Here is a 72,089-nt window from a genome sequence, read left to right as displayed (position 1 = left end):
ATATAGATATATAACCGTCCAAATTGTGCATCTACTTTTCAAGGGTACAAGACGGAACCCCAATTTAAGAGACCCTATACAATATTACCCCTTGGTCGTTTGCTTTAATTTCTCATTTTCCTCAGGCTTATATATCACGACTTTTCAATGCAGCAAATCATGGGCAGACAAGAGATCTACAGTGCCACCCATTAAAAAAACTATATTTATTGCGAACTAAAAAGTGCACTGTTTTTGCGATTTATTTCTCCACGTTTTTTAACTGTCATCTCAAAGTATTACTAACCGTGTTCCTTTTCTTTTCTTTCTCTGTTTCCACAACAAAATTTTTCCTTAAACAATGTAACTCTTACTAAAAGCCTTGCTGGCCCTGAAATTGAGATCATCGAAAATTTCGTTTTTTATACTGTCATTTCGGTTTGCAAGATATTTCGGGCCAACACACTTCGTGCAGATGCCACCTACCACAAAACTTGATATAGGGGCATGGGATTTTTAAAAAATCTTTTTCGTGATCAAGGTAAGAATTTGGAAGAATTAAGAATTAAACCAGAAATAGTTTTTTACAATGGGTGGCACTGTAGCTCTCCGATCTGTCGAAATATTTCTTTATGGAGAACTCTATAAAGACGTGACCATATAAATGTCATGTAAAGCAATCAAACATGTCAACGTTTAATATTTCAGAAATGGAACAATTCTCACCATGAAGTAACGCTTGACACGTGTTGAAAAGATATCTAATAGGATAAATCATTTGTAAATGTTTTAACTTGACAAAATTCGGAGGTCAAAAGTGTATTGTCGACTTAGATTAACCATAACAGTCTCAAAAGGCTTCTGTGGTAGTGTTAATGTGATAAAATGAAAGCCATTTTAATCCAGCTTTAAACGCTGTTTATGCAATTCATCTGTTTTTAACCAATCCTTTTTAAAAATTAGATGACAGGTATTTCCAGCAGAAATGGAGACGTACATGTGCAAGTCGAAGACAATCTCCCACATCTAAGAATTCTAAATGCTCCGGAAAAATTGTATCTTTAAAGTTCCCTGTTTTTTTTTCCAAACTTTATTTCCCAGATCCTACTCATTAACAATTATTATATGAACTAATAAGCGGGCAGCTACCAGGGATGGGGCCCTGGCTAAGCTCCATTACAAGTAAAGCATTTTGCAGTATGCTTCTAAAGATAATATATATTTTAAGAAAAGACAAAAATAAAAATAAGGATCATACATTTTTAGACTTACAAACTAGTGGTATTTTACAATATTGTATTATTTTGTAATATACATATATTTCTACACTGTAATAATTTTAACTGTAATATTTAGAAGGGAGGTAAGTCTTTCACCACCTCAGAGTCTCTTATTTTTACCTCCCTTCTTACCTTCGTCCCGAGGGCCTGGTCCCCCTCAAAGACATACATGTATTAAACATTTACATTTTTTTCAATAGATTTTTAAAAAATAGAGAATATTTTGTATCTCCCATTGTATGTAATATTTCAGAATAATTTAAAATACAAGATTTTAAATAAGATAATAACCCTACAGCTGTTTCATCAGTATTTTCTACTCGACAATACATTTTAGATTTGTATATCTTCAAAGCTACAACAGTAAATTATACATGACAGTGGTTTCATTTCTATCAAAATAAAAACCAAAAATTATATGTTTCCATTTTTTATCAAAACCTAAAAAATCACTGACTATAATCCAGAAATCTCGTACATTTGCACAATCAAAAATTAGATGCTTTGAATTTATTACATCTTCATTACATATTTTACATGAGTAATTAGAGTTTTTATTTATCCTACTTACAAAATAATTGTTGTACAGTATATTATTTAAAAGCTTATAGTTGAATTCTGCAACTTGTTTATCTTTCATTAACTCTATTTTGTTTATACAGATTTTCTCCCAGTCTCTCTCAAGTATATTGAACTCTTTATAATACTTTGCTTGTACAAGCGGAGCTTGAAATTTGCTTTTTAGAAGTTCATTATAAAAGAATTTTGTTGGATATTTATTATAACATAGAGTATTCAATGACACCTTTAGATGTTTGCAAATAGTGAAATCATATCTTTTTTCATACTTTTTAAAAATCGATTGTATGATTTTATATTCACATAACCAATTACTCTTATTTATCAATATCCCTGCCATTTCATCGGGTGATTTTAGACCATTCTCCGAAAATAGATCTCTAACAAACAATATGTTGCTTTTAAGCCAATTTTTGAAGTAAATTGTTTTTCCTTCATATGAGTATCTTAAATTAGACCATATCGGTTGTTTAAGAAAGTTTTCAACACTGAGTTTATCGTGCAATTGTTTGCATGCATTAAAGCAAGTAAATACTTGTTAATAGAATAAAGGCATCTTTTGTATTATTTTAAATTTTTCCATTTTATTTTCTGTAGTATTGATCACATAATCGATATTAATATTTATTGGAATACAATAACTATTTACGTAGCTATTAATGCAGTGATCTGTTTCTCTCAATCTACAAACCCATGTGACATTCAGCGCTTTGAATTTAGATTCAATATCAATAATCCCTAGCCCACCACCCTTAACATGGCCAACCATTGTATTTCTTTTGATACGATCTGTTTTATTCCATATGGAATTGAATATTAGTTTTTAGTATTTTTAATGTAATTTTCATCGGGTATTTCTAAAACACGTGCTATGTAAGTTAATTTTGAAAGCGCTAAAGAGTTGATTACAGTACATTTCCCAAAATATGTTAATTTTCTTCTTTTCCAAGATTCGAATAGAGTATCTATTTCATGATAGACTTTCATCCAATTCTTATTATAACATTCTAGTTTATCATGACCTATATAAATGCCTAGACACTTTACTGCCTCGTTTGTTACCGTAATGCCCCCTATTTCTCTTAAAAGGTTTTTTAAAGGACCAAGAAGTATACATTCAGTTTTATTAATGTTTACTTTAGATCCTGCATGAAGACAGAAATTGTTTATAGTTTCCAAAGCTTGTTTCAGAGATTCAATATTTTTCAATGCCAGTGTCATGTCATCAGCATGTTGTAAGTTTTTTACTTCTTTATCCATATGATCAACTTGAAAGCCCTCTATATTCTTGTTTTCTTTAATCTTTATAGACAAAATTTCCGCTACAAAAAGATAAAGAATCGCTGATATTGGACATCCTTGTCTGATCCCTCTTTTCATTTTACATGTTTTTGAAATCCATCCATTATTCTTTAGTCTAAATATCGGGTTATAATATAGGGTTTATCCACTTTAAAAAGTTCGGACCAAAATTAAATTTTTCTAAAGTTTTAAATAAAAAATTCCATTCAACTGAATCGAAGGCCTTTTCCAAATCTAAAAATAGTAAAATGACTTCTTTGTTATAATTTTCACAATAATCAAAGATATCTAGTATAAAGCGGGCATTCATTCCTATATATCGGCCTTTTATATATGCTGTTTGTTCAAAACCTATTTGCTTGTGGATCATACTCTGTAATCTACGTGCAAAAATAAAGGCTATAATTTTATAATCCGTATTGGTAAGACTGATTGGTCTATAGTTTTTTAGAAGATTTTTTTTCTCCTTTTTTGTGTATAAGAGAAATAACAGCGAGTCTTTTGAGAAAAGGTCATTTCTTTATTCAAAGAGATTTCTTTTAATATTTCATAAAATAAAGGGGATAAATGATCCCAAAAACATTGGTAAAATTCACTTGGTATTCCGTCCAGACCAGGGGCTTTATTTAATTTCATATTCATAACTGTTTCCTTACATTCAGATATTGAGGGGAAGACATCACAACTATCTCTATCCTTATCAGAAAGTTTATTTACATTACATGTCTAAATATAGGTCAATATCATCATTCGGCACTAACTTTGAAGTATAAAGATTTTCATAGAAGTCGCACATTGCACCTAGTATATCGTCATCATTGCTAAGCACATCTTTGTCTTTTAAAATTTCATGTATGATATTTTTTGTTTGGTGTCTTTTCTCTAAGCTTAGAAAATATTTTGCATTTTTTTCACCATCACTAACCCATTTTGCCCTAGATCGGATTTGTGCCCCTGGAGCTTTTTTATCATTTAAATTACTTAATTGATTTTCAAGAATGCGTTTTTTATTCATGTTTATTAAATTATGAGGCGAACTTTCAGTTTCATTAATTTCTTTTTCAATTCGAGATATTAATTGTTTATCAGTTTTTTGTCGTTTTATAGAAAAAGCTATTGAAAATCCTTGATCGTCCGTTTTAGGAACTCCCATTTTTCAATTGACGTGCCTTCTTTTTTACTTATATCTTTTATCAAATTGTTAATTTGGGATTTATATTCTTTACTCTCTAGAAGTAAAGTATTAAGTTTCCAGTATCCCTTTCCCCGCTCATTATTATGTATTAAAAAATCAAATTTTAATATTCTATGGTCTGACATTCTAATGCCGTTATTATGTGTACCGGGGATTCTACGTATACAAAGTTGTCTTATTTTCGTTAACAGAGTTGAACTAATAAAAATGAAATCAATGCGACTCTTTGGGATGTTATTTGCATCACACCATGTATATCCATTAAGGTTTACATATTTTTCTTTCCATAGATCTGTCAATTCTATATTTCTTAGAATTTCTATCAAAAGCTTTGAACTCTTATCATTATTGATACCGTCTATATGGCAATTAAAGTCTCCACATAAAATTATATTACTTAAATTGGCTGAATTGTTCAGAATAAATCTTTTCATTCCTTTAAAAAAAATCAATCCTAGATGTTTCCTTGTTTGGAGCATAGATGTTAATCAAACTATAGGTATCATCATCTATTATCATATTAATTTTCTGCCATCATTACTCTATGTATACTTATCACATCTATTTCTAACCCTTTTCTAAATAGAACAGACACCCCTCTGCTAAAAGAAGAGTCGGAGAAACAATGTATAGACTTTCCATTCCAAGTACAATCATATTGAAAGATATTTTTGTCAACAAAATGCGTTTCCTGAATTAAAATAACATCGATTTTTGTATCATAAATCCAACTGTAAAACTTCTCTTTTTTCTTTAGAATTTAAACCCCTTGAATGTATCGAAATAAATGTTAACGAAGCCATTTTAAATAAATTATCTTAAATGATTTTTTAAGTATAAGAATACCTATTTAAACTAATCCAAAGAAGTGGTCACAATCAAGTCTGGAAAGCAGTAGATAGATGTTTCTCACACACTATCATGCTAATCGTCATTGTGAGTCTGGGATTGAGACTTTTTTGTGAGTTTTTACGCGATCCAGAATTGTTTCGTCTTCCCGGAGCTCTAAGCTCAAATAGCATGCTGGATAAGTTCCCTGTTTTATCGAAAAACATCGCTGATAAATAAGGTCCCAGTTTATGTTTTTTTTGCAGCTTAAGATTTTCTTCTCTTAAAATATAAATTACATGGTCAAAAATTCAATTCAATTTCGGATTCAACTGATACTGTTTTTAAAAAAATATATTTCTGCTTAAAACAAATTTTTGGTCGCTTTATCGTTCATGATGACTTGACTATCGGTTGAGGAGGAAAACATCTTTTGAGTAGAAAGTAAGGGAGCTTGCGTTCCCCCCGTTCTCTCCACCACTTTGACCAGTTGTGGATTGGGCAAGAAAACCTTCGGGGCTTAGGAAGCATCAATTCTGCCACTTCTGAGAAGATGCCACCAGAGAATAAGGGGAATTGATCCACTATACCAATTGGTTAGTTGCGTCACCTTCTGGTTTTTTTCTTAGCTTGAATGAGCAAGGCATGCAGATGAAGGTTGTAGTGGAAACCAAGAAGGGTTTCAGCCTTTTGTCGACTGGTAGAAATACAAAACTAATTAAAAAGGTTTCGTAGGGCATCCTTGACACTGAATACAGGTAAACAGACTCACAAAGTCGATCTCAATATCGCCCCCTCGTAGAAATCAATGCAGATGGGCATTGAGTATCATCATGCCCAGAGGGCTGGATTAGTTTTGAAGCAGAAAAGATAAGATTGGATTTCGGCAATATTCAATAATAAATGTATTTACAAATTTTTTTTTTACTCAAAAAATCTTTCTAACAGTTGTTCAATAATTGAAACAATGACATAACAAGAGTATAGAATTGGCGCGAAATGTAGGAACTAACGGGAAAAATTAATTACAAACTATACTTTTACTAGTTTATATTGGAAATACGATGTATTGATCAAGTCTAGTTTACTGCTTTACAATTTGAATATTTTTTTTTCACGTTTCATCCAGTTGTACTCCTTTCTTGTTCAATCAAGTTCCATACGTCACGTATTTGAACACCCTTCGCCAGCATGGCAAGATAATTACATTTGCTCTTAAATCGTCTATAACAGTCAAGAGCTCTGTAAGGGTTAAGGATCATGTTTCTAGCCATATTGGTATACACTACGTTTTTCAGACGAGAAGGCAGAATTCCGAATAGATACACGTCATCCACCCAGAAGAACGGAACTGTCATGGCGGCCTTGTACAACGCCGGAATCAAATCTTTGGAAATGAACAGCAAATCCACTGCAGTAGGTATAGGGGTATAATTTAAATCCCTTTAGAAATCTGTCGCTCACGAACCACTTGTTTCTCTTGTCGCCTTCTATAATCACGTTTTTCGGCATCACATGACAAAAAAGAAATCGTTTTCGTTTTTTCAAATGCGAAAAACTTTCGAAGAACTTACAAAAGTTAATGACAGAATCGTCATCAATTTTTACGATGATTTCTGCGTTCATGCAGTTCTCCCTTACCCATCTTAATCCCATCACGCCTTTGTTAGTTAAGTTCCGATAGGTATCCTTAAAATCACCTTGAATAATATCGTGGTGTAATGCATTCTCTTCTTCCAGCTTTTCTTGAGTGGTTTTCCTTAAGGTTGTTCCCACAAAAAATATCACACAAATCACTTCCGGTCTGTACCGGGTTATATTTAGCCACGTTGATCTCATCTCTACCTTGTACTGAAATGCTCCATGGCGGTATGTACCATAACGAGTACCGATACCTTCTTAGTATTGCGACACACATTTTTGTTGTTGATGATATACTCTCCATGTAAAGTCAGGGGGTACTTTGTTTGGAGTTTCATTGCTCTCTTTACCTTGACGAAAGTTTCATCCCTGTTTTCATAGATATAGTAGAACTGATTTCTTGTCTTGATTTCCGAATATAGATACACAAATACAGCAACACTTGCAATCGCTAGATATATGAAATAGACATACCGTTCCATTTTCCTTTTTCACTGCGTCCTAATGTTAAAAATTTGTATCTGCTTTATTCCCTCCGTTACTGCAAATCTTACACATAGAGAGCTGAGATAGGATTCATTTCTCCACGAGAAAGAAGATCAAATATGTAAACCTTTTTTACTTCATGTGAAATAAACAGCGTTCTTTAAATTTGTAATGATTACTTTGTATTTTCTATAAGACTTTATTACAATATTATGTATTTTTATGGCACAAATATATAAATAAATTAGATAATCCACTTGCATGTTGTGATATTGATTGGCCTTGTTAATATTGAATTAAAAATACCTATTTGCTGCTCCATACCGCCACATCTCTTATTTTGTATTTTCTTTCTAAAGCATATCTTATATCATGTAACAAAAACATTACTCGATTTTACATATTATACAGCATCTACTGGAGAAAATTCTTGACTGTTCCTTTATTGAATTCAAAAAAAGCAAGCAAGAAACAGATACGAAGATCTCGAATGTTGATTGTGAATCGTTTAACATCCCTCTATAGAGAATTTTACAAAGCATATAGTTTCAAGTAAATGTGCTTCTTTTCTTTCCTTTTGAATAAATATAATTTATCAGAGCCACAATCTCAATTTAGCTATTACCCGGTATATTGCCGAGACGCCCATGTCACGCAATGGTTGAAGCGTTTGGTCTGAATTTGACGGCGCACTGAGGTTTGTTTCTTTATTTTTTAACGGCCCTCACAAGAATGCTTCGATCGTGAAGACGCCAACACTTTCCAAATCTTGACCTTTATTTGGCACATAGGGTCATTTAGCAGTGCGAAATCCTTTTCGTGCCATTGCATACTGTGTCACAGGACTACGGGACGGTCTCGTATAAAAGACTTGCGGTAGGATTCGAACCCCTATCGATCAACTAATACCAAGATTTTCCACCACTGCACCATGCACGTGGGCAAATAAGATAGGATAAACATTAAAAGAAAAGCAGCGTTTCGAAATTTGAAAGAAGTTGCATTTTGAATATCGTACGAACTCACTTTTTAGTTCACCTGAGTAAACTCAGGTGACCTATTGCTATCTATTTTCGTCCGTCGTCGTTCGTCGTCCGTTAACATTTAAACATTTTCAGCTTCTTCTCTGAAACCGCTGAACTAATTTCAACCAATTTTTGCATATAGCATCTGTGGGTGAAGGGGAACAAAAGTTGTGAATTTCATGGTCCCTGCCCCCAGGGGCCTCGGGGGTTGGGCCAAAACCACTAAAATTAGTGCAATTTTTAAAAATCTTCTTCTTTACTCCTTAACATCAAGCAGTCAAACTGTTGGTATAATTGTTATCAGCATTGAGTCCTCTACCAAAATTGTGAAATTCATGGCCCCAGGGTCAGGGGTTCAGGTGTTAGGGCGGGGCTCTATTGATTATATGGTGAAAATGCATTATTTTTTGGAAAATCTTCTTCTCTACTCCTAGGTATTAAATAAACTAACTAAGTACATAGTTATGATGAGCAAGAGTGCCTCTACCTAAATTGTGAATTTTGTGGCCCCAGGGTCAGGGGTTCTGGTGTTAGGGCGGGGCACTATTGATTATATAGTGAAAATGCATTATTTCTTTGAAAATCTTCTCTGCTCCTGAGTATTAAAATAAACTAATTAAGCACATAGTTATGCTGAGCAAGAGTGCCTCTTCCAGAATTTTGAATTTTATGGCCCAAGGGTTAGGGGTTCTGGTTTTAGGGGCGGGGCTCTATTGGTTATATAGTGAAAATGCATTTATTCTTTGAAAATCTTCTTTTCTGCTTCTGAGTATTAAATAAACTAACTAAGTACATAGTTATGATGAGCAAGAGTGCCTCTACCAAAATTGTGATTTTTATGGCCCCAGGAACAGGGGTTCTGGTTTTAGGGCGAGGCTCTATTGGTTATATAGTGAAAGAAAATGCATTTATTCTTTGAAAATCTTCTTCTCTGCTTCTGACTAACTAAATACATAGTTATAACAGTGCGACATTTAAGTCCGGACACGACAAAGTCCGGACTTTTAGGTACCCTTTCGAAAAGACATAATTTAAAAATTTTCCTGAAGTTTGGTGGGATTTTTTATTCTCATCCCATCATATCAATCTCAACTTCCATAATGTTGTAGTTTTCTTATACACTTCTCTCAAAACTTAAAATCCCATGGGAGAATGGGGGAGATTTTTCATCCCACCTGAAATCCCACAAAAATCCCACGGGACAAATAATACCATGGGATAATTTGTCCCATGTGGGAAGAAATCCCATGGTTGTTGCAAAAATGGGATTATTTCTCCCACAGGACAAAAACTCCCACTAAAATGCAGAATATGGGATTAAATATCCAACATCTTGATGTCCCACCTCTTAGCACAAAATAGGGAAAAAATCCTGTAGTAACCTTTTGTATGAGTCGTTTGTTCAATAACATTAAACTTATACAATGATGTACCATGATACTTGAATGATAGTTAGGTTTAAGTTTCTATCCATACCTAATTCAAAATACAAGTCAATCAATGTATGTTATAGAAAAACAATTGGACCAAGGGACTTGAATTGTTCTTCTGATATATTGTACAACCTATCATCTCTATTTGAAGCCTCATAAATATCCTGTATATATAGAAATAGCCTTGAATGTCTAAAGGTAGGTCATTATGACCTACATTTTAAATGAAACACACTAGAACCCAAGATCTGGGATGACTCTTAGCCAATTATTACATGGCAGTAGGTCATGGTGAATAACTTATCACTTGCCATTATCTGAGAACCTAAGATACACCAACTACGTTTAACGATTTTAAGCCAATTAATACCTAAAATATTTTTAAAATAATAAAATGTCAAAAGTAGGTCATAGTGAACTACTTTTCAGATGACATATTACATTGATGACCCAAGATACAACTTCTCCCAATAAACAGTTAGATTACTCTGTAGATCTAGTACTTATTGTGTTACTCTCTGATGTGTATTTAATTGTCATAGCATCGCATAATTTAAAGCATTCTTAACATTCATTCCTGCCCAACACATGATGATACTCAAAAAAAAAGTTTTTTCATTTACTAGGTTCAGTACAAACACTAGATTTAGCTAGAATTACCTACTGTAGCTTTATTTACCTCCTTCAGGTATCTTTATTTAGCTTTTTCAATTCAATTTTTCACAAATTCGCTTTTCATTTACTAAAGCCAAACAGTCGCAATTGAATGGCTAGCATTACTAAGGTATGCTGAAAAACACAATTTAAAACAACGATAAATTATACATTGATGTATTTAGATATTTTTAAGTGAAAGATGTATTTCTATTGTTTGAGTAACTTTCCACCCCTTTGTGTATGGTGAGGCATGGTCAAGTATAGGTTTGATCACTTAAGCATGTTAAGATTGTGTTGATATATAAATATAAAAAGTTACCAATCCATTTTCATGTTAACCAGAACTGGTCTTCTTTGTTATTGCATGCACTCAAGACATAAATGTTTGGTCACAAATTAACTTTCATTGCAATTGAGCAGAAAAAAAAAATATCTTCAAGAGTTATTATTCATTAAATTGTTTTCAAATCTCATGAGTTTAATGTTTAAAATATTATAACAGCATCTGATGTGCAACTTTGTGCACATCCTGGGAAAATGTTAATTTCAGAAAAAAAAGTTTGATTTGGTAGCTAAATAAAGCTACATGTACCTCAGGTAGGTAAATAAAGCTATGAGGGTAAATGAAGCTACGTAGCTAAATCTTGTACCAGACTGTTTGTCTGTTATAGGCCTATCATATTTTATTTTGTTGATAAAATAACCGATACTCACATGCCTCGATTTGTGTAGGGATGATTATGGACTAATTCAAGCAAATTAAACCAATATCTCAATGAAATGAATATAAATGAGGCTAAATTGATTTAAGTGTACGTGAATTAATCCTTTCGACAGACTGCAAAAAGACCAGGCACCAGTTTCTTTTCCCGAGTTCTTGCATCTCTGTTGCAACAATGCATTTACAGAGTGCATTCTTTTCAGCAGTTAAAAAGCGTAGTTTAGATCTTGATGAAGACATCCACCAATTCGGTAACGAGTGGATTCGTCCCGACTTTGTGGATTCACTCCAGGAGTTTCGACCCAATTCTAAATAAAGTATTTATTGTGCTCTATAACGACTTCATTTTATACTTTATAAATAAATGTTCCGATATATTTAATCATGGTAGCATTTTGAAGGTGTTATCAAATAAAATACTCGACCAAGGGAATTTACATGAAATAAAATGAAAGACAAGGAGGATTGCACGATTGTATTTTGTTTAACATGTTTAACGTCCCATTTGAGAATTTTTCACTCATGTGGAGACGCCAAAAATTGCTGGTGAAGAGCTGCAAGTTTTTGTCCTAAACTTGTCACTAATGGTCATTAAGCAGGGAGATATTTTTTAGTGCCAGTACCTACACGGGACCATAGTTTAATAGGTCTCATCTGAAGGACCAGTCTCCTCGTCCCACGGAATTGGAACCAAGTGTATGGATAAATTCCTTATGTCGCGACTCTAGCGCAGACGCTATAACCACTGCACCACGAAGGCGACTGGTCAAGGAGGAAACCTATAGTCCCCTCATGTTTCACTTGCATATAAACAAGGGGTGTAATAAATTCATAAAATATACATGTACATGCAAGTACCTGACTCTGTAAATCCAAATAAATTCATTTTTACCATTAAAATTGATTGTATAAGGCAGCTAATTAAATTTCCTCCTTTTCTCAATAACTTATTTAAATCTACAAAAAATGACACTAGTGGCATAAAAGTCAAGTCTCAACTGGGACTCCAACCCAGGGCCTCGGGTGTACTGTGCCAGTGCTCTAACCCACTGATCGAGCTATTGAGACACAATAAATTGACTGACTTTCGTGCACCTGTGAACCCAGTGACACATATTCCTCCTCTTGACCACTGAAGAGAACACACCAGTACAATACTGACTGCATGAGTATAACATGATGATGGATTCTCCCCATGAAAATTGAATTAAAGTACTTTTACAATTTCACATTTTAGATTTAGAAAGTTCATGCTTTTACAAGAAAAATAACACCAAACTTGCCAAATTTTATTGAAAATTTAAAAAGTTTTCTCCATTTAAGAGAACACATCAGTATGTTGAGTATAACATGATAATGGATTCTCTCTGTGAAAATTTCAATCCTTTTACAATTTATCATTTTAGATTTCGAAAGTTCATGCTTTTACAAGAAAAATAACACCAAACTTGCCTAATTTTATTGAAAAGTAAAAAAAGTTATGATCATTTAAGAGATCACACCAGTACAATTGACTGTGTATAACATAATAATGGATTCTCCCTATGAAAAAATTTCAGTCCTTTTACAATTTATCATTTTAGATTAAGAAAGTTCATGCTTTAACAAGAAAAATAACAACAAACTTGCCAAATTTTATTGAAAAATTAAAAAGTTAAGATCATTTAAGAGAACACACTCGTACGATTGACTGAGTGTAATGCTATTACATGAATATGGATTCTCCCCATGAAAATTTGAGTCCTTTTACAGTTTATCATTTTAGTTTTAGAAAGTTCATGCTTTAACAAGAAAAATAACACCAAACTTTCCAAATTTTATTGAAAATTGAAAAATTTATGTCCATTTAAGAGAACACACCAGTACGATTGACTGAGTATAACATGATAATGGATTCTCTCTATGAAAATTTAATCCTTTTACAATTTATCATTTTAGTTTTAGAAAGCTCATGCTTTAACAAGAAAAATAACACCAAACTTTCCAAATTTTATTGAAAATTGAAAAATTTATGTCCATTTAAGAGAACACACCAGTACGATTGACTGAGTATAACTTGATAATGGATTCTCTCTATGAAAATTTCAATCCTTTTACAATTTATCATTTTAGTTTTAGAAAGTTCATGCTTTAACAAGAAAAATAACACCAAACTTTCCAAATTTTATTGAAAATTGAAAAATTTATGCCCATTTAAGAGAACACACCAGTACGATTGACTGAGTATAACATGATAATGGATTCTCTCTATGAAAATTTCAATCCTTTTACAATTTATCATTTTAGATTTAGAAAGTTCATGCTTTTACAAGAAAAATAACACTTAAATTACCAAATTTTATTGACAAGTGAAAAAGGTATGATCATTTAAGAGAACATACCAGTACAATTAACTGAACATGCATTATACACACACAAGTTATAAGATAAAAATGTGTTATAGCTATAGTGTAGATCTGTATTTCTCACTTAATTTGATATGTACATTTACCACTAATCATCAAATTTTCCAAATAATTATTAATTTCTGCAATCAAAATTACCATTTCTAAGAACAAGTGAATGGAGTCTTAACTCAGTCTGTAATTGGTTGTTATCTGCACCACATTACATGTAATTGGTAAAATTAAGGACAGATGATACAAACAAACTTTTGTCTAAGAATTCGAAAAATACAACTTGGGTTATGTTTAAATGAATAAAATGAAGAACTTTCACCGCGTAGTTTTTAATTTTATATTCAAATTTGCACAAAAATGGTATGTAAAGTGAAATTTAATTGTATAGATTAATAAGGATGGTTTCAGAAGGGCACACGTTTGAACATTATAGAAGGTTTACAATTTCTTTATATTCTAGAAATTTATTATTTGTATCATTTGCAATGAAATTAAGGTAAAAAATATATACCTATCCAGGCATCCATTTTTTGTTTGTATCATCTGTCCTTAAAATGAAATGAATAGTATTCCATGAAAATACAAATTTTAATTTGTTTAATAAGTGTGATATGAAGATGTGGAATATATGATGTTTCTTATGTAAATAAGTTGCAATAGATCTTTGAATGAGCAAACCATGAAACATTATATTCAGTTATTGTTAAAATTTTCATTTCAGCAGATATCAATGACTGTTTTCATTTGGTAATAACAAAAAGATTAGCTCAAAATTTTGTAAACCAACTCTTGATAAATAGCTAAACAAGGTGATCTAAGTTCTTGTCACTAAGTGCAATGATTAATTAAACTACTTTTTTTGGAGGGGGAAGGGGGGATTGTTCATCAACCAAAACTTCAACATTTTCAAATGTGCTACTGGAACACTTTTTAATATAATTTTTAGAGTAATTACTCTGAAACAAGATACATGAGATATACACAAATGGATAAGAAACAGGAAATGCCTCGTGTCATGATCAGTGGCTGAGTCAGTGTGGAGATGAATTTTTGAATATATGTGTATATCATGGTATAGACTGAAACTCTGAGAGGTGTGAGAACATTCCTTCGGGCTAAATGTTCCAATATATTTTCAAAGGTGTGAAATCGGGACCCATTCAATGATTTCAATCTGTCCGCTCTTTTTTTTTAAGGTTATAAAGATTTTTCAGTTTTAATTAATTTCTTTAGATCTCGTAAAAATTCATCTGTAAATCTTCTCTTTCTTGACAACACAAATACAAGCCTATGATAGGGGTTTTAATTAGGACTGTTATTTTAAAGTTTCAACATTCGAAAAGGTGATTTTATTTCAAATATTTTTACATAATTAGTTATTATATAAAAATTACAATTTAACAATTACTGCAATTTCTTGAAAAAAAAATAAGGCTGATATTCAGGAAATTCAAACGGATTACCGATAGAATACTGCTCATAATATTGATTATTTAGTATAAACTATTTTGTTATAAGAGTAAAGAAATAAATATAATGAGCATAATTATAATTTTTGTCAACATTGGTTAAGCTATTATGAAAATAATGTATGACTAGCTCTCTCCGACTCGGGGGTCAGCAGTCGAGTTTTAAAAAAAATCTCCAGAAAATTTAAATTTAGTTGTTAACGGGATAAAAGGAATTAAAAAAAAATATCGTTGCTCGGGTAGTAAGAAGAAAAGTTTTGACTTTAAGTCAGTCGATCGGGACAGAGACATAACTAGCAGGAGAGGGCAATATAATTCACCATCATTTTTTTTTTTTTTTACAATGGGCGCACTTTGGTGCTAGAAAGATTACATTCATGATTTAAAATATTCTGTTGATTTCATATCAATACTTTGGGGAAGCTTGGTATAATCAGGCCTTATACGTTTCATAGTTACCGAATAACCATGAAATGAATTTTTTTTTTTAAACTTTCCGTTCTAATTTTATGTTTGGTGATGATGAGCATAGCTAAGTTTGGACAATTTGTAAGATTTTAACTCATAAAGAGAGAGAGAGAGAGAGAGAGAGAGAGAGAGAGAGACATTAAATTTAGAAAGATATTTGAAAAAAGTAACCTCAGCGATCGCAAGTCTTACGCATTTTCTTAAACATATAATGATATATCTATAAGTTCCGCAAGTTGTGACTGTACGTACTGTGTACATTCAATAGTTTGGTGCCAAATATCGGTAGGGAAGTTCAATTGGTTTATGTGTACAATCTATACATTTACGTTTCAATTAACATCTCATCCACAATCAATATCAGACGAATTCAGTTTGTTTGAATATTTTATTTGTAATGGAATTAAGCTTGTCTTTGTTCTATCTTTTATAAAGTGAACATTAAAACAAGTTCTTTCATATATGTTACACTATATTACTTTCTTTATATACTAACTTTTCTCAAAAGCCAGCTTTGATTAATTAAGATAATTTAAATGAAGGATCTATAAATTGTCTTTTATCTCTAATAAACTTTTTAAAAAAAGGTTTTCGCCCAAACTACTTCATGATTAAAGATACATTGGCTATTATTGTTTAGATGGATTATTATTTTAGTAAACGAAAAGACAAATATGCACTTTAAAGCTGTATCGTTGATCCTACAAAGGGACATAACTCTGTATAGAGAATCGTATTATGCGCAGCGTATTTTGAATATATTGGCCACGTGCATGTTCTCAATAGTAACAAGATAAGGTCGGACGTGAGACATTTCATAGCAAAAATTATACATGTCACAAATTTTAATAGTTTTTTTTTTCGTAAACGTGTCAAAAGTTTTTCATTGGAGACATCGACTATGTTAGATAAGATTTAAGTTAATACTTATTTAAAGTCGGGTACATCAACAAAGAAAATTGGCTCAGAAGAGCTATTTTCCGACTACAGTTGACCTCCAAACGCTTTAGATTTGGACGGGACCATATTCTGGGCTCTACGTTAAATTCAAAGTGAATTTTTTGTGTTATTTTTCATCTGAGTTTGATTTCACAGGAAAATTTTCAACCGTCTTCGTACTATCTGTTTTCATAATCTTGCCTTATGTTTGAATAATAATGAAGCGTGTTAAGTCTGGAGTTAAACCTACCCCCCCCCCCCCCCCATGCTAACTTTAGAAACTAATACATGTATCTACACTTACACGATCTAGATATTCCAGCCCGGCACTTATGTTCCTTTCCCCTTACAAAGTCTGCATTTTGATGAATCTGTCCAGAGTTTAAAAGCTTACAGAAAAAAGAGAGTTGAATTTTAAATATATCATTACATTTCCTTTTATATGATAACTTAGAATGTTAACAAAAACATCAGATACAAATTTAAATTATTGTTAATACATGTAACAGGTCCTACGTAACTTAAATAAAAAAAATCATGCATGCCGATTTGTATAATTCCTAAGCTGAGGTAAAAATGTACGTTGAATGATAATTTTCAAAGCTTGAAATTTTAACTTTGTAGTCACTAGACTAGTACTGTACATGAATACAGGACTATACACTTATTATAATACAATGTAAACAGGAAATTGCAGATGTCAGTATATAGAAGTGAAGCCGAAGTCATGAGTATACACATGTATATGTCTGGGTTACAATGTACCCCTCGGAACAAGCCCCGCGGTGTGTATAGAATGGATCAATCATATTATGCGCTGGAGTCTAAAAAAAAAAATGAATACATGCCCCCTATACATGTATATCACGCCTGTATTAAACGCAATTTTCATGCATTTGCAATATGGGTTAAAAATCTTTTTAATGTAGAATAAATTTTAATATATAAAATCTATCGAGAAGCCATGCAGTACGTAGTTATACTTTCACACACCACAAAACATTTATTGAGGGTAAATCCTTTTATGAAAAAAAATCATGAAAGTGAAAAAAAAAAACATCTGTGTTAATTTGAAAAATTTAACTTTAGTTTAATTAATGACTTACATTTTGATATCCCTATCATTTACAATCAGAAAAGCCCGGAGACTGACCAGAAAGTCTACTTTCCTCGTCTGAAAGAATAAGATTTTAAAACTAACAGCTAAGGTAGCACCGATTGGGGGGGAGGGGTGAGATCTTAACTTACATTCATGTGTCAAAAAACCTCGATAGCAGATAAATATGAAGGTGTCGTCGAAGGGGCTGGGGCGCTTGATGCGATCTTAAATATAATATGCTTGCGACGGTGACATAATTTAGAAAAAAAGTTTTTCCCATATATATTTTTTTTCAAGTTTCCATCTTTCTTCGAAAGATGATGATGAAAAAATCGACATCGTAATGTTCAATAAAATATAAATGTGCTGTAGATCATAAGTTTGCTGAAATGAAAATAATTATATTCAACAGACAAACACAAAGTAAATAAATTAATAAAGAAATTTAAATTAATTTAGAATTTAGACCAGAATTGAGCAGTCAATATAAAAGAATAGAAAAGTCCAGATGTAACGTGAGATGTTTCGCACCTAAATCGGTGCGAATCATCCTGGAGCGAACCATCTCAGTGCGAAACAGAATCGGCGCGAAACATCCCGGAATCTTTATGAAGACCAACTTCAGGGACGGGAGTCCTTGGATTGATTGATTGTAAACTGTTTAACGTCCCTCTCCAGAATATTTCACTGATATGGAGACGTCACCGTTGCCGGTGAAGGGCTGCAAATTTAGGCCTTTGCTCGGCACTCAGGGCCATTGAGCAGGGAGGGATCTTTATTGTGCCACACCTGCTGTGACACAGGGCCTCGGTTTATACGGTCTCATCCGAAGGACCGCCCCATTTAGTCGCCTTTTACGACAAGCAACGGGGTACTGAGGACCTATTCTAACCCGGATCCCCACGGGGCGGGAGTCCTTGGAAATAAGAAGCTAACGTTTATTCTAAGTTCTAACAAGGGTTAATTCACGTAAGTTTTAAATCAATCTGATTGATTTAGCGTGTGTGAATTACTCCATTAACATCACAAATTGTTCATTGGCATTCTGCTGTCAGCCAGTGTCTGGAGGAATTAGTTTGTTTACATGTACACAACTGATGAGTGATGTAAGTATATTAGCATGGAACCATTAGCATGCTATGAATTTAATTGAGAGTCATCTGGTAAAATGGAATCAGGGACCTAATACCAAATATGCTAGGCCCTATATATCAATTGAAAAAAATGTTATGATCAGACTAATCCTAATAATGTTAACAGATGCTTGATTCCATTCAACATTTAGATGATAGGCTAATAAATGGATTACCAAATTTGCCATATTTCAATGGGGGAAAAAGAAACAAATTGAAAGAAATGTAGTCTTATGCTTTGTATAAGTGTCTTTGTGGGTTAGATGTCATTATTAATGGCATATTATTGTGTCAAATAATAAGTTGACGGTGCGACTGTTATGGCGAGCACAGATATTTATTTTGCTATAATTTAGATCGGGCTTGTCAAACCGTACGTGACATTTGGTGCGTCTAGACTGAGGTCACATGAAATATGTAAGCTGAAATACCAAGAAAAGACCTGAACAGTGCTGAAAATTATTGAGGAACATTTTGTTTACTATTTATCTTCAATATATCCATTAAATCATGGCAAGTAAACTTTTTGTTGAACATTTGCCTTTAGTCTCACGAGAAAATAGCGAAAACAAGTGATGCATTGTGGGTCCAAATTATGGCATCAAAAAACTCTATCGAATGATTGTGCAGTGGTCCGAATTTTCTCTTCGCACAGGCATTGCTTTAAAAGATCGCACTCGCTATGAATGCCATATCATATATGTCACCAATTTTTTTTTTCAATTAGGTCAAAATGAAGGCCAATATTGGCTTGCAAGTTAGGTCAAGTGGTCAGAAAGCATGCTCAAAAATATTATATATATATTGCTTAAGGTAATGCACATGTAAAATATAATTTAAGCTATATCTCTTCTAAATCAAAGGTCATAAGGAAGAATAACATTTTTGAAAAGCCTTCAAGGTCACGGTCACGGGGTAAAAAATCATAGTGTATAAAGAAAAGTCTTGTCACAAGTGATGCACATGTGTTTTATGAAAGCTCTATCTCTTCTCATGATTCAAAAGATGACCAAAGTTAATTGTCACAGTGACAGATGGACAGACACTTACAGACGGACAGATGAAGGAAATTAAATGTCCCCTCGCTTTCTGAATGTGGGGGACAAAAATTAGGAAAACACACCAAAAGGGATTGACTGACCATAACATGATGATTCATAGAGAATCTTTCTTTAAAAACTTGGGTCTTCTTACAATATGTTAAATTATATTTTGAAAGTTTTTATGTATAAAGAAAAAAAAGTGATATGGGTCAATTTAGGTAACAGATCAATATCGCCTGACTGCACTATGCATGATGAAAATTCAGTTTTCTTAATATCAGAACCTCTTTTTCTCTAAATTAAAAATACAGTGTATAAAGAATTTTTGATTATTTCCAAGTTATATAATAACTTGTTAAACATCAAAGAAGGTTTTCAAGGTATGCATACCAAAATGATCAGAGAAACCCTTTTTCCTTTTTTTTTGAACTGAAATATATGGCTCATATAATTATCATGTACCGGTATATTCTTCTTGGTCATGATGATACTTTCAAATCTCTAAGGTAATATAAATAGCAGGTATTTGACTAAGACTATAGGTGTCACCGTGTGTGATGGATCAAAGGGAAATTATTTGTCATTATTTGACATATTACCATTATCAGATTACATGTATCTTGTATGATGATGTAAGCAATTTTAAATAATTAATTTGTTATTAAATGTAGATTTAACAGTCGAGCTGCTGCGGTGTGATAGGGATGGACTTTAAAAACAGTCATCAGTAGTAAATAGTAGGGGCCTAGTACATGTATTAAAATATTGTCTTATTTCATCTTGTTCATTGTCCCTGCTTTGTTTATCTTCCTGATTTTTTAGAGGTTATACTCCACGCTTGAAATGTTGGAGGGTATATTTTAATCCAGATATCCATCCAGCCGTCTGTTATGCTTTGGGGTACCCATCTCTTCTCCACAACTCCTTTGTGTAGAGGCTCGTACCACTGAATGAAATTGATGAGACTTTTACAGAATCTTTATTACATATATATATTGCCATTGTGACCCCCTATTTTACTTTTTGATCCGACACATATTTTGGGTTTCCCATAGCAAAACATGGACACTGCCATTATATCATATGGGAGGCGAGGGTATCATTAGTGGGCCCATTGCTCACAATACCTCTAGTTTCATTTTTATTATAAGAGCAGCATATACAGATGCAATTAAATTTCATTCTTATATCTATTAATATTCATTCATGAAGATACCTATCTTAATGATAAAAAAATAATGATAACAGATAAAGCAGATGGGTGAACAAAATCCATAAATATGATGATGGATACCAAAGGAAATGGGTCGCAATATTTTTAGCTCACCTGAGCCCAAGGCTCAAGTGAGCTTTTCTGATCACATTTTGTCCGGCGTCCATCTGTCCATAGCTGTCTAGCTGTATGTCTGTCTGTAAACTTTCACATCTTCGACTTCTTCTCAAGAACTGCTAGACCAATTTCAACCAAACTTGCCACAAAGTATCCTTCCGTAAAGGGGACTCAAGTTTGTTTAAATGAAGGGCCATACCCCAATTTAAAGGGGATATAATGGAAAATTACTGAAAAATTAATGGCATCTATCAAAAATCTTCTGCTCAAGAACCACTGGGCCAGGAAAGATGAAACTTGTGTGGAAGCATCCTCAGGTAGTGTAAAAATCTTCTTGATAACAACAAAGCCATGATTGGTCATATTTATATGGAAGCATCCACAGGTAGTGAAGATTCAAGTTTGTTCAAATCATTACCCCCGTGGGTAGGGTGGGGCCACAAGTTTTCAAAATTATAAACAATCAATGCCCACTGTTCCTGCAAGATTTAGTTCAACAGCGAAATTCAACATACAATTTTAGATTTATTTTTATCTGAATTTATGGATAGGCTTAATTTTATTACATGTACTATCATATGACTTTTATTTATTTATTTATAATACTCACGTCAACAATCATGTTGCTTTTCAGTTGACTAGGTTTAATTCTTAAAATTCATTTTATCTGGGGATAGGTATGATGTACATGTGCAGCCCCTGTGGGGATAGGTGGGTCAAGAGAGTGCAGCCCCTGGATAATCGGGGGGATAGGTGGGTCAAGAGAGTGCAGCCCCTGGGGGGATAGTGGGTCAATTCAGTACATATGTTGCATCATGTTTTTTATATATCTATTGCATCATCTTTTTGTACATATGTTGCATCATCTTTTTGATATCTATTGCATCATCTTTTTATACTTGTTGCATCATCTTTTTGATATCTATTGCATCATCTTATTGTATCTGTTGCATCATCTTTTTTGATACCTGTTGCATCATCTTATTATACCTGTTGCATCATCTTGCAAAAATAGGTTGGACTTATCTTTCTGTAAACTATCTAGTCAGCGAGCTTACCTATGCATTGTGACGTCATAAACTTGGCAGCGACGTCATGTTAGTCCTTCACAAGCCGCGATGGCTGCTTATTTTGACACAATAACACAGACTTTCACAGCGCTTGAGACTTCATGTAATAACAGTATGGTCCTATGGATTTCAGTACCAAAACTGATTTTCTACCGTTTTTCTTCCAAGAAAGTTCTGAACAGCTGAATCCTGGATCAGCCTAGATGTTATTTCACTGGATTATTTAATGAATATTACTCTACTGAGTTACCTGGTTACATGGTAAGTTTTAACAAACTTTTCTTTATACATTTTCTATGAAGGTCATCTTTGTATTTATTCATTATTACTGTGTTATATACCTTATGTTTAGAACATTCATATAAACACTGCCATTGTTTACCCTGAAATACACTAGGACACTAAAAGATCCTCAAAATGTTGATAAATCTTTTTTGCATGAGTTATGATCATATTGTCTCACATTCCTTTTATTGGATCAGTATTCTAAATATTCTTATGAGGAGACTCCTAGCATATCTTATAAAATACTGATACATGCTTTTAAAACAACTAAAGTGATATTCTCAGTTGTTATTTCTAATATTTCTATGAATCTTTAATCACAGTGACCAAAAGAAGGATATGGAGATAATCAATCAGATCATATTATGCCAATGAATCTTTTGTCTCAAATCTTTTTTAATGAAATATACAGAATCTTTTGCCTTATTTGTCACTCATATTTTTACATTCTGGTGCAACAGTGGCCCAATGAAAGTGGGAAAAACTCAGTCTGAGCATCTCTGTAAATCTATAAACATGTGTGCCCCCCCCTTTTTTTTTTAAACCTTCATGTATATACATGTATGTATTTTATTTAGTCAGTGATTTCAAACATCAACATGTAAAATATATATTGAGTACTTTAAAAGTGAATATACATGATTTGTACACCCTGAATATTCTGACATACTAATGGTGACATCAGTTAAAAGAGTAATTAGTTATGTAAAATTCAGTTTATATGAATGTAAATGGGGTATTTATTCTCAGTTCATGTAAGGTATAATTTGCATGTAACCCAGAGTGTATTTAATATTACTATGATGGGTCATTCTGTGATTGAATTTAAATCAGAAAAAATGTTTACTAAATTTTGGTAAAATACATATGGTATCTTTTACATTTCTGTCCTGTTTGTCTGTCAATTGTTGCTTTACTTCCTTTGTAAAATGAGGTTAATTTGTGTATCACTGAATATTGTATGCTTTTTTTTCAGGATCAGCTAAGATGTTGTTTCACTGGATTATTTAATTGGGCATATAATTGGATAATTCTGGTAAGTTTGTCTTTGTTTTGTTTACATTTCCTATGAAGGTCATCTTTGCATTTAACCATGATTATATGGTTTAATTTAATTACTGTGTAATTCTTATGTGATCTAATATCTCTAACATTCATATAAGCACAGTCTTATTTTGTCTAAAATATACTAAGGAAACTTCATATTGTTAATAAGTCCTTTTGCATAAATTATGATATAATGTCATAATTCATTATGTCTGTTACCCATGGAATTCAGACTTACTAAATTGTGATCTATAAGGAATGTAATAAAAGAAAAAGTAAGAATCTACAAAAGGTTTATCCTTGTTTTGATTCTAAATATGTGGTATATATGGCATACATATATTTTCATTTTCACTTTTGTTTCTTGGTAATGAGCTTTTCAAAAAATGTAGGACTACATGTTGTATATGCTAATATCTTTTTGTATGCTGTACTGACAGGTATTAAACAAAATTGAATATGCTGTTAAGAGAAAGTCTGTTAGTGTCTAAAAATTACACTGATAATCATTTTGTATTTGTGATATTAATACAGTAACTGTGCTTCTTTTGTTATCTAAAGATAACATGATGAACTATTTTCATGAACTTTTTGGCACTGTATTTAAACATGCAATGTTTCATGCAGTTCCTTGTCATATTAACAAAATGATTATATTTTCTACAGTCCTCAACCTGGAAGATATGTTTTATTCCCAACCATCTATAATCCATTCTCTATGAAGTTCAGCCTGTCTGCCCAAATTCCTTTGGAAATACATAGTTAGTCAACCAACATAGAAACAATCAAACTTGAAGGTAAAGTTTCAATGAGATATCATTTTAATTTATTTAATTCTGTTTTATTTAAATGTTTATATTTTAAAATGGATAAAAAAAAAATGGATAAAAAACATCTGATAATGGAAATCAATATCATAAAGATAGTAAGTTTTTTAGTGTCTAAATAATTAATCTGATAATCATTTTATTTATGATATTAATACAGTAGTTGTGCTTGTTTATTATCTATAGATAACATGATGAACTTTTCTCATCTGGAGTTAATGTTAAAAACAATTTTTTGAGATTAAAAACAAATATTTTCATGATCTTTTTTGGCATTGTACATGTTGTATTTAAACATGCATTGTTTCATGCAGTACTCTGTCATATTAACAAAATGGTTTTATTTCTACAGTCCTCAACATGGAAGAATTGGTTTGTTCTTAACCATCTATAATCCATTCTCTATGAAGTGAAGCCTGGCTGCTGGTCTTCCTTTGGAAATACACAGTTAGTCAATCAACATAGAAACACACAAACTTGAATCTAAAAAAGTTTCAATATCATTGTAATTTTTATTTATTTATTTATTTATTTACATATGCATTTTTATATTTTTGAATTGATAAGTAAATGATATATGATTTTTTTAAAATAAAGAGGGCTTGGTGGTCATGGTCATGTTTAAACTCTATTGATATCCTTTAGAAGAAGAAGAAAAGGCATAAAAATTCATGATCAAATTTTTAAAACTAAAATGTATGAAATTTTTCTTTGCCAAATGATAGTTAACAGCTGAAGATAACATATTTATAGAATAAGTTAAATATGGCTAATTTGTTAACCCCCAGCTTCCTTAATAGCATAATTGGTAAAGATAGGAAGTTTTGACTTCAATTGCTGATGAATTCTGAATTTTCCATTTAATATTAACATTCCATCAAAGAGAAAGAATACTATAATGTGGCTCATTAGGATGACCAGAAAAGAAATCTTAATGAACCTCTTAACTATGTATAAAGATTGTAACCTTATAACTGATGTAAGATGATCTGATTGTGTGGAAATAAAATTTCCTGGTGTTTCTACTACCCAAGATCTTCTTATGAGTGTATGGGACTGCTGTAAACCTTCTCCTGTTTATAAAAATAATACCTTGGAGCATGACACTTTATTCATAAAAGGTACTTTCAATATCATTTCTATGAGTTTGTGTTCTTTCTTTTTAATAATCTAGTGTTATATCTCCTTTAACCTCATTAATATGTATGCTTCCAAAATCTTAGATCTGTCTGTATAGTTTCTTCAGCTCTTTGAACACAAATACCCTGATTCAATCTTTTGAGGTAAACATCATAGAGACATATCATAGATGATTATCAGAGTGTATATATCACAATCTTGACCATAAGGTCAATTTAAATGGTCAAAGGCACAACAAATGAAAGTGAAAACTTTTTTTTTTTTTTTTTTTTTATCAGAATACATAATTTTGTAATAAACAAACACTGGAAAGTTACTCTCATAATGAGCCTTAATGTCTTCCAAGAGTTCAGTTTGGACTTCCTCCATTAATCCTTGTATCTTGTAATCCTTGTATCTCCAATGGTTTTGTGGGCTAAAAATCATGTGTCTTTAACAATCTTTTTTTTCTGACAACTGTTTTCTCTTATCATCTATAAACTTGACTTCTTCTCTAGTCAAAGGTCTTTCAGGGTAATCCAAGTAATTCTTACCCTCTTTTGGTAATAAATGGTTATATTCTTCATTGGCTTCTTCTGCAATCAAGGGTCTTTCTATGTAATCTCTGACAACATTAGGATCACCCTTTTCTGGACATAATTGGTTATATTCTTCTTGAGAAATGATCTCAATAGTGCCATCTTTTTTTATTTTAACTGGTATACCTCTGTCTACATCTTTCTCTGAAAGAATTCTCTCTCCAAACTGAATTTTACTCATTCCTTTACTCTTTTCTTTACTGGAGGTGTTACCCATGGTTAATATGAAAAGTCAAAATCTTATGTTACAACTTGTTTTTATACCCTTTTTGTCTATATTTAGAATTCCATCAAGCTTATATTATATAACAATTTTTTTTTCAACTAAGACATTTTTTTTTTATTTTCCAGGATTCTCTAGTGAGGGCTTATGGAAATGATCTATGTCTACTCTTAGAATGGTGAAAGACTATCAGATTATGCAAAGACTAACAGAATATCCTCTCTTGGAACACTGAAACAAGAAAACCAAACTTAAGAAGATGGAGGATTTAAGAAGAACATAGATAAATATGATTTCCAACTAATTTAACCAGTACGATCATAGAATGTGGTTTACAGGATAACAAAGAAAGGACCCAGAATTGTATCTTTCACTGTCAGACACTGACTATGGATAAAGTGTAATCATTTATCAAACTGAGATCTAGTCAAATCAAGTATTGAAAATATGATTTTCTGATAGCATGAGCTCTTTAAAAACTAATTCTCACAGACCTCAAAGTATCTGAATGTGACTTTTATTTTTACCAATTCATATTGAAGACTGTTGTTATGTATGGGAATTACACATTTAAACCTTTTATTTTTCATCTAATTTTTACAACCCCCTAGAAATTACACAGATATCCAGATGCTGGATTTAATGTTATTATTTAACTTTCCTGGAATTGTAAATATATTTTGTTAGTGTATGTATCATGTTTAATTTTGAATTTAAAATTGGTCTCAATAAGATCCCCAATAAAGATGCAAGTGTCCCATAATCTGTGTTTTAATAATATCTTGAATATCTTTATCATACCATATTCATCATACTCATTACATATAGAATGGTTGTAGGAATGCACTTTGTTGTTAAGGACACTTTGTCAAGGTCAAAGCATAAGATTATTGAGATGACTTCTTTGACAATAATTTGTAACTTACAAACTTCACATCATAAGTACACAGATGAAGAATCAATAAGATATTTCTATAGATTTTTTTTTTGGATCATTTACTCCTGGGTAAAAGTTAGTTACTGAGATTACTGATTTGAGTCCTGTAATGCAATAACTTTAACATTGTGTGATAACTTATAGACTTTATAAAAATTAGGTGCAAATTCTTAGGAAAGGATTGAAATGTTAATCAAATGAACAATGTTCAAGGGTGTTTATATGACTATTACTATGTAATACCTGGGGTTTATGTAAAAATCCTATATTCACTACATAGATAAAGACCGGTATAATATATATTTTAAACTATGATGAAGGAAAAGAAAAAGGTCAAAAACTCTCCCCTTCATCTCTTTCATATTCTGTCAGACACTGACTATGGATAAGATGTAGTCATTTAACAAACTGAGGTCTAATCAAATCCTAGAATTGATATTGTGATTTTCTGATAGTATGAGATCTTCAAAAAAATAATTCCCAGACTTCAAAGTATCTAAATGTGACTTTTATTTTTACCAATTCATATTGAAGACAGTTGTTATGTATGAGAAGTATACATTTAAACCTTTTATTTTTCATCTTATTTCTACAACCCCTAACAAATTACACAGATGTTTAAAAGCTAGCTTTGGTGTAATTATTACTTTCCTGGAACTGTAAATACATTTTGTTTGTGTATGTGTGTGTGTGTGTCCTATTTTTGAATTTAATAGGTCTCAATAGGACCCCCATATAGATGTAAGTGTCCCCTGATCTGTGATGTAATAATATCTTGAATATTTCTATCAACCATTAGACTTCATGCTTACTACACAGAACAGGTTAGAGTAATACACTTAGTTTTATAGGACACTTTGTCAGGGTCAAAGCATGAGATTATTGAGATAACTACCTTTGACAATAATTTGTAACCTGCAAAATTCACATCATAAGTAAAGAAAGATTCGGAGATTTTCTATAGATTTTTGGATCATTTTTCTCCTGGGTAAAATTCAGTTGTTGTAACTTTAACATTTTGTGATAACCTAGAGACTTTATATCAGCTTAATTGGGTGGCATAGCATATTCTTTGGAAAGAATTGAAATGTAAATCATATGCACTATGTTCAAAGATGTTTAAAGAGACTATTACTATGTAATACCTTAGAAGTCTGTAAAAATTTTATTCACTGCATAGATAAAGACTGGTTGGAATCATATATGTTTTGAAATAAGGTTTAGGGAAAAAAGTCAAGAATGTGGATATGACTTTTATTCAAATGGTGCAGTACAGCAACTCTGGTGATTTACATACCTTCAGTCATAAATAGATAGGTATTGGGAAGACTCCTCTAGATTTTGAAATTTTTAATTCAAAAGTATAGAACTTTTTTTTTTTTAAGTTTGAAAGATTAAATGGCAGCATATCATTTGCTTGTGAATTAAAAAAATAAATCCAAACATATACATCTTTGGATGATAATTATATAATTTTATCAATTCCTGGACTTCGGTCTTGATATCATCCTTTAATGTCCTTAAAATTTTAATGACTGTCTCATAGTTTTAGTTGAATTAGTTTCTTTTCTACATGTGAAAATGACATCATCCAAAGAAGTTCTTTGTCTGCATGTTATATGAAGAAGACAATTTTCATCACAGTGAAAGAGATTGATTTGTTAAACATAATGCATTGATGCACAAATATATTTTAAAATTTCTAATAGCTAGGGTTCATATTTCTTTATATGGAATGCTAAGTACTGTTGATTTCAATTTTTGTGAACAAAGACAAACAAGTAGAAAAAATGTACATGATGTGTCAGAAAAGCATGCAGAAACCTGATGACTTTATCATTGCTGATTAAATCAAATTATGAGTTTCATCTTTGTTACATTGTAAACATTTCTAAGTAGGGCACACACCAGAAACTTAAAATTATTATATCAGGGTTTAACACAACAATTCCAAATGATTTTTGGACGCTTTTCATGTATCAGAAAGACAAAACAGAATGTTTGTTCACAGATGTTCCAAAGGAAAACAAGCTCAAAGAAATGATTTGTAATGTTCTTTATGTGATTCATGTAAAATGTATTTTAAAAGTGTACCCTAACATTTATCTTTTGCATTTATATTTTTGTAAAGAATTTTTCAAAACTTTGAAAAAGTAGTCTTATTGTATAATATGGGTAGCTTAAAATCTTGTAAACTTAAAAGTTGTACATGATGTGTTACACATCTTACATATGTAACCATTTCATTTCAGGGTATTCAGCATATATTGTAGTTTTGTCTTAAATTTGTTTGCTTATGTAATCAATAATTTGCGAATACCCAAATTAGGAAATATATGAGAGAATAAACAAGAAAATCAGGTTTAAAAAATGTTTTTACTACAAAGGGGTTAATCCATAAGTAAATTCAGTCTATACATTTAAGGTATTGGTTTATGAAATAAACTTGCATTTAAGCATTTTAAGACAATTGGAAACATTACTTTAACCAGTTAAAAAAATGAATAGATTCACTGTCAGCATGTTATTTCTTGTAAAATAAATGAGAAAACAATTTTATTTGAGTCAGTTTTTTTTTAAATGTAAATAAAGAAGCATTGGAAGTTGGGAATATTTCACAAAGTTAATTAATTTATACAAAATTTTTTATACATAAGTGAATAGAATTGGGCAGCAGGCAAAGCCTATTTGAGCCTTCTTCCTAAAGAGGGTAATTGAGCATAATTCTCACTAGGATAGTTGGAATATTTTGATTTAAGCATTAAAGAAACTATTTCATATTTAAATATACAAACCATGTTTAGTCATGCAGTATATAGTTTACACTTGCCAAAATGTAAACCTTATCTCTATTCAGGGTCAATCCAAAGGTCAAAAAGTAATGAAAAAAATATTTCTCTTTATGTATCAAACATGCAGGTATTATTGCAATAAATTCACTGTATTCATTTTTTGTTTTCTTCTTATGTATGAATAGCTCTGATTTAGGCAATCAAAGCAAATGAGTTATGTCAAATGATGAAGGTATACACAAGAAATTAACATGGACAGAGAATTTTGAGTTTCCCTCAAATATGGTTGCCAAGTGATGTGAAATAAAAACAAAATGTGGATTCATCTATTAGGATTGAAACTTGTACATAATATGAATGATGGACACTATGACATTAAGAATGACATGAAAGAAATAAGTTTGATTCAATTATATAAACAGTTCTTAATCCATACAGTCAAAATGGAGGGCATATATTTTTCTTTATAGGCATAAAGTAACAAACACTCACCCAATCCATCAAAATTTTACTTTTTGAAGAAAAGGAACCCTACTTGCTTTTTTAAGTTGACATTCATATTTTTGTGTTTGACAGGTAGAGCAATGGTTTCTAACTAGTATAGTGAGAACTTTATTTTAGAATCATCAGATTGTTCTGATATTGTGGTTAAGATATCAACATGACATCAATTAATTTGTTCATACAAAGGGATGAAAGCTTTTCCAGGTTTCCTCTTTACTCAGATTAGATTGTGTCTTGCTAATATATCCAACATATAAGATACTCATCAAAGTCAAACAAAGGTAAATAAATGACCTTATTAGTTTTTAGTCTGTTTAGTTAAATTCATCAGGTCAAAGAGATGTGGACATCTGCTAAATTTAATTGTTTAGTTAATATTCAAAACTGTCCTTCATTTTAGAGAGTTTTACAAGCAAATCATATACTGACTTTCATAAAACACAATATGTATATTAAATTTCAAAGCAAACTTCATAAATTTTGATTTTTCAATTAAACTATTACGAACTAAAAACTTTTTCATATTTGTAAAACCAGAGTGTGAAAGTATAGTGTTTGTGTAATCTTCTAAATGTTTATCCATATATACAGTCAAATATAATTTGTTGATCAAAATTCCATGAAAGACAAACTGGCTGACCTATACATATTTAAAGTTTCAATATCATACACTCTTGAATATCCATAAATATCAATATATTGATTCAGGTCTCCAGTTAATTGTGTGTTCTTCTAAAATTCAAATTTTTTTATAATTTTCTTTTTTTTTTTTATTACCAGGCTTTAATAGGTAAACTGCATACAACTGAATACATGAGGCTATACTTTATTATTAATCCATAAAGCATTTTCATTCACTTCCTACATTTGAAATTTTAATAGGTTAAAAACATTTTTTTTCCATAATGATTTAAAAACTTAATCCACTCAAGTATTGTTTGGTAAAGGATTCACTTCATTTCTTATAGTGAAAAATTATCATTTAATGATTTGTGACATTACACATTATAGCCAAAAAAAAGAAAAAAAAGTGAATTTAAAACATCTATAATTTGTTTAAAATAAATTTAATTCTATCTACATGAAATGTCATGACATTTGCATATATAACTTTTTTGTTACACCAAAAAATATTTAAAAAAAAATGAATAAACTAATTTTTTTTTTATGAATTTAGGATTTCCTACACAAAAAAGTTAAAGATGTTGGGTGAAACTTACCTTCAAATGTTCCTTCAATTTAGTGTGGATATATAGTTTTAAATATTATTACTACTTGGAAATTTATGGGTCTTTTGTCTTTACCATCCCTTATAACAGAGATTCTTCAAAATTGCATGAAGAATTCCATGAGTTTAACTTATGGTAAGAGCCTTCCTTAGGTTAACAAGTGTTTGGTTGATAGCAAATGCTTAATCAATATATTGATATTTATGGATATTCAAGAGTGTATGATATTGAAACTTTAAATATGTATAGGTCAGCCAGTTTGTCTTTGAATTCAGTTGGAAATTTTGATCATCACAAATTATATTTGACTGTATTAAAAGCAGTATTTATGGATAAACATTTAGAAGATTACACAAACACTATACTTTCACACTCTGGTTTTACAAATATGAAAAAGTTTTATTTACTTAGGATCAATCGTAATGACATAAAAGACAAGACTTACAAAATAAATATGAAAATACTCAGTCCTCAAGATTGAAAGTTTTTAAAGACTGAAAGTCTGAAAGTTTTTAAGACTGAAATCCTAAAAGGCTGAAAGTCTGAATCTCAAGATTTAATATACATATTGTGTTTTGAAGGATTGAAAGTCAGTATATGATTTGCTTGTAAAACTCTCTAAAATGAAGGAGCACATTCAGTGACATATTATAGAAAGAGTGGGAGATTTTATATCTAATTCCTTACAAATAAAGAATATCACTATGAGATCCTTATAATGAAGTATTACTGTAGCAGAAATACATTGACCTTTAACCTGAAAAGTCAATAGAGGTGTTAAGATATTCATAGACAACAATGGTATAGCAAAAATTGTGCTGATCTTTGACCTGAAAATCAAAATATATTAAGTTTGTTTAATTAACCTATCCATGAAGTTTGATGAATATTAACTAAATAATTAAATTTAGCAGATGTCCACGTCTCTTTGACCTTTTGACTAAAAACTTAATAAGGTCATTTATTTACCTTTGTTTGACTTTGATGAGTATCTTATATGTTGGATATATTAGCAAGACACAATCTAATCTGAGTAAAGAGGAAACCTGGAAAAGCTTTCATCCCTTTATATGAACAAATTAATTGATGTCATGTTGATATCTTAACCACAATATCAGAACAATCTGATGATTCTAAAATAAAGTTCTCACTATACTAGTTAGAAACCATTGCTCTACCTGTCAAACACAAAAATATGAATGTCAACTTAAAAAAGCAAGTAAGGTTCCTTTTCTTCAAAAGGTAAAATTTTGATGGATTGGGTGATTGTATGTTACTTTATGCCTATAAAGAAAAATATATGCCCTCCATTTTGACTGTATGGATTAAGAACTAATTATATAATTGAATCAAACTTATTTCTTTCATGTCATTCTTAATGTCATAGTAACCATCATTCATATTATGTACAAGTCTCAATCCTAATAGATGAATCCACATTTTGTTTTTATTTCACATCCCTTGGCAACCATATTTGAGGGAAACTCAAAATTCTCTGTCCATGTTAATTTCTTGTGTATACCTTCATCATTTGACATAACTCATTTGCTTTGATTGCCTAAATCAGAGCTATTCATACATAGAAAGAAAACAAAAAATGAATACAGTGAATTTATTGCAATAATACCTGCATGTTTGATACATAAAAAAGATATATTTTTTTTCATTCCTTTTTTGACCTTTGGATTGACCCTGAATAGAGATAAGGTTTACATTTTGGCAAGTGTAAACTATATACTGCATGACTAAACATGGTTTGTATATTTAATTATGAAATAGTTTCTTTAATGCTTAAATCAAAATATTCCAACTATCCTAGTGAGAATTATGCTCAATTACCCTCTTTAGGAAGAAGGCTCAAATAGGCTTTGCCTGCTGCCCAATTCTATTCACTTATGTATAAAAAATTTTGTATAAATTAATTAACTTTGTGAAATATTCCCAACTTCCAATGCTTCTTTATTTACATTTTAAAAAAAAAACTGACTCAAATAAAATTGTTTTCTCATTTATTTTACAAGAAATAACATGCTGACAGTGAATCTATTCATTTTTTTAAACTGGTTAAAGTAATGTTTCCAATTGTCTTAAAATGCTTAAATGCAAGTTTATTTCATAAACCAATACCTTAAATGTATAGACTGAATTTACTTATGGATTAACCCCTTTGTAGTAAAAACATTTTTTAAACCTGATTTTCTTGTTTATTCTCTCATATATTTTCTAATTTGGGTATTCGCAAATTATTGATTACATAAGCAAAAAATTAACTACAATATATGCTGAATACCCTGAAATGAAATGGTTACATATGTAAGATGTGTAACACATCATGTAAAACTTTTAAGTCTACAAGATTTTTAGCTACCCATATTATACAATAAGACTACTTTTTCAAAGTTTTGAAAAATTCTTTACAAAAATATAAATGCAAAAGATAAATGTTAGGGTACACTTTTAAAATACATTTAACATGAATCACATAAAGAACATTACAAATCATTTCTTTGAGCTTGTTTTCCTTTGGAACATCTGTGAACAAACATTCTGTTTTGTCTTTCTGATACATGTAAAGCGTCCAAAAATCATTTGGAATTGTTGTGTTAAACCCTGATATAATAATTTTAAGTTTCTGGTGTGTGCCCTACTTAGAAATGTTTACAATGTAACAAAGATGAAACTCATAATTTGATTTAATCAGCAATGATAAAGTCATCAGGTTTCAGCATGCTTTTCTGACACATCATGTACATTTTTTCTACTTGTTTGTCTTTGTTCACAAAAATTGAAATCAACAGTACTTAGCATTCCATATATTAATAAATATGAACCCTAGCTATTAGAAATTTTAAAATATATTTGTGCATCAATGCATTATGTTTAACAAATCAATCTCTTTCACTGTGATGAAAATTGTCTTCTTCATATAACATGCAGACAAAGAACTTTTTTGGATGATGTCATTTTCACATGTAGAAAAGAAATTAATTCAACTAAAGCTAAAAGACAGTCATTAAAATTTTAAGGACATTAAAGGATGATATCAAGACCGAAGTCCAGGAATTGATAAAATTATATAATTATCATCCAAAGATGTATATTATGGAAAGCCGTAGGGTACCCCCACATTATTATTATTTTTTCCTATATAATTATACCAAAAATAATTATCTCATCCCAAACTGAAAATCTTGCTTTTTACAACATTATTATTATTTTCCTGCAATAATTATAATGTTGTCTGTTAAATTGTACACATTATTTTATTTTCCCCAATTATCATTATTTACACTTTACAATAATAATCTTGCCAGTCAATGTGGACACGATATTAAAAAAAAAAAAAAAAAAAAAAAAAAAAAATTAATAATTTTTTTTTATTATTATTTTTATTTTGTACACATTTTTTTTTAATTTTACTTTAAGATCATAATTATTCTTATTTCATCATTTTATAACAATGCATGCATCCCTGTAATAACAATGTAGTGATTGAAAATAAAAAAAAAAAGAAAATTAAAACAATTATTTCCGAAATCTTCGTTATATAATCTTTGCAACAATAATAATGATGTAAACGGGACTTTGTTTTTATTTTCAACAGGAAAGATAACTTCTTTTTTAGTGACAGTAACGAAAACTCTGTCCCCTTCTCCACAATAATTATAAGATTGTGACTGCCTACATTATTTGAAGCGTGAAGATTTTATTATTTCTAGCGTGACGGACACAAACGTTTAAGTGAGAGAGATTTTCCTACATTATTTGAAGCGTGAAGATTTTATTATTTGAAGCGTGAAGTTTTTATTATTTGAAGCGTGAAGTTTTTATTATTTCAAGTGTGACGGAAATCAAGCGTCGATGCGAGAGAGATCGTCACCTGAAAAAGCCATGTGCTGTGCGATTATATACAAGAAGCCGACGACAGACAAAGCGCTGTAAGTAGCCTATTAGGCCTACGTATCATTTATGTACAAGTAAGTGTCATGCATTCATTTAATAAAGGTTACGCTTTCAAATCTTATCATCTCATGTCAGTCATGATCTGTCAAACTGCAGATCAAATTTAAGAGCTAGCCTACCGAAGAAACAGGTAGTTCGAATTGTCTCTGTACTTCTTTTCCATATAAGAATGGAATTGTTTGGTGATTTATGTTGTACATATAAATAATATAGCATAATCTAGATCTATTTCTTTATTAATATTCTATATATAGTTAAATTGGCATAATTTAAGTATATTTCTCAAAAAGCAGTAAAATAAAAACAAGTAGTTCAAGTAGATTGAAAAAAACATTTCTCAGGAAGTGGTATTGGATTGGCTATTTATTTATAGTCCTAGGATGGAGAACAACATGATTTGTACTCTGGCAATGACATGGCACTCAGAAGTAAGCTGGCTGAAAAGAACATGGAGAAGAACAATGGAACAAGAAAGATTCCAGCTGGGTTGGATTAGCTGGGCATCAGCAGGGGCATTAGCCAAAGACAGAGGCAGGTGAAGGCTGTGGTAATGGGGCCTTGTGTACCTGTAGGCATGAAGGGTATAGTATATACATGTACTTGTATTTTACAGTTTTAACTTGAATTTTCTCTGCAGTAAGTCTTTCACATCTATTGAAACTGAATGCTTTGATTGGGTTTCAAGTTGAAGTAAAACTATAACGTAATCGTATTGATTTTTCTACTCAGTTTTTATTTACTGTAGGACCAGATCATCAAAATACATGTACTGTGCTTATATTTTGTGGCCAAATCATGGTGAGCACACAATTTCTTGATACAGTCACACTGAAGATGTTGACAAAAATTTGGCCAAAAATTGAAAACTTCGTATATTATCAATTTTGCATAGAAACTAATGTAAAATTGCCGATTCAGGAAGTAATCACTTTTTGGTCAAAATTTTGTCGTATTTATCATAATGTGTGACCGTATAAAAATATATGGTATTTACCATGTTGCGCCGTTTGGTCTTTTGGTCGCAAAATGAGAAATTATATAAAGTAGGTAAAAATAGCACTTTTGGATAGATTAATAGCTGTATGGATTCTTTGTTGTTTACTGTAGGACCAGATCATCAAAATACATGTAATATTGTCATGAGAACTGTCCTGGCAATGTTGGAATGAAATTTACAGGTAGAAGTGTTATTGCGTGTGTTTCTGCATGTGGCTATGGGGGGAGGCTTTTAATGTACCAGGTATTGAAGACTCTCTACACAGTGAGAGACCTACAGTGTATTTGATTATGATTTTAATAGAGTAAATAGAGGATATTCAATGTTTTGGAGTTGATTATGGAATTTATTTCACGAGTGGGACAGGATTTTTTTTAAATTTTCACGAGTGCGAAGCACGAGTGAAAATATAAAGCAAACCACTTAGCCTGAGTATGGAATCTGGATATAAATTTTTCAATTTTGACTTTGTACGGATTAAATCCATTCACAAGTATTGTGATGAAAAGATTTTCTAAATATTATTTTTAATGTATAAATTAAATACTGTTTATATAAAGTACAGAGTTTTGCACCATTTGTCAGATTATTATTATCAGTGATTTCATGACATGTGCAAATCAAATCATTTCACTTATAGACAATAGCTTGATTCTTATGTTACATTGATTCTCTGTTGTTTTGGAACTGAACTACCAGTTCCCCACCACCTTCGGTATCTGATCAAGGGAAACTACTCATGAGAGGGGGTATTAAAACATTGTTAATCCTATAATGCCTTGATGTGTTAATCTTTTCAAATTCATTTATGACCATCAGTCATCTTAGTCATCGGCCTCTTTACATGATCTCAGGCCATCGGCCAACACATAATGGGAATTAACACATGGTTAATCTTATAAGTAAGTCTTTGACGTGTATTAATCTGCCCTAAAATAATTTGTACTTGTGACCATCGGTCACCTTGGCCATTGGCCTCTGTATATCTCAGGCCATAGGCCTACTCTTAAGTTTTTAAAGCCACCAGCATCACTCAAACCATAGGTCAACAAAGGCCACCGGCCCTCATCTACAAGGCCATCAGCCTTTGATTTTAGAGCTAACAGGCAAGCTTGGTTATTTTTCCTTTACAGTTTTGTTTTAATGATTGCCTTATGTATAGCACACTTTCACTGAACTAGTTTAAACATGCACGCCCTCTGTGTTCATGTTCTGTGTATACCATATGTTATGATATATCATGCCGAGTAGTTCCCAGAAGCAAAATTCAAAATCTGATACTGATTCCTTGTCTTTGTTTTATGTAAAACACTCTTCAATGCCTTTTTAAACAATTCATTAATCATCAGTCATCATGAGAAATCAAAATTATTCTATAATTATTGAAAGAATTATGTGCACATTTATTTTTTTAGGAGCTACAAAGAGTTTTGGTTTTTAGAAGACTTAGTATAAATGTTCTAAAGAAAGAAAACAGTGTGGCAAAGAAAGGAAAGGATTATTCACTCAAAGAAATATGGATGACAAGGTAAAATGGACATTCTGTTCTACAGAATTTAAAGAATTGATTTATTTATTACAGATAATGGCAGATTTACCCAGGGAGGGTGTAAAAAAAAGCTTGAGGGCAATTGCAGATATTTTACATGAATTTTTTAGATCTACTGGTCAGAGACCAGAAGAGCTTATGTGATAGTAAGGTGTCCGTCGTCCGTCCGTCTGTCCGTCTGTCTGTAAACTTTTCACATTTTCGACTTCTTCTCAAGAACCGTTGGGCCAATTTTAACCAAACTTGCCACAAAGTATCCTTGGGTGAAGGGGATTCAGGTTTTTGTTCAAATGAAGGGCCACACCCTCATTCAAGGGGAAGTAATTGGGAATTAATGAAAATTTGGTAGCATATTTAAAAAATCTTCTTCTCAAGCACCACTGTGCCAATCTTCTTCTCATGCACCACTGTGCCAGGAAAGATGAAACTTATGGGGAAACATCCTCAGGTAGTGTAGATTCAAGTTTGTTCAAATCATGACCCCCGGGGGTAGGGCGGGGCCAAAATGGCCGACAAAAGTTTTACATGGAAATATATAGGAAAATTCTTTTAAAATCTTCTTCTCAAGAATGACAAAGCCATAATTCATCATATTTATATGGAAGCATGCTCAGGTAGTGTAGATTCAAGTTTGTTTAAATCATGACCCCCGGGGGTAGGGCGTGGCCAAAATGGCCAACCAAAGTTTTACATAGAAATATATAGGAAAATTCTTTAAAAATCTTCTTCTCAAGAATGACAAAGCCATAATTCATCATATTATATGGAATCATGCTCAAGTAGTGTAGATTCAATTTTTTTCAAATCATGACCCTCAGGGGTAGGGCGGGGCCAAAATGGCCGACCAAAGTTTTTAAAGATATATATATATTCTTTAAAAATCATTTTCTAAAAAATAGCAAATCCATGATTGGTCATGGAACTACTTTTTTTTATTTAAACTTTACAATAAAAAGCCATTTTCTACTTTTTCCTACCCTTAGTGCTCAGGTGAGCGATGTGGCCCATGGGCTTCTTGTTACATTTTAATCTCTCCCCCCATAATTCAACAAAATCAAAAGGCAAGATTGAAGGGGTAGGATTAAGGCTAAGGGGAGATAATTCAGGAAAGAAAAAAAAGGTTTTATTGAGTCATTTGAAAATCTTCCTATTTTATTCATCTCATTCTTTTAAAACTGAATTTAACAAATTAAATTATAGGAAAAATCAGGTCAAAAAATGTTGATGAAATTAAATAGGTCCCATCAATATGTATCAGCATATAAGGTTTGACAAAAGTATTATTAATAGCTCTTGAAACTGGGCTAAACACAAATTCAAGAAATTAAGGTCAATGTCAAAAGAAAGGTCAATGTCCAAAAAAGTGGATGCAGTTGAGAGGTTCTCTCATTATTATGTGTCAGCATATGAAGTTTCTTTAAAAATATTTTGAATACTTTCTTTGAAACTGAGATAAATGCAAATTATGATGAAGGGACAGAAATGCATGTTATAGGAGCTCATGTTAAGGTGAGCATTGTGGTCCATGGGCCTCTTGTTATGTGTTATTTTCATTGATCAACAATCAGGTGATATACATGTAATGATATTGTTACATTTCAGTACCTCCAGTAAATGATGTCATATCCAGCTTTGAAAATGTTTTGTTTGAAAGAAAAGGACCTGAAGAAGGAGAAAGATCTATTTTATAGATTTAGATGGATTGATAAACTGTCAAAGCTATTGCTATCACTAAATTTTGTACAATACTTGTAATTCTTTATCACTGAGTCTTTGAGCCTTCTGACATGATAGTGTATCTAATCTGAGAAAGCAGTGTCCATGATATCAATCTTGAAACATTTCAAAATAACCTAATATCAAAACATAATATGTACAGATTTAATAGCAGATGAAAACTCTACACAAACTGGATACTGATGTTACTGAAATTTAGAGATGTCATACTTGCTGTGGATTGATTTAAGAAAAAAATTAATGTCTGAAATGATGTAATAAACTAATTACTCCAGTCTTGTTTTTTGCTTTATTTTTAGGAAATATGTAACGGTATTTAGATGTAATTTGCATAGGTGTTTTTAACCCCCATAATTAGAGATTTGGGGGCTTGTGGTTTTTGCTCTGTCTGTCTGTCTGTTTGCAAAAACCTTATCCTTTTTTAGCTCACCGAAGGCTTTTCTGATCACATTTTGTAAGTAGTCCGTCCGTCCGTCTTTAAACTTTACACATTTTCAACTTCTTCTCAAGAACCACTAGGCCAATTTTCACCAAAGTTGGTACAAAGCATCCTTATGTGCTGGGGAAATTAAATTGTAAAAATAAAGGGCCAAGTCCCCTTCCAAGGGGAGATAATCAAGAAAAGACAAATTTGGTCGGGGTCATAAAAAAAATCTCAAGAACCACTGGGCCAGGAAGGATGAAACTTATGTGGAAGCATCCTGGGGTAGTGTAGATTCTGAATTGTTCAAATCATGACCCCTGGGGGTAGGCTGGGGCCAAAATAGGAAATCCAAGTTTTACATAGACTGAAATATATAGGAAAAATCTTCCCAAGAACCAGTGGGTCGGGAAAGCTGAAACTTACGTGGAAGCATCCTTGTGTAGTGTAGATTCTAAATTATTAAAATCAAGATGGGAGTAGACCGTGGTGGTGGTGGTTTGGGGCCACAATAGATATAAGAAAAGGGGAAATCTGGAAAGAACTGCATCACCAAAGTAACTCAGGTAAGCGATGTGGCCCATGGGCCTCTTTTCATAACTTTTGAATTGTAAGCTAATACGATTTATCATTGAGTCAAATGCTGACTGATGTTTATCATACTAATTGTTAGTCCAATATTTATACACTGAATTGATGACGGATTTTTCTGCCATTTCCCGATCATGACAAGGAGCACACAGCTTGTGTGACTGTTTGGCAGGGGATGTTCACTCCTCCATGGCAACTGATCCCACCTCTGATGATTTGGAGGTCCGTGTTTGCTCTGCTCCTACCGTATACGTGGAAATTTTAGCAAGAATTTTATTTTGGCATGATTAGCGAAGGCACTGATATCGCTAAAAATTAATTTTGGTTTCATTTGTAATAGCTTCTTTGGTTGCATTTTTAAAATGGCTAAAATTACTGCTCGCTAACATCAAATTTGCATCTCGCTAAAATTTCCACTTATACTGTATTTTGTATTGTTTTATGGACTTTGAAATGGAATACTGTTCGTTATCTCCATATCTTTTATTACTTTTTGTCATTCAAATCCAAGAAAACGCTCAAAAAACCCATCCAGTTTATCATCCATTTCCTTATAAATTTAGTACATTCTTTCCCTCTTGGGTGGAATTGTTTTTGTCTTCTTTTTTAAGAAAATGAGTAAATATTACAATATATGATGTATTTATTGTCACCAAATGGGTAGCTCAATAAATCGTCATTTAATATCTGAGTAACTTGATAGCTTCAAATACTTAAAATAAATTACTTCTTTCAGGAAAATGGTAGAGAAAAATTCAAACAAAAATTGTGTCAATTGCTTTGCTTTTGGAAATGCAAATTTAAGGTATTTTATGTACATGTTAAACAAGGGATTTTTGAAAAATTTTGAATGATTTTAAACTAGTTCAAAATACATTAAGAATAAATGTGAAATGAACCAATTGACAAAACCTAAAACATATGATATTAGAAGCTGTTCTTTTTTCTCCTTTAGAGATTTGGAAGAATTTTCTAACCTTGATTTAAAAAAATGTTTTTAATTTGTCAAAATATATGTGGTATATGTTTCATTTCATTTCATAGTAAAATAAAGAGTGAGTTTATGCATATTTTCACCAAGAGATTTGTTTCGGATTCAGATTATAATTTACAATATCTTAAACAAAAACATGTGCTGCCCATATACTTCAATGTTGAATTCAAGATGCAATTAATTGGACAATAATTCCTGCAATGAAGCATTTTTATTTAATAATACCTTCAAATTGCTACCATGATACAATATTGGACCATTCATTACTTTGGTACAAAATATGGTCGTTATACATTGAATATTTTTATATATGCAATCAATGTAAATGCCAAAATTCAAGTTTGTTAACTCATGCAGATCCCAGTTCATTAAATGCATCACTACAAATCCAATGTCAGATGTTGTCAAAGGGCACTTTCATGTACATATTGTTCAAGTAACAACACTTGCACTCTTCCGTTTAGAATTCTCTGAAATTTGCCAAGATTGTTCTTTCTTCAAAATTATTCATATTGCAAATTTTTGGTCCAGGTCTGCATACTCTTTCATCAAGAATTCTCTGAAATTTATCAAGGCTGTGTTTTCCTTACTTATCTTCACCTTGTATTTTGTTGGTCCATAGATCTGAATTTATGATATTAGCTAAAAGTCTACCACAGATAAGTTGAAACTCTCGACATCAAATTGATGGTTCCCAAACCCTGAAAAAAAAAGTTCAAAAACACAGAATTCTCATAATACATTTTTGTAATAAATAATGCATACCTGGGTAATCAAACAGAACCTCGGTTTGATTGGGGATTATTTTCCTGCAGTTTGTAATGATAACTACCATGAAAAGGAAGCCTCCGATTACTGATACTAATGGCTAAACCAGAAGTCTCTGATGAGACTGTAGCTCTGATGAGACTGTAGCTCTGATTTGTATTTGTAACAAAGGAAGAGATAAAGTGCCACGCCACAGCATGATACGCCCATCAAAAAATTACAATTACAATGTATCTTAAACAGTTAAAAGTGCAGGAAAATCATGTCAACCTTGATTTTAAGATTTCAATGATTTTTACACACCTTAAAAAATTTGTTTATCCATCTCATGTAGTGTAGGCAATAATTTTAACAAATATTGCATCATTCATAGATTTCTATACCTTGCCAAATGCCTATCATATTAAACAATATCAAATTAGTCTTCACAACTTAATCTATACCTAATTAATTTTGGAAAATGAAAGGCTGGCCATCAAAGTTCTTCTGTCTAATTCCCGAAGGATACAGATAAAGACCATGCTCTGAAGAAATGAAAGAGAAATGCAGCTAGCCTTCCTACATTGAACACATTAATTAATCTTTAACTGGATGCTTGTCTACTCATTACTCCCAAAAGATTATTGGATCTGCACTATCTACCATAAAACATTTTTAAAACATATAAAACATCAATGATTTTTTTTTAGATTTAATGTCAGACAGTTAATTAAGATGCAATTGACATGGACATGCAGATTCCACCCCTACCCCTATAAAATCAATTTTTAAGATCGTAATATTATGTAATATCAAAAAGTTTAATATGCAATATCATATTGGTTTTAATTACTTCTCATCAAATTTATTTTAAAACTTCGGCTAGGCAACAAGAGCTATTTTTAATCCAACAGGCTTACCCATTTGGCCCAATACTCAAGGGATATAGATAGCACCGATGCTCTTACAGCTACTCCTCACACTAAACTCATTAATTTTTCTCTCTAATTTGACATGCAATTTTCTGTTATCAAAATTCTTCTTGACCAGTGCTTGATAATTAGACTCATGGGAGTGGTGGAATTTCTCTAACATACATTATATTTGTTATAGATTGCTGTCAAGTATATGCTAAAAAAATAAATATTTTCTTGATTTTGCTTGAAAAGCGGGAGGGTATATAGTAATCGTTAATTCTGTCCGTCTGTCCGTCCGTCCGTCTGTATGTCCGTCCGTCTGTTACGCTTTGGGGTACCCATTTCTTATCCGCAACTCCTCTTATACCACTGAATGAAATTTGATGAAACTTTCACAGAATCTTTATTACATATTGCCATTGTGCACCTCCTATTTTACTTTTTGATCCGACACATATTTTGGGTTTCCCATAGCAAAACATGGACACTGCCATTTATACACAAAAGGGAAGCGGGGGGTATCATTTAGTGAGCCCATTACTCACAGTACCTCTAGTTCTAATAAGGTTAGTGAAATAGTTTTACATTTTTTTGCATGTGTAAATGAATAGAAAAAAAAGACATTTTATTTTAAAATTCCACTTAAATTAAAGGTCACAGTGACCTTGAAATAGGTCGCGACACACCTTCTACCTAAAATGCATAAACTGGCCACGTTTGATGATTCTAAGTCTAATAGTTTTCTAGTTATGGACTGGACAGGATTTTTCCATATTTGGCTATAACTTTTTAAATATAGGTCAGAGCGACCTACTTTTTGTGCGCGACACACCCTCTACCCAAGATGCATCAGCTGACAATGTTTGATAACTCTAGGCCTTATAGTATTAAAGTTTTGAACCCCCTCTTTCATAAATCAAAAGGGCAAAGGGACTCAATTTTTTATGGCCATAATATTTTGAACCCCCCTCCCTATAAAATTAAAAGGGCAGGGGGACTCAATATTTTATGGCCATAATAATTTGAACCCCCTCCCTCTTAATGAAAAGGGCAAGGGGGGGGGGGGGGGGGGCTAAACCTAAAAGAGCAGGGGGACTCGCTATTTTATGGCCATAATATTTTGAACCCCCTTCCTTATAGAATTAAAAGAACAGGGGGACTCAATATTTTATGGCCATAATATTTTGAACCCCCTCCCTCTTTATGAAAAGGACAGGGGGACTCAATATTTTATGGCCATAATATTTTGAACCCTCTCCCTCTAAACCTAAAAGAGCAGGGGGACTCAATATTTTATGGCCATAATATTTTGAACCCCGGGTTCAATATTTTATTGGGGGGTTCAATATTTCGCAGCGATATTTTGAACCCGGGTTAAATTCGGAAAGATGTAGAAAGTATTCCCCTATTTTTAATTAAAATCTAGTGTGCTGTGAAGTTGCAAAATAAGGCCATCTTGAATTTGATACTAAGCATGAAATATTTGTACCAGGTACTAATTTAAGTCACCCTATGTAGCAGCTAGGCTAGCTCTACAATAAAAAGCATAGCTGCAGATGTGTAGATCTGTAGCGTTATGGGTTTTTATATTTGTCTTTGACCATAACGCTACAGATCCCGTAGTGCACATTTTCTGCACTACAGGATCTGTAGCGTTATGGTCAAAGACAAATATAAAATACCATAACGCTGCAGATCTGCAGCTATCAAAAGCATTGCTTTACATAGTGGCAGCATAGCAGCTACACTGTAGAACACCTCCCAGATTTAAAGGATCAATCAATATAAACAATAAATCGCCTTTCTTTGTTTTGTTAGAATGGGACTTTATGTTGCAGATGTTGCAGAAAAAAATGCATATCCCGCTTACATGGGTTATGCATTTTTTTCTGCTGCAACAACTGCAATGTTAATTACCATTCTAACATTCAAAGAAAGCATTTCATTGTTAAAATGATTTTTATTAAGGCCTTAGTAACCTTACCATCAAATTCTTCCTTTTGAAATGAAACATCAGGTATCTCTTGCACCACTTTCAGACAGAATTAATTGTTCAGCTGATTCATTTTCTATCTTGAATTTTCTTTCAATCAGTGGCAGATAGACATACAAAATCTAAAAATATAAATGCGTAGATGTATGTGCAAGATTATGGCATGTACAGAGGTCTGAGGAGTAGATGAGAAATGTTTGGCAAGGAAAGGCATTTTTCACCATGTTAAAGTCACAACCTTTTCATAAAAAGGTAGTGGCGGGGTCTGGGAACTTTTCAGATTAAATTCTTGCATTCACAGGACAGAATATATGTATTTCCACTTGATCAAAGAATGATTATTTATTTTTTCCACCAAAATCAGACTTAACTATACTATATACAAGGGGAGGGGTGACGGCATGACCACACTGAAGGTCTGACAGATTATATTTTCTTTATTTTTGATATCGACATGTATACCAGTGGCTGACAGAGAATTTATGTCAAGGTTCAAATGTTTATTTACTTAATCCGTCAGAACAATCAAATGAAATGATTGTCCTTTTTTAAATCAGACAGGTTGGTTTTATAATGCATGCGTCTATGTGCACACTACATGGTCGGTTTCTGATAGCTGTCTGAGGCAATTCGAAATGTTTTATCTCTAGCTCAATTTACGATAAACTCACAGCCGATTTAAGAGACGTTATATGAATGATGTAAGTCACTTACATATACATTTATGATTAGTCCGTACTCACCGCTTTTAAAAAGCCTATAGCTGGATTTTCTGTCCTTCATTTTGTTTACAATTACATTCATATTTGCAACAGCGCACATGGCCTTTTCAGGAGACGATCTCTCTCGCATCGACGCTTGATTTCCGTCACACTTGAAATAATAAAAACTTCACGCTTCAAATAATAAAAACTTCACGCTTCAAATAATAAAATCTTCACGCTTCAAATAATGTAGGAAAATCTCTCTCACTTAAACGTTTGTATCCGTCACGCTAGAAATAATAAAATCTTCACGCTTCAAATAATGTAGGCAGTCACAATCTTCTAATTATTGTGGAGAAGGGGACAGAGTTTTCGTTACTGTCACTTAAAAAGAAGTTATCTTTCCTGTTGAAAATAAAAACAAAGCCTTATATTTACATGATCATTATTGTTGCAAAGATTATATAACGAAAACTTCGGAAATAATTTTTTTTCTTTTTTAAATTTTCAATCAATACATTATTATTAAAGGGATGCATTGTTATAAAATGATGAAATAAGAATAATTATGATATTGAAAATAAAATAAAAATAAATGTGTACAAAATAATAATAAAAAAAACTTCTTTTCTTTTTTTATTATCTTGTGTGCCTTTTTTTTTTTTTTTTTTTTTTTTAACAATTATATCGTGTCCACAATGACTGGCAAGATTATTATTGTAAAGTGTGAATAATTATTATTGGAGAAGAAAATAAAATAATGTGTACAATTTAACATACAACATTATAATTATTGCAGCAAAATAATAATAATGTTGTAAAAAGCAAGATTTTTAGTTTTGGACGGGATAATTATTTTTGGTATAATTATATAGGAAAAAATAATAATAATGTGGGGGTACCCTACGGCTTTCCATAGTATATGTTTGGATTTATGTTTTAATTCACAAGCAAATGATATGCTGCCATTTAATCTTTCAAACTGAAAAAAAAAAGTTCTATACTTTTGAATGAAAATTTCAAAATCTAGAGGAGTCTTCCCAATACCTATCTATTTATGACTGAAGGTATGTAAATCACCAGAGTTGCTGTACTGCACCACTTGAATAAAAGTCATATCCACATTCTTGAATTTTTCCCTAAAGCTTATTTCAAAACATATATGATTCCAACCAGTCTTTATCTATGCAGTGATAATAAAATTTTTACAGACTTCTAAGGTATTACATAGTAATAGTCTCTTTAAACATCTTTGAACATAGTGCATATGATCTACATATCAATTCTTTCCAAAGAATATGCTATGCCACCCAATAGAGCTGATATAAAGTCTCTAGGTTATCACAAAATGTTAAAGTTATAACAACTAAATCTTACCCAGGAGAAAAATGATCCAAAAATCTATAGAAAATCTCAGAATCTTTCTTTACTTATGATGTGAATTTTGCAGGTTACAAATTATTGTCAAAGGTAGTTATCTCAATAATCTCATGCTTTTACCCTGACAAAGTGTCTTATAAAACTAAGTGTATTACTCTAACCTGTTCTGTGTAGTAAGCATGAAGTCTAATGGTTGATAGAAATATTCAAGATATTATAACATCACAGATCAGGGGACACTTACATCTTTATGAGGGTCCTATTGAGACCTATTAAATTTAAAATAGGACACACACACACACATACACAAACAAAATGTATTTACAGTTCCAGGAAAGTAATAATTACACCAAAGCTAGCTTTTAAACATCTGTGTAATTTGTTAGGGGTTGTAGAAATAAGATGAAAAATAAAAGGTTTAAATGTATACTTCTCATACATAACAACTGTCTTCAACATGAATTGGTAAAAATAAAAGTCAAATTTAGTCACTTTGAAGTCTGGGAATTATTTTTTTTGAAGATCTCATACTATCTGAGAATCACAATATCAATTCTAGGATTTGTTTAGACCTCAGTTTGTTAAATGACTGCAATTTATCTATTGTTGTGTATGACAGAATATGAAAGATATGAAGGGGAGAGTTTTTGACCTTTTTTTTTCCTTCATCATAGTTTAAAATATATATTATACAGGTCTTTATCTATGTAGTGAATATAGGATTTTTACATAAACCCCAGGTATTACATAGTTATAGGCATATAAACACCCTTGAACATTGTTCATTTGATTAACATTTCAATCCTTTCCTAAGAATTTGCACCTAATTGTTATAAAGTCTATAAGTTATCACACAATGTTTAAGTTATTGCATTACAGGACTCAAATCAGTAATCTCAGTAACTAACTTTTACCCAGGAGTAAATGATCCAAAAAAAATCTATAGAAATATCTTATTGATTCTTCATCTGTGTACTTATGATGTGAAGTTTGTAAGTTACAAATTATTGTCAAAGAAGTCATCTCAATCTTATAAACCCTAGGTATTACATAGTAATAGTCATATAAACACCCTTGAACATTGTTCATTTGATTAACATTTCAATCCTTTCCTAAGAATTTGCACCTATTTTTTATAAAGTCTTTAAGTTATTACACAATGTTTAAGTTATTGCATTACATCACTCAAATCAGTAATCTCAGTAACTAACTTTTATCCAGGAGTAAATGATCCAAAAAAAAATCTATAGAAATATCTTATTGATTCTTCATCTGTGTACTTATGATGTGAAGTTTGTAAGTTACAAATTATTGTCAAAGAAGTCTTCTCAATAATCTTATGCTTTGACCTTGACAAAGTGTCCTTAACAACAAAGTGTATTCCATTCTATATGTAACTAGTATGATGTATATGGTATGATAAAGATATTCAAGATATTATTAAACCACAGATTATGAGACACTTGCATCTTTATTGGGGGTCTTATTGAGACCAATTTTAAATTCAAAATTAACACACACACACATACACAAACAAAATATATTTACAATTCCAGGAAAGTTAAATAATAACATTAAATCCAGCATCTGGATATCTGTGTAATTTCTAGGGGGTTGTAAAAATTAGATGAAAAATAAAAGGTTTAAATGTGTATAATTCCCATACATAACAACAGTCTTCAATATGAATTGGTAAAAATAAAAGTCACATTCAGATACTTTGAGGTCTGTGAGAATTAGTTTTTAAAGAGCTCATGCTATCAGAAAATCATATTTTCAATACTTGATTTGACTAGATCTCAGTTTAATAAATGATTACACTTTATCCATAGTCAGTGTCTGACAGTGAAAGATACAATCCTGGCTCCTTTCTTTGTCATCCTGTAAACCACAGTCTATGATCGTACTGGTTAAATTAGTTGGAAATCATATTTATCTATGTTCTTCTTAAATCCTCCATCTTCTTAAGTTTGGTTTTCTTGTTTCAGTGTTCCAAGAGAGGATATTCTGTTAGTCTTTGCATAATCTGATAGTCTTTCACCATTCTAAGAGTAGATATAGATCATTTCCATAAGCCCTCACTAGAAAATCCTGAAAAATTAAAAAAAAAAATGTCTTAGTTGAAAAAAAAAAATTGTTATATAATATAAGCTTGATGGAATTCTAAATATAGACAAAAAGGGTATAAATACAAGTTGTAACATCAGATTTTGACTTTCCATATTAACCATGGGTAACACCTCTAGTAAAGAAAAGAGTAAAGGAATGAATAAAATTCAGTTTGGAAAGAGAATTCTTTCAGAGAAAGATGTAGACAGAGGTATACCAGTTAAAATAAAAAAAGATGGCACTATTGAGATCATTTCTCAAGAAGAATATAACCAATTATGTCCAGAAAAGGGTGATCCTAATGTTGTCAGAGATTACATAGAAAGACCCTTGATTGCAGAAGAAGCCAATGAAGAATATAACCATGATTTATCACCAAAAGAGGGTGAGAATTACTTGGATTACCCTGAAAGACCTTTGACTAGAGAAGAAGTCAAGTTTATAGATGATAAGAGAAAACAGTTGTCAGAAAAAAAAGATTGTTAAAGACACATGATTTTTAGCCCACAAAACCATTGGAGATACAAGGATTACAAGATACAAGGATTAATGGAGGAAGTCCAAACTGAACTCTTGGAAGACATTAAGGCTCATTATGAGAGTAACTTTCCAGTGTTTGTTTATTACAAAATTATGTATTCTGATGAAAAAAAAAAAAAAAAAAAGTTTTCACTTTCATTTGTTGTGCCTTTGACCATTTAAATTGACCTTATGGTCAAGATTGTGATATATACACTCTGATAATCATCTATGATGTCTCTATGATGTTTACCTCAAAAGATTAAATCAAGGTATTTGTGTTCAAAGAGCTGAAGAAACTATACAGACAGATCTAAGATTTTGGAAGCATACATATTAATGGGTTTAAAGGAGATATAACACTAGATTATTAAAAAGAAAGAACACAAACTCATAGAAATGATATTGAAAGTACCTTTTATGAATAAAGTGTCATGCTCCAAGGTATTATTTTTATAAACAGGAGAAGGTTTACAGCAGTCCCATACACTCATAAGAAGATCTTGGGTAGTAGAAACACCAGGAAATTTTATTTCCACACAATCAGATCATCTTACATCAGTTATAAGGTTACAATCTTTATACATAGTTAAGAGGTTCATTAAGATTTCTTTTCTGGTCATCCTAATGAGCCACATTATAGTATTCTTTCCCTGTGATATAATGTTAATATTAAATGAAAAAGTCAGAATTCATAAGCAATTGGAGAGAAAACTTGAAATCTTTACCAATTATGCTATTAAGGAAGCTGGGGGTTAATAAATTAGCCATATTTAACTTATTCTATAAATATGCTATCTTCAGCTGTTAACTATCATTTGGCAAAGAAAAATTTCATACATTTTAGTTTTAAAAATTTGATCATGAATTTTTATGCCTTTTCTTCTTCTTCTAAAGGATATCAATAGTAGTTTAAAAATGGCTATGACCACCAAGCCCTCTTTATTTCAAAAAAATCATATATCATTTACTTATCAATTCAAAAATATAAAAATGCATATGTAAATAAATAAATAAATAAATCTCATTGAAACTTTACCTTCAAGTTTGTGTGTTTCTATGTTGATTGACTAACTGTGTATTTCCAAAGGAAGACCAGCAGCCAGGCTTCACTTCATAGAGAATGGATTATAGATGGTTAGGAACAAAACATATCTTCCATGTTGAGGACTGTAGAAATAAAACCATTTTGTTAATATGACAGAGTACTGCATGAAACAATGCATGTTTAAATACAACATGTACAATGCCAAAAAAGATCATGAAAATATTTGTTTTTAATCTCAAAAAAAAATTGTTTTTAACATTAACTCCAGATGAGAAAAGTTCATCATGTTATCTATAGATAATAAACAAGCACAACTGCTGTATTAATATCATAAATAAAATGATTATCAGATTAATTATTTAGACACTAAAAAACTTACTATGTTTATGATATTGATTTCCATTATCAGATGTTTTTTATCCATTTTTTTTATCCATTTTAAAATATAAACATTTAAATAAAACAGAATTAAATAAATTAAAATGATATCTCATTGAAACTTTACCTTCAAGTTTGATTGTTTCTATGTTGGTTGACTAACTATGTATTTCCAAAGGAATTTGGGCAGCCAGGCTTCAACTTCATAGAGAATGGATTATAGATGGTTGGGAATAAAACATATCTTCCAGGTTGAGGACTGTAGAAAATATAATCATTTTGTTAATATGACAAGGAACTGCATGAAACATTGCATGTTTAAATACAGTGACAAAAAGTTCATGAAAATAGTCCATGTTATCTTTAGATAACAAAAGAAGCACAGTTACTGTATTAATATCACAAATACAAAATGATTATCAGTGTAATTTTTAGACACTAACAGACTTTCTCTTAACAGCATATTCAATTTTGGTTTAATACCTGTCAGTACAGCATACAAAAAGATATTAGCATATACAACATGTAGTCCTACATTTTTTGAAAAGCTCATTACCAAGAAACAAAAGTGAAAATGAAAATATATGTATGCCATATATACCACATATTTAGAATCAAAACAAGGATAAACCTTTTGTAGATTCTTACTTTTTCTTTTATTACATTCCTTATAGATCACAATTTAGTAAGTCTGAATTCCATGGGTAACAGACATAATGAATTATGACATTATATCATAATTTATGCAAAAGGACTTATTAACAATATGAAGTTTCCTTAGTATATTTTAGACAAAATAAGACTGTGCTTATATGAATGTTAGAGATATTAGATCACATAAGAATTACACAGTAATTAAATTAAACCATATAATCATGGTTAAATGCAAAGATGACCTTCATAGGAAATGTAAATAAAACAAAGACAAACTTACCAGAATTATCCAATTATATGCCCAATTAAATAATCCAGTGAAACAACATCTTAGCTGATCCTGAAAAAAAGCATACAATATTGAGTGATACACAAATTAACCTCATTTTACAAAGGAAGTAAAGCAACAATTGACAGACAAACAGGACAGAAATGTAAAAGATACCATATGTATTTTACCAAAATTTAGTAAAAATTTTTTCTGATTTAAATTCAATCACAGAATGACCCATCATAGTAATATTAAATATACTGTGGGTTACATGCAAATTATACCTTACATGAACTGAGAATAAATACCCCATTTACTTTCATATAAACTGAATTTTACATAACTAATTACTCTTTTAACTGATGTCACCATTAGTATGTCAGAATATTCAGGGTGAACAAATCATACATATTCACTTTTAAAGTACTCAATATATATTTTACATGTTGATGTTTGAAATCACTGACTAAATAAAATACATACATGTATATACATGAAGGTTTAAAAAAAAAGGGGGGCACACATGTTTATAGATTTACAGAGATGCTCAGACTGAGTTTTTCCCACTTTCATTGGGCCACTGTTGCACCAGAATGTAAAAATATGAGTGACAAATATAAAGGCAAAAGATTCTGTATATTTCATTAAAAAAGATTTGAGGCAAAAGATTCATTGGCATAATATGATCTGATTGATTATCTCCATATCCTTCTTTTGGTCACTGTGATTAAAGATTCAGAGAAATATTAGAAATAACATCTGAGAATATCACTTTAGTTGTTTTAAAAGCATGTATCAGTATTTTATAAGATATGCTAGGAGTCTCCTCATAAGAATATTTAGAATACTGATCCAATAAAAGGAATGTGAGACAATATGATCATAACTCATGCAAAAAAGATTTATCAACATTTTGAGGATCTTTTAGTGTCCTAGGGGCTGTATTTCAGGGTAAACAATGGCAGTGTTTGTATGAATGTTCTAAACATAAGGTATATAACACAGTAATAATGAATAAATACAAAGATGACCTTCATAGAAAATGTATAAAGAAAAGTTTGTTAAAACTTACCATGTAACCAGGTAACTCAGTAGAGTAATATTCATTAAATAATCCAGTGAAATAACATCTAGGCTGATCCAGGATTCAGCTGTTCAGAACTTTCTTGGAAGAAAAACGGTAGAAAATCAGTTTTGGTACTGAAATCCATAGGACCATACTGTTATTACATGAAGTCTCAAGCGCTGTGAAAGTCTGTGTTATTGTGTCAAAATAAGCAGCCATCGCGGCTTGTGAAGGACTAACATGACGTCGCTGCCAAGTTTATGACGTCACAATGCATAGGTAAGCTCGCTGACTACAATGTGTACACCAGGTCACGTGATCCTCACATCAACCTGTGTAACATCGCGCACAGTATGCTGGGTAGGGACTACTTTCACGAAATGTAAACAAAGATGGCGGGAAGCAACGTGAAAATTTACCAGTTACACGACAGATGAATTTCTAACACAAAGATGGCTGAATAACGTAAAGATTTACCAGTTACATGACAGACGAATTTTGGTACACCAGTGAGGCACATATATAGCGGAATAACGTGAGGATATACCAGTTACAGGACAGATGAATTTCGCCACATGGCCGCACCAGTGATTTACAAATACGGCGGAGTGAGGATATACCAGTTACAGGACAGATGAATTTCGCCACATGGCCGCACCAGTGATTTACAAATATGGCGGAATAACATGAGGATATACCAGTTACAGGACAGATGAATTTCGCCACACCAGTGAAGCAGGTTAAGTCCTGCATTGTGTGCAGTAAGAGTACATCAGGACATGTGCGTTTAATGAAAAATATAGCTTTAAAAAGTATTTACGTAGACATTTTATCCGTGTTAGACGTTAAATTCCCCAGCCTTGACAACATTTATATCTGTGATACATGTCTAACAATAATCACAAAAGCTAGAGAACTTCGTGAAAAATGCAAAATGAACCTAGCTAATCTGTCCTTACATCAAAATAGACAAAAGAGGGTCATTGTTCATTCTGTTTCCCCCAAAGTGAAACGAGTTACGTCATTGAATACCACTACCAGAAAATGTGGAAAGAAATTATTTACTTCTTATCCCGAGTCTGATAATGAAAATAAAGAAAATCTAAAAGAGTTCAGTGAACACAGCTATGCAGGCCAGCCCAAGTTGAATGTGGAAGAGCTGTATGTCAAACACCATCCTTTGACCTTAAAATGTCCTATTACAGATGTTACAAATAGTAATAACCCAATGAACAAGGTTATGGAAATTATTTCCTCGGGTATTACTAGTTTGCGTGACTTTGTTGACAAAGTTTTACTTATACCTGGTGTTCGTGAAGCATTTTGGTCAAAATTTGTGATGGATTTAAATCATGAAATAGACAGAATGTGTGTCACAAGTGAAAAAAGTGTTTTGAGGGAGAAAATTGTTGACATTTCGCCAGAGCTGTTTGTTGAAAATGTATGTAGAGAAATGGACCAAAGATGCCCCCGTGTGTTTGATATTCTAGTCAGTCTGTGCACACCAGTACACATCAAATCAACGCAAAAGAATCCCGCCGTTGCTGCGATGTACAGCATTGCTTTAAATGCAAGGAACAACCAAATGAATCTAATGCAAAAGTTATTGTCTGCTGCATGCATCAGATATGGTGCAGGAAATGGGGTAAGCAGATTTTTTTTTCATACAGTTTTTAACATGTTTTAGACATATTATGTTTGACTATGAGCCTCGGCTGACAATGGTTTTCTTGGGGCGAAAATTTTCAATGTTACACTTAAATACATGCAATATTTGTTATTATACTAAAAGTTTTATATAAATACATATAACAGTGAACCTTGCACACTTGATTTCTGTGCAGTAACTATATTTTGGAATATCACCCGTTGTTAATCAATGTTGACTGTTGCTACACTAGAGGGTATAACTTCATCATTCATCGGTTAATAGTGTATTTTAACAAATGTTTCTTGGCAATCAGATTCAATTAGTTTACATGAAAGTATAATATTATTAATTAATTCTAACTCATTTTCATAATGCTCATCTAGATAGCCAAGGGTGATGATACAATGTCCCTCTTTCACCATGTGTTGTGACCAGCAAATATAATTATGGGCTGGTACTTAAAAGAGCTCCCTTTTTCTTTCAGTTGTTTCACCTATTAAGCAGGATGGGCATTTCCCTTCCAGAGAGGAGCAAGATACCCATGTTGTCTGATATTGGTCTTATCAATGGGAAAGGTGTATGTGCAGCTCTGACAAATGGTAGGACTATTGAAGTAACGGTGGATAACATAGATGGCAGAATTAAAGCTAATCAGGTATTACCACATGTGATATTAACACATTGTTAACACAGCACATTTCAATTAACTTAAACTAGGAAGAAAATTAATTAAAGAATGAATTTAATAGTTATTATTTTTATACGGTATAAACTTGGTTGGGGCAGTTTACGCTTTATAAACCGCAAAGCGTTTACTGTTTAACCCAGTTCATACCATACAAAATGGGTAGCTATTTAATTCATTCCTTATAATTTAATTTTCATTCATTTGATGTAAGAAAAAAAGATGATAGTTCTCACAAAATATTGACTTCAAATTGTACAAAATTTGAATGTAACGTCAGGCGGATTGATATGTTTTTGATAGTCATTGTGATGTAGGCAACTCATTTTATAGGATACAAAATAATTTCTTTTATCCAATCAAATACATTGTTACAACCAGAAATTATTAGTTATTGATTGGACATTTCTCACTAAAAGGATTTTATTGAAGGTTCGTGTTGGCAGTGGAAATAAAGATTACCATTATACACACTGGACAGTACTTGTGGACAGGTTACTACCTATAGATGTCCCAGAGCTAAGCAGACAACCCAAGGTCATACCACCTGATGGACTAGACCCAAATCTCTTCTTTTTGTCAGATGAGGAGTGTGCCGTTCTCAAGCAAGTTCATAATTCTATTTTCCCCTTCTGAGATTGGAAAATTTCAAAGATGTAGCATTTATTAACAGCATTGAAATTCCAATTCTAATACATGTACATTAATTTATTAGCATGGAAAACTTGTCACAGTTTAGGTAAAAGGCTTTTTGTAAGAATTTCATTGCATTACCAGGGGTATATATATATATTAGTATTAATCTTTCCAGGAGTAGTTACACCTGGCTCGTGGAGAAGATCCTTACCGAAGAGTTTACCTCTCTTTCTGTCTTCAAAGACAAAGTCCCCAGTGTCCTAGAACACCGTTATAGATGCATAACTGACAGGTCTTCCCTTGTGCACCCAATGTTTGTAAGTGTGGACTTTTATTTTTAACTTTGCACCTTGTTTGAACAAACAAAACCATAGGTTTAGAAAACTTATGAACCGACATCTAAATTTAAAAAAAATTCTGCAAGGATAAAAAATATAATAAAAAAGTATACATTGACAGGTTATAATGAAGGATCCTAAATATTTGCCAAACTGTGTGGAAATCATGAGCATCATTCATGATACACTTAAATCATTTTATCATGATGCACAGAGAGGTACCAATGTTCAACTTGTTGAATGTTCTAGTTTAATTTTTTCCGTTGTTTCAAATTGTTTGTTTATTGTTATACATGTCACATTTTATAGTGACTTACCACTTATGTATGTTTGAAACACTCCAAACAAAAATTGTTGAAAAGAGATTTTTAGGGTGATGTTTTAGTATGATAATTTTCACTTCTTTATATATTTTCAATATTGATTGGCTGTTTATGAAAATATTGTTTTAAAAATATTGCTTTCCCTTATTAGATTTGAAACAGAAATAAAATCTAAGTATCATTACATTTGCTCAATATTTAAAAAAGTTAACTGTTTAAAGTTTAATATAGCTATAAAGATCCACCGTATAAAACGAGGCCCCGTCTCACAGCAGGTGTGGCACGATAAAGATCCATATCATATACCTAGTAGTGTATCAGCCCTGATACAGGCGTTTTGGACTAGGCGAGACAGCTCCTCGGAAGAAGGGCTGTCTCGCCCTCGGGGCTGAGATATCTCTGTTCGGCCCGTCGTCAAGGGGCTGTCTCGCCCTCAAATTTCAATCCATTTTTTCTGTTTAATTTGTGTGAATTAAGAGTAAAATTCATATTTATGTATTAAAGAGAAATATAAGATAATAAAGATAAGTCTAATTTTCTTTTGACAATATATTGAACAATTTGATCGAAAAATAAATATTTGTTCTTTTCTTTGGTTTTAGTTATATGATATAAACAACATCACACCACTGTTTTGATCTCGTCCCTGGTATCAGCCCTCGGATGGTCTTGGCCCGTGCCCTCCGGGCTTGGGCCGATACCAACCACTCAGGCTGATACCAGGGCCGAGATCAAAACAGCAGTGTGATATTCTTATTATGTTCCCCAAACGAAGTTGGGGAACATATTGTTTTTACTCTGTTTCTTATTATTATTATTATTATTTTTCTTCTTCTTCTTCTTCCTGGGTACTTTTTTGTCCGGGAATGATCTCTTAAACTATACCTCCGACTAAGGTGAAATGTTTTTAGGGTCAGTAGACATGTTATGTAGATTTGCGGAACGAAGGTCATTTTGCGCGCACGTGCTTGCAAGAGCGTGCACGTGCAACATGTGAAATGACCGATTTAATTGATATAGGCGTAACTTTTTTAATTTTTGATGAAATGCTTTGAAACTTATAATATGAGGATATATTAGAAGCATAGACAATATGACATGGTCAAAATAGCAAGATCTCACGCGCATGCGCGTGCGCTTTGCTCTGATTGGCTGAAACTAAAGTCTCCATATCTTTCTTATTTTTTGACGAAATCTTTTGAAATTTTGAAAATTGCCATGCATTAGGATATCCTACAACAAGATATATAGCAATTATCATGAAAACACGTGCATGCACGTGCGCAGCAATCTGATTGGCTTAAACTTTAAATAGCTATAACTCCCTTGATTTTCAACCAAACAGGATGGGATTTGGAACATATAAAGATATACTGGACTACTACAAGAAAATATGGTCAACATGCACATGCATACACGTGCATGTACGTGCGCTGCAATCTGATTGGCTGAAACTTTAAACAGATATAACGCCATTGGTTTTCAACCAAACGGGGTGGGATTTAGAACATAGATAGATGTAAAGGACATCTACAAGACAATATGGTCACCATGCTCATGTATGCACGTACGTGCACGTGAAATAAGCAAAATAGAAAAAAACACTTGAATGAGCGTTTCTTTTTAATACTTTTGGATTAAATGCTTTAATATTTAGTATATAAAAATATATAGATTGTGTAGACAAGATGATATGGTCATTACGCACATGCATTCACATGCGCACGCAAAATTTGAATGAACTTTGTACACTTCTGGGTAAACGTTATTAAAGTCTCAAATGCATCGAGTTTGTCTTATTTAATGAAGCTTACAGGGAATATGGCACCAAAAGGGAGTTGGGGAGCGTTTGGGGAACATCTGTAACGGTCCCCGTTACAATTAGCACTAGTTTTCTATATCTCCCTGTTCAAAGGCCCTGAGTTGAAATTGGTGGCCTACATAAACACTGAGTAAGCACGTGTTCAACTGATACATGTGCTATGCTTACTCCAATAACCATGATAAAATCGTAATTATGAAAAATTCGCTGCAATGCCTGTTTTACATAAGTAACATAATTTATGGTCAATCTGAATATTGAGGTCTTATTTTTGTTGAAACTTTTCAGATAATTAATTCAATATTTATTGTTCATTTTCTGATTATAAATTGATATTGTATGCTTCCATGAGGAAGGCCATTTTCTTTTTACAGTTGTGTAACAAGAGTTTAATTTATTAATATTTTAATGATTTTACCAGAACATATTTATGATCATCATAGAGACAAGTAAATTTCATTTATGTTATTTCTTATACAGATTTGAATAATGTTTCTTAAAATTTTCAGAACAATACATTCAAACAGATGATTGAATTTTATTTATTTTTGATTTCATAGAGGATGAATTTGAAAATACGGCAACAATTCCACTGGGTGGTGACCAGCTGACGAGGGTTACGTTTGATTCGGCACGCAGTCTGAGGGCTGGAGCACACAGTCGATCAGATCGTTTAGAACAGTTTTCACCAGTTATTGAAGAACTGTTTCATGTGGAACAGGATTTACTTGAGGTATGAATCCTAGAGGATATATGTTTCACTTCAACTTCAGACACTTGAAGCTTCCTGGCCATGATTTGAATCACAAAAGTCACAACAATTTTGATTTCCCTGAATAGGTTGAAAACCAAAACACTCTAGCATCACAGCTCTCTTGCAAGAAGATGTGTTTTTGCAATATTTCATGCTTTGTAAGGCTATGATTCACATTTGTTATACTGAAACCCGATTTGATTACTAATTACTGGTAACTTTATGTGGCAACTTATTTTTGGAGAAAATAACAGATTAAATGTTTTCAAAAAGAATTTAGATAGATCCATGCAAAAGAGATGTTTACCACGATCTCCCATCTTCTTTCATTTAAAAATGGCCGCCACTTAGTCATGTTTATTATATATTGGGTAGAAATGTTTCTGAAGAAATGATCGATTCAGATAACAACTTTATTACGCAAACGGCTTTTATGTCAAAACTTAAAAATCAATAATAATTAAAAATAATAATATGTAATAATTCATGCGTGTTATTGTCATATAGTCAAATCGTTTTTTTAAATAGCTTGCTATATATTCTTGATAGAGTAATGTTTTATGCAAATATCTATGATGAAACCTTTTTATTTATCGTACTCAAAAAGGGAAAAAAATTATCAGAAACTTAAATTAAATTTTATGTTGTCCGAAGTTTTCGGATATTTCCGAAACCAGTGACGAAATAGTCTTTAAAAAGAATTTTTATTATCCACCTTAGAGATGAACATTAAAACATTCAAAAAGTAATAACTTTTTTTAACTATTCATTTTAAAAGAAACTTATCTTTTTCTCCAGGATCAGTCAATAAAGACCCTTTTCCTTGGTCCATACATATTTTTTCAAGTGTTAAGATTCAGTCTCCCTTTGCTATCTAACAAAAATGGAACCTGTCATTTTCAGACATCACAACAATTTATATACGGGTATTTCATTGATTTGGAATAAGTTCAAGATCAATAATTTAAAGTTTAAAGCCACCCCATCATTGTTTTGGAACGAATCCAAGATGCCGCCATTTAAACACATAACATGATAAACAAGTACTATATGAAGTTGAACCTATGCCAAAATTCCAAACTTTTAAATGGAATATTAAGGAGATATATGTTTGGTCCTTTGCTGCCATCTTAACGTACTAATAATGCAGACTATTTTGCTGTCAGATACAGGCTAATTAACTTTTCTCCTGCCTTTGAACCAAAATGTAATTATACCCCGTTTCGAAGGAGAAGAGGGTATACTGTTTTAACCTTGTGTGTCCGTCCGTCTGTCTGTCCGTAACAAATTTTTCATCACATTTTTCTCAGCAACTACTCATCGCAGATGCTTGAAATTTTAATACATTCTTGACCATAAAATTACCAAGTTGGCTAAAATCTATAATTTACCTGTTTTACAATATTCTTGTAATTTAGACGATAATAGGTGTTAGGGGAACGTAAAATGCCCTCTGGTGAGAGATTGACTTTTTTAACTGCTGTTTTAAAATAATGACCCAATAATCCTTTTTGTAATTTATACGATATATCCCCGTGAGCTTGAAATAACAGATACCACAGAGTTTGACAAATCTGTATTTAATTGAAAAAGACAATAATGGTAATCTTACAACCAAGGTCTATGATAAACGTGATGACTTTAACGTTACAATCGTCAACTTCCCTTACTAAGCAACAATATATCTTCATCACCTGAATACGGACTTTATATCTCTCATTTTCTCTATATGCAAGAGCATGCTCTGCGTATGATCAATTTCTAAAACGAGGTAAATTATTGACAAACAAGTTGGTGAAGCAAGAATATCAACAGTCGCGTTCAAAGTCATCATTTCGGAAGTTCTATGGTCGACACAATGACCTTGTTAGCAAATACAATTTACCATTGATTCAAATGCTGACTGACGTTTTTCATACTAATTGTTAGTCCATTAATTATACAGATTTGAAGACGGATTTTTCCGTTAATTCCTGATCATGACAAGGAGCACACGGCGGGTGTAATCGGTGGGCAGGTGATGCTTATTTCTCCATGGCACCTGTTCCCACCTCCGATGTTTTGGAGGTCCGTGTATGCTCTTACTCCTATTATGTATTGTTTTATGGACATTTGATCTTAAATGCTTTCGTTATCTCCATTTGTTTCACGTTACAAACTTAAAAACAACATTCTTAAAAATATAGTTTCATCATTTTTAATAAACGGGTCTTAAATAAAGTGCAATGAATCCAAGGTCATTATAAATGTTAAATCTACTTTTTGAAGTCGATCAAAATAAGCCAGTAAAATTCGTGTATCCTCAACAGAGATATTTTTTTAAAAAACTCCTGTGTGCTCGGGAAAGAAGTATATATACTTTTTTTAATATCACCACCGCATCTTCTATGCTTTTCTCCTCATGAATTAAAAAAGTGTTTTATTGCATATTTATAATGTTTAAAAATAAAATATGATAACATTTCTTCAGTCACAGTAGCCTAGTAGCGTTCGCGTTGTGATCAGAAGGCCGGGGTTCGATTTGCATCATGCCTAACGCGGTAATCATAAGCAGTGATTGTTTCTTCACGAAGCGCAACTGGCACTAGAAGTGAAGGTATTTCGGATATCTTCAAACCCGAGGCCCCACAGTAGGTGTAGAACACCCACTGTTCAATGGCCCCGAGTTTCTAGTATAGGTCTGCATTTGAAGCTTTTCCCTCCATAAAGACCAGAAGAATGAGATTGCTGGTATTAGTAACATTAAAAATATTAACAAAAAGAGTCCAATCTTTTTCCAAGATCTGGTTATAGTAAAAGAAAATCATATAATTTTAGATATTCTAAAGCCGCAGCAATTTTTAGCCCCAAAACTACAATGTATGGAAAAGGTTCTTTCAGATAGGAGGCAGCTAGGACATGGAATACTCTTCCTAATGATATTCGAAACACGACATCCTTTAATTTATTCAAGAACTACTTTGTGTGGATATCAGAAATGCAACTGTAGTTTATGTAAATACCAGTCCATGCTGCCTATGTCTGAAAAGCCTTTCTAAATGTTCTTTTGTTGTGATTCGAACTATTTATTTTTTTTAAATGTGTGTATGTTTGGTTTGGTTTTATTTATTTATTTATTTTTTATTATGTCGCCCCAAACGAAATCGGGGGCGACATATTGCAATTGAACACATGAAAATTTTCTCCAGGCTGTTTCTCGGAGATGGCTGGGAAAATCTCCCTGAAACTTTCCTCAAAAGATGATCAGTAGTTGTAGTTTTGCAGGAAGGACGTTCAGCTTTAGATTGGCTACTGTTACCATGGGAAGGTGCGAATGTGACGAATTTGAGTTCTTTTGTCAAAAAAGTCGGGCGATTTATTGCTATTATTTTGACTGGGAGTGTTCTCTCTGTTCACTTGAACAATCGTCATGAAACTTTGTTATATTAATAGTAATTGTAGTTGTGCGATTCGCATTTAAAAATTTCAAATTATCAATAGTTGTCATGGAAATAGGTGAAAAGTTCGGGGCGTTTATTATCATTTTTTTAATGTTCTGTAAATGTCCATAATTGCTATCTATGTTGCTTTCCTTGTTGTTAAGTTTTCCTTTTCTGTCAGTCTAGTAAATGTTTTCTACTGTACCGTGCTTTATGGGTGTCTTTGCTTGTGACAGTCATATATGTTATTATTTATTTCTCTCTACTATTATTTATTCCATCAGCACGATCAATGCTTATGTAATAAGTAAATAATAAGTAATAATCTGTGGCGTACTATGCTACATTGATAAGTAAATAATAAGTAATAATCTGTGGCGTACTATGCTTTATATTTTTTTTACCTTTAATCATACGTGTGAAAAATAATTTATGATGCTTCTTTATTTTAGTTTTTTTTAGGTCACCTTATGACCTATTGCTATCCATTTTCGTCCGTCGTCCATCGTCCGTCGTGTGTTAACATTTGAACATTTTCAACTTCTTCTCTGAAACCACTAAACCAATTTCAACCAAATTTGGTATACAGTATCTATGGGTGAAGAAGAACAAAAATTGTGAATTTTATGGTCCCCGCCCCCTGGGGCCTGAGGGGTGGGGCTAAATCCACCAAAATTATTGCAATTTTAAAAAATCTTCTTATTTACTCCTGGACATCAAGCAGACAAATTGTTGGCTTGAATGTAATGAGCATTGACTCCTCTACCAGAATTGTGAAATTCATTGCCCCAGAGTCAGGGGTTCTTGTGTTAGGGCGGGGCTATGTAGATTATATAGTGAAAATGGATTATTTCTTTGAAAATCTTCTTCTCTGCTCCTGGGTATTGGATAAACTAAGTACATAGTTATTTTGAGCAAAAGTGTCTCTTCCAAAACTGTGAATTTTATGGCCCTAGGTACAAGGGTTCTGGTGTTAGGGCGGGGCTCCATTCATTTTATAGTGAAAATGCATTTATTCTTTGAAAATCTTCTTCTCTACTCCTGGGTATTAAATAAACTAACTAAGCACATAGTTATGATGAGCAAGAGTGCCAATTTCAAAATTGTGAATTTTATGGCCCCAGGGTCAGGGGTTCTGGTGTTAGGGCGGGGCTCTATTGATCATATAGTGAAAATGCATTTATTCTTTGAAAATCTTCTTCTCTGCTTCTGGGTATTAAATAAACTAAAACAGTACATAGTTATGTTGAGAAAGAGTGCTTCTTCCAAAATTGTGAATTTTATGGCCCCCAGGGTCAGGGATTCTGGTGTTAGAGCGGGGCTTTATTGATCATATAGTGAAATGCATTAATTCTTTGAAAATCTTCTTCTTTGCACCTGGGTATTAAATAAAACTAACTAAATACATAGTTATGATGAGAAAGAGTGCTTCTTCCAAAATTGTGAATTTTATGGTCCCAGGGTCAAGGGTTCTTGTGTTAGGGCGGGGCTCTATTGATCATTTTGTGAAAATGCATTAATTCTTTACAAAATCTTCTCTGCTTCTGGGTATTAAATAAACTAACTACATGTAAGTATATAGTTATGATGAACAGAATGCCACTTCTAAAATTGTGAATTTTATTGACCCAGGGTCAGGGGTTCTGGTGTTAGGGCGGGGCTCTATTGATCATATAGTGAAAATGCATTAATTATTTGAAAGTCTTCTTCTCTGCTTCTTACTTATGGTTACTTATGGTATTTTTCCAACACAGGTCCTGTCAAGGTCCTCTTCGTCGGACTCCAAACTTGTTTTGTGACTACTTGGGTGACTACCGGTGTAATCGGTTTTAAAGTCTACTTTGTAATTATAGAGCACATCCTGGTCCTTCCAGAAGTTGTCTAGTCTATTCTTGAAAGTATTCACAAGTTTAGCACTTACAACATCCTCTGGTAAGCTATTCCATAGACTGACAGTTCTAACACTGAAGCTGAATTTTCTTATATTGAGTCTTGGTCTCTGTACAAACAGCTTCTTAAATTCCCTCTTCCTTGTTCCCTAGTAACTTGGTCTCTCCTTAACTTGATAAAGTCTGTTGCTAATGGGTCGTACTTTCCACTTGTTATTTTGTACACTTCAATCATCTCTCCTCGGTGGCGCCTGTACTTCAGCGTTGGTAGTTTTAGTTTCTTCAACCTTTCTTCATAGCTTAATTTTGCCAATCCTGGAATCTGCTTGGTAGCTCTTCTCTGCACTCCTTCAATCATCTCTATGTGTCTTGATTTGAAAGGGAACCAGACTGAACTCGCATAGTCTAAATGTGTCCTGACAAGTGTCTTATAAAGAGGAATGAAAGTTTCTTCGTCCAAATGTTGAAAAGTTCGCCTTAACATTGCAAAAATAGAGTTTGCCTTTTTCACCTTTTCGCTTATGTGTCTATCAAAGCTCAGTTGTTCATCTATGATGACTCCTATGTCTTTTTCCTCTTGTACCTTCTCCAGAGTGCGTCTTAACAGCTCATACTCAAAGTCTTGGTCTGGGTCTTTCTTTCCAATGTGCATGTGTTTACATTTTTCTGGATGGAACTTTTGGAGCCAGGTGTTACTCCATTCTGTTAGTTTCTCAAGATCTCTTTGAAGTGTCATTTTATCTTCCCTACCCTTAACTATGTTGAAGATTTTCGCGTCGTCGGCAAATAGGTACACAGTAGAGCTCACGATATCAGGGAGATCGTTGATGATATTGACGAACATTATCGGCCCAATAACTGACCCCTGCGGAATGCCGGAAGTTACGCTATGCCATTTAGATGTTGCCCCGTTTATGGATACTTGTTTTTCCTTCAACTTAGGTAGTTCCTTATCCAGTCTATAAGTTCTATTCCTATTCCATATGCTTCCAGTTTCTTAAGCAGTCTATTATGTGGGACAGTATCAAAAGCCTTCTGATAGTCCATGTAGATACAGTCAACATCATGTCCACTGTCCAACGCCTCTGTCCATTCCTCTAATACCCTTAACAGTTGTAGTGAAGTTGATCTACCACTGATAAAGCCATATTGTTTAGTTGTAAAGAGGTTGTTGTTTACAAAATGCTCTATTATGTGGTCCCTAACTAGTCTCTCCATGACTTTACACACCACTGACGTTAAGCTCACTGGTCTGTAATTTCCTGCTATCGCCTTGTTTCCTTTTTTTAAAGATCGCGCTAATACGTGCTGTTTTCCATTCTTCTGGAACTTTTCTCTCATCTACTGACTTCCTGAAGATCCTTGCTAGGGGTTCTGCTAATTCCACTCTTAATTCCCTCAATAGCCTTGGATGCATGTTGTCTAATCCTGGTGACTTATCTGGCTTTAACAGGTTTAGTGCTTTGATAATTCCTTCCTCCAATATTCTTAATTCTGTCCACTCCTTCTTGATGGGGCGTTTGTCCAGTTCGGGTATGGCTTCCTCAGGTTCTTGTGTAAAGACGCTACTAAAAAATCTGCTAAAATATTTGCTTTCTCTTCATCCACTTCTGTTTTATTGGACTTTGGATTTTTAGGGTCGACACACAGTTCCCCGATTCCTTGTCTCGTTTTACTTTTTGAGTTAATATACTGCCATATCTTTTTTGGGTTAGTTTTTGCCTCTTGTGCTATACTCTTTTCGAATGACTTCCTTGCTTTCCTCACAAACTTTGCCACTTTGTTCCTAGTCCTATTGTACTTTTTCCTTATATTTGGATCCTTGGTAGTGACATATTTTCTGCACAGTGCGTTTTTTTCTTTAATCAAGGTGACAGTTTCTTTGTCCAAGGGCATTTTCGTTTTTCTGCTTGGTCTGATGGTGACTACTGGCACATATTTATCTTCTATGTCCTCAATTTTTTGTCGGAATTGACGCCACATCTCGTTTACTGTGCTCTGTGACTCCAGAATGCTTTCCCAATCTGTTTCGCTAATTTACTTCTTCATACCCGCAAAGTTAGCTTTCCTATAAGTCCTCCTCTTTTTTGGTCCACTTTTCAGTATTGCACTGCAAACATAGTTAAAGCAGATAACACAGTGGTCGCTCTTTCCTAATGGGCTTTGGTATCCCATTTCCTCCACAGCATTTTCATCCTTTGTGATCACAAGATCCAAAATGGTTGGAATGTTCGTTCCTCTCCACCTTGTTGGTTTTGTGACGGTTTGGAACATGTAGTTGTCCTGCAGACAATCTATGAATTTCTGCTCAGCAGTTTTCACTTTTTGTACATAGTAAATCCCAGTCTATATTAGGATAGTTGAAATCTCCCATAATGAGACAGTGTTTGCACTTCATTCTTGAGGCTTCATTTATCAGGTTTCTTAAACATTCATTTTTTTCTTCGGTATTGTCTGACGGTGACCGATAAATGAGGCCAACTAGGATATTCTGTGCTGTTTATCTTTATTTTCACAAAAAGCTGCTCCTCAAAGGACGCTGAAAGTTTTGCCTCCTCTGCATAAAGAGAATCATGTACATATAAAAGTAGTCTCTACCTATGCTGCTTTCAATATTTACATGAAACATCCTGTATTCCTTCGTCCAGTCCATCGTATATTCAGCTGGATTAGGTGCACATGTTGCATTTTTTGCCTTCACTTCTGTTATTCCTATTATCAATGGCTTTGTGTTCCTTATCCTGACCTGGAACTCATTGAACTTATTTCTAAATTGGACTGAATTGGTGTAAAAGAACGAAAGTTTGTTTATCACTTTAAAACTATATACATTATTTACATTTCTCTTTGTATCTTCTACTCTGGATCGCTTACCCTGAGCTTTACCACTTTCCTTGCCCAAGGTGGACCGCGCACACGGTAATGGAATTCCCCCGAACCATTTTTATTCAGTTCCTTGGCTTTCATATACAGTTTCTTTTCATTTTCCCTCTCTGTGCGTGTCAAATCATTTGCAAGTCGTACTTCACTGAGTTCAATGTTTTCCCGCAGCTTACCACCTCGTTTAAAGAACTCCACTTTTTTTTCTGGGGTTGAGAAGGTAACGAGCAATGGACGGCGTTTCTTATCCTTATTAAATTTACCAAGTCTCATTAACTTTATTGTGCTTTCATCTGCGACGTTCACTTCACAAACCTCAGCAATTTCTTTCACCTTATCTCCGTCATTGGTACGACGTACTTCCTTATTGTCTGAGTCACTTTCCTCTATCCCATAGATGATCATGTTACATTCTCTGTTTTTCCTCTCATTAATTTCACTCAGTACTGCTGATACTGGCACGGTGTGTCTTCCAGATTCACTCGCAGTCTCGTCCTCTGTATCAGCTTGATTTGATTCTGTTGATTTCTGTATTCTTGGTTTTAAATAAACTAACTAAGTACATAGTTATGATGAGCAAGAGTGCCACTTTCAAAATTGTGAATTTTATGGCCCCGGGGTCAGGGGTTCTGGTATTAGGGCGGGGCTCTATTGATTATAAAGTGAAAATGCATTAATTCTTTGAAAATCTTTTCCTTTGCTCCTGTTTTATAGCCAAGTATATATATATATATTTATGATGAAGAAAGGTGCATCAAGCAAAATGGTTATTTTTTATGCCCCCTGGGTCTGGGGTTGGGGGGCGGGTAGTAACATAGTCTGAAAATAAATTAATGCTTTGAAATCTGCTCTTTAGTATGAATCAACCATTTTATGATAAAATTTGCAAAATTTTGAAATATGTGGCCCCAGGGTCAGTGGTTCCTTTGGGGTGAGGTGCAAAACTGGTTATAAAGTTGAAGTGCATTTTCTCTTTGTTACTCTGATCCACCTCTGGGTATTAAGTAAATAGAGTAAGCATGCTAAGTTTATAGTTATGATAAGCAATAGTGCTTCTGTGAATTGTGAATTTTATGGCCTCTGAGGTAAAACACGAACAAATTTTAATTGTTTGAAAGTTGTTACATGATACTCAGGTGACCTATAAGGCCCGTGGGCCTCTTGTTTTGGAATATGTGCTAATATCTGTGCTTTTTTCTTACCCTTAAAATGTTATTTTAATGGTTCATTTAAATTATCTTTTTCTTTTTACTAACAATGTATATTTTTACTAATTTTTAACTTTAAAGTCGGTTAAAGAGCTTACCACAGCTCATGTCATTTCTATTATACTGTATACACTGTATATGTGCTATAAAATTTACTTGACTACTTGACTTAATTTGATATTAAAACTGGGGTATTCTTAAAATGACAAATTAAGACCTGAAGCAGTAGTTCAAAATATTTTACGTTTTTCGGGCTTTTTAAAGATTTTGATATTAACGTAAAGGGTGTCCAGGTACATAAAATATCAAAATCGTTCAAAAACCCATAAAACGTCAGATTTCGGGCTACGAATGCAGAAGTCGTTTCGAAGGATAAAATATGGACAAAATTCCAGTGCGTATACATTAAATGGGAGCGAGAGAAAGGTTTTTCCAAAACTGATTTTTTCCCCAAACCTCGTCAATTTGCGAGAGATTTTTAAGTTGATGTGTTTCCTTTGACAATAAAGAAATGAAGTCATGTTACTCAGATAAAAGAAGTTCAATAGATAGCGTCTATAAATGTGTTCCTTTAGAATACTGAATTCTCTATTTCCTTTCTCATTTAATGTACAGAATTAGTGTATACTATATGATTTAAGCACAAAGAAGCACGTCAGAGGTTCAAAGAATAGTACAAAGACATAGAATTAGGAGACATAAAAAGGAAGTGCATCCAGAATTATGCTTAATTTTCGGACATGTACCAATCCTCGTCGCTACCGGTCGTAGAGCATAAGGTCAATCTTAAGAGACATTATATGTGTTATAAATATTTTGATCAAATACACCAGGACGCCAACATCGTGAGGATTTAAACTTCATTGGATATTTTCTCTGTAAATGTTCAAAAAGTATTTTGGTCACCTATATGATTCACTCCCGAATTATTCAATCCATAATAGATGCACACTTTGGATCAGGAAGACTAAATTCTGCACTAAGTTATCCCAGATTTCTTTATTAACATTTTTATCAATTGTATACCTGCAACATTTGTTCCAGCGAACAAATTTGATTTTAGCACATATATGAATCAGAAAACCTGACTAATTTAGGCGCATTCTAGATCGGAAAATATTCATTTTTTTAATTTACACATTTAGAATGATTAATAACAGTAATGAAACCATAAAGCAAGCGAACAATAAGCAATGTATGTCTATATATTAACACTTTTAATATTACATTTCATTTTTATTTTAACAAGGTGTAAATGTCAATTAATGGCGACAAGCAAGAATGAAGAAACGCTAATTTTTGTTCGTACCTCAACACTACAATTTGGCAAAAACTAATCGTACGAAAAAAAAAACAAGAAAAAAAAACGTTGAAACAAGTAGCAATTATTAATTCGCATTTTACAGTTACGGACTCTCGGTGGTGAATATGGTTTGTTATTCACCTGAAAAATATTAATATTGACCAAGGCGAAGCCTAGGTCAATATTGATACATGTATTTTTCTGGTAAATAACTAACCATATTCACCATCAAAAGAGTCCATTCTGTTTTGTTATTTAGGAAATGAATGTAATATTTTTTCCTTTGATCGAAGTATCAAAGAAAAAATTTGGACGGAAAACGTCATCAATGCGCGTATATCCCTGGTAAGTTTGTAAATGTAAAGGGAAGCTACTCAAATATCTTAATAGTTCTTGGTCACAGATTGTATTCATATACCCCAGTTGGGGTCTTTGACTTAAATAAAAAAAACTTGAAGAATTCCGTCCTTATTCATGCGGTGTCGTTTCTCTCGATCATTCATTTCCTAAGAATTAACACATTAACGGCATTTCCCAGCTTTGGTAGCATAAAAAACATTTCTTCACAGTCCTATTCTTCATACCAGTTATCTCAAAGACATTCATTTAACATAAATATGCTGATTTCTTTCATTCTTTCCCATAACTGTATTGTTGTTTTGTTTTGTTTTGAACATATTTTATTGACAAGCAAACGGATAAGAAACAAGTTCTAACAACTAGTTCTTCTCCTTAAAAAAACACATATTAATTGTCATGCAAAATAGTAGCAAAAATGTGTACAAATAAGAGTCAATAATATATCTAGCTAAATCTACAGGATTCATTTATAAATTATGAACAGAGCGACAGAAATGCCAATGTTTACTTCAATTGAGAGATTTTGGTTGCCCCATAGGAGTAGGTGTACATCTATGATGTTTAAATCAAGTCGAGAAAGATAGTCAAAAAGATTACTTCGAGCATTACAGTATTTTTTACAAACAAAGAAAAAAATGATAGGCATCTTCCTGTTTACCACAAGAGCAATAGGGATTATCAATGATATTTCGTTTGAATAAGTCTTGGTTCAATACACAGTTGTGCCTTAATTTAGTATGAATAATGTTAGTAATACGTTTACCAAACGAAAAATATGATGGTGCTTTAGGATTATTATCACTTATAATCTTACGAAGAGAATTGACTGAGATGGCTTCCCTTGTATCTGTATTCAATAAATTCCATTTTTTAACTGCGTCAGGTACAAACGATTTGTTAAATATTTCTAACCTGCCTCTTGGGATAGTTAATTGATCCTTATTTCGTGTATTGTATCTTGATGTGTGTTCTCGTTTCTTTGGGACTATATCTTGTATATATTCCGGTACATTACAATTATTAATTTTGAACATTTTAATCATTTTAGATTGGTAACGACGGTTTTTCAAAGGTACCCATCCTGTTTCAAAATAGAGTGATTCTCTTGAAGCTAGTATCGGAAGACCAGTGACTATTCTAGCAGC

At 32.4% G+C, this 72,089-nt stretch overlaps 2 protein-coding genes, 6 long non-coding RNA genes and 1 pseudogene across 9 annotated transcripts; 4 read left to right on the top strand and 5 right to left on the bottom strand.

The window, feature by feature from the left end:
- Positions 1-6,141: 6,141 nt before the first annotated feature.
- Positions 6,142-7,286, bottom strand: LOC134250753 (beta-1,3-galactosyltransferase 5-like; annotated as a pseudogene).
- Positions 7,287-22,039: 14,753 nt separating this feature from the next.
- Positions 22,040-24,717, top strand: LOC134250750 (uncharacterized). Of its 2 annotated transcripts, XR_009988588.1 has the most exons (4): positions 22,040-22,337; positions 23,338-23,397; positions 24,075-24,205; positions 24,588-24,717. It is a non-coding gene; the product is annotated as an uncharacterized LOC134250750 (long non-coding RNA). The 2 variants fall into 2 exon arrangements; XR_009988587.1 differs by lacking the exons at positions 22,040-22,337; positions 23,338-23,397 and adding an exon at positions 23,495-23,848.
- A 409-nt stretch (positions 24,718-25,126) lies between these two features.
- LOC134250752 (uncharacterized) lies at positions 25,127-29,677 on the top strand. Its single transcript, XR_009988589.1, has 2 exons — positions 25,127-25,356; positions 26,305-29,677. It is a non-coding gene; the product is annotated as an uncharacterized LOC134250752 (long non-coding RNA).
- Positions 29,678-36,740: 7,063 nt separating this feature from the next.
- On the top strand, positions 36,741-40,513 carry LOC134250749 (uncharacterized). The gene is made up of 3 exons (XR_009988586.1): positions 36,741-36,779; positions 38,014-38,126; positions 39,750-40,513. It is a non-coding gene; the product is annotated as an uncharacterized LOC134250749 (long non-coding RNA).
- A 1,569-nt stretch (positions 40,514-42,082) lies between these two features.
- LOC134250755 (uncharacterized) lies at positions 42,083-46,760 on the bottom strand. Its single transcript, XR_009988590.1, has 3 exons — positions 46,291-46,760; positions 45,539-45,669; positions 42,083-42,591 (listed from the first exon to the last, which is right to left on the bottom strand). It is a non-coding gene; the product is annotated as an uncharacterized LOC134250755 (long non-coding RNA).
- Positions 46,761-48,401: 1,641 nt separating this feature from the next.
- On the bottom strand, positions 48,402-51,492 carry LOC134250756 (uncharacterized). The gene is made up of 2 exons (XR_009988591.1): positions 51,299-51,492; positions 48,402-49,722 (listed from the first exon to the last, which is right to left on the bottom strand). It is a non-coding gene; the product is annotated as an uncharacterized LOC134250756 (long non-coding RNA).
- A 395-nt stretch (positions 51,493-51,887) lies between these two features.
- Positions 51,888-53,965, bottom strand: LOC134250748 (uncharacterized). Its single transcript, XR_009988585.1, has 3 exons — positions 53,683-53,965; positions 52,620-52,679; positions 51,888-51,944 (listed from the first exon to the last, which is right to left on the bottom strand). It is a non-coding gene; the product is annotated as an uncharacterized LOC134250748 (long non-coding RNA).
- Positions 53,966-53,975: 10 nt separating this feature from the next.
- LOC134250747 (uncharacterized) lies at positions 53,976-56,663 on the top strand. The gene is made up of 3 exons (XM_062733110.1): positions 53,976-55,321; positions 55,812-55,982; positions 56,445-56,663. The coding sequence occupies exons 1-3, from the start codon at positions 54,389-54,391 to the stop codon at positions 56,646-56,648; spliced, it is 1,308 nt and encodes a 435-aa protein (XP_062589094.1). The 5' UTR covers positions 53,976-54,388; the 3' UTR covers positions 56,649-56,663.
- Positions 56,664-65,284: 8,621 nt separating this feature from the next.
- On the bottom strand, positions 65,285-68,628 carry LOC134250751 (uncharacterized; the record flags this gene model as incomplete). The annotated part of the gene is made up of 2 exons (XM_062733111.1): positions 65,285-65,551; positions 68,068-68,628. Coding segments are annotated over 2 exons (828 nt in total), but the record flags the coding sequence as incomplete, so codon positions are not given.
- Between the last annotated feature and the right edge of the window lie 3,461 nt (positions 68,629-72,089).

This window comes from Saccostrea cucullata, unplaced genomic scaffold, assembly GCF_032062105.1.
Source record: "Saccostrea cucullata isolate Sc308-1 unplaced genomic scaffold, CSIRO_AGI_Scuc_v1 ctg5153, whole genome shotgun sequence".
NCBI classification, from domain to species: domain Eukaryota; kingdom Metazoa; phylum Mollusca; class Bivalvia; order Ostreida; family Ostreidae; genus Saccostrea; species Saccostrea cuccullata.
Note: the sequence above shows the minus strand (reverse complement) of the source record. Positions and strands in the feature narration are given on the sequence as shown.

Excerpts from the sequence above, each read along its gene's own strand:
- LOC134250747 (XM_062733110.1), top strand. The coding sequence starts at position 54,389 with ATGAATTTCGCCACACCAGTGAAGCAGGTTAAGTCCTGCATTGTGTGC. Across the intron at positions 55,322-55,811 it reads GATATGGTGCAGGAAATGGG|TTGTTTCACCTATTAAGCAG; the intron begins GTAAGCAGATTT and ends TTTTTCTTTCAG. Across the intron at positions 55,983-56,444 it reads GCAGAATTAAAGCTAATCAG|GTTCGTGTTGGCAGTGGAAA; the intron begins GTATTACCACAT and ends ATTTTATTGAAG.